The following is a 62521-nucleotide window of genomic DNA, read 5'->3' on the forward strand; positions in this document are numbered from 1 at the left end:
GGGTACTTTGAGAATAACGAGTAAGCAACTTCAGCTGAGATGAGGAGATATCCATTCATCCAGAGGGCACTGAACGTTAGGAATGTTCTGCCCTGGAGGGCTGCGAAGGCTGTTACTTAATTCATTTAATATAGATTCAAAGAATGAGGGACATTCAGAGAAACATGGGATATGGGGAAAGTGCTAAAACTGGTGGGAAGATTTAAGATCAGCCATAATCTTGATGAATGGTGGAACTGACCTGCCTACCTGTGGTTCCTATTTCTCTTATGCTTACTTTCCTGCCCCAATAGGCAATTGTAATGTGTGGAAGTACATGAGAATCAGTGTTTCAGTGAGAATCAAAAAGCCGCAGATGCGGGAAATCTGATTTTAAAAAAAATACTGGCAATACTCATGCCTGGCAGCGTTTGTGGAGAAAGCTAATGCAAAGTCAATAATCTTTCGTCAGACTAAGCAATGGAAAATGTTTGATAAGCAATAGCAACATTCTTTTAGGATGGAGAAGTGGATCTACTTTATTTGGATTTACAGAAGGTATTGGTAAGATGCCACATAGGTTAGTAAACATGGTCAGAGCACCTGTGACTGGAGTAAAACTGGTAAACGGGTCGTTGAGTGAGGCTAGATGGGTGGAGTTGAGGAACAAGAAAAGGATAATCACCTTGATGGGGGGTGTACTACAGACCCCCATATAGTCAACAGGAATTAGAAGAACAAATATGTCAGGAGCTGCACGTCAAATAAGGTTGTTGTAAGTGGATTTTAACTTTCCCAATATTGAAAATCTGAGAAAATCATAGTGTGAAAGGTTTAGATGGGGTGTAGTTTCTCAAAAGTGTTCAGGAGAGTTTTCTCCAGCAATATGTAGAGGGCCCCACATGTGAGAGGGCAACACTTGATCTAGTCTTGCGAAATTGGGAAAGGCAAGTGAATGAAGTGTTCGTGGAGGAGCCCTTTGGGACCAATGACCATTGTTCGAATTGGTTAAAGATAGTTATGGATAGGGACAGAGAAGGCCCACATGTTAAAATTGGCAAGGCCAACTTTGAGGGTATGAGAGAAGGTCTTGTTCAAGTTTAGTTTAGTTTAAAGATACAGTGCAGAAACAGGCCCACTGAATCTGCACTGACCCACGATCCCCACACATTTACACTACCCAATACACACTAGCAACAATTTATAATTATATTCAGCCAATTAGTCTTTGGAGTATGGGAGGAAACCAAAGATGTCGGATAAAATCCACGCAGTCACGGGGAGAACGTAGACAGCACCCATAGTCGGGATCGAACCCGGGTCTCCAGCTCTGAAAGGCAGCAACTCTACCGCTGTGCCGCCCTTGATTTGAGCAGGTTATTTATAACAGTATAACAGAGCTTTATTTGTCATTCGGTACCAAGGTACCGAACGAAACTACATAGCAGTCACATACAAAAAAGAACACAAGACACATAACCCCAACACAAACGTCCATCACAGTGACTCCAAACACCCCCTCACTGTGGAACAAAACTTCCACTCTCTTCCCCACGCCCACGGACAGACAGCTCGTCCCCGACCGACCCGCACAGTCCCCGCAAGGGGATGGAAGTCCCCGCGGCCGAGTCGCACCGGGCGCTGAAACGTCTCGCGGCCGAGCCGGGCGATGGAAGGCCCCGCGACCAAGCCTTGCGCAGCTAAGTCCCGTGGCCGAGCCGCACCGGGCGATGTTAAGTCCCGCGGCCGAGCCGCACCAGCGATGAAAAGTCCCGCGGCCGAGCCGCACCGGGCGATGAAAAGTCCCGTGGCCGAGCCGCACCGGGCGATGAAAAGTCCCGCGGCCGAGCTGCACCGGGCACTGTTAAGTCCAGCGGCCGAGCCGCACCGGACGATGTTAAGTCCAGCGGCCGAGCCGCACCAGCGATGTTAAGTCCCGCGGCCAAGCCGCACCGGGCACTGTTAAGTCCAGCGGCCGAGCCGCACCGGGCGATGAAAAGTCCCGCGGCCGAGCCGCACCGGGCACTGTTAAGTCCAGCGGCCGAGCCGCACCGGGCGATGTAAAGTCCAGCGGCCGAGCTGCACCGGGCGATGTTAGGCCCCGCAGCCGAGCCGCACCCCGCGCCGTGAGGAAGAGACCTAAAAGAGAAAAGTTTCCACCACCCACACCACCACCCCCCACACACTCAACCAAAAAAATACAAAAACCATCCCAACACCGACACACAACAAAAAAAAAAGGAAAAAAGACGAACAGACTGCTAGCGAGCCGCAGCCGTTAGGCGCCGCCACTTCCGCTTGAGGGGAAAGCAAGTGGGATGTTTGTAAAAGTGTGCTGATAATAGCTCACCATTTGCACCTTCCTGTTAGAGTGAAGGGCAAGACAGGCAAACGTAAGGAAGGTTGGCTGACGAGGGAAATTGAGGCATTGGTTAAGAATAATAAGGATGCATGGGACAGAGTAGAGTAAGAAAATAACTGCAGATGCTGGTACAAATCGAAGGTATTTATTCACAAAATGCTGGAGTAACTCAGCAGGTCGTCAGGCAGCATCTCAGGAGAGAAGGAATGGGTGACGTTTCGGGTCGAGACCCTTCACAGATATAGGCAGCTGGGATCAAGTGCATCGCTGGAGGAGTTTTGGGAATTAAGGAGTAAACTAAAAAAGGAAATCAGAAGGGCCAAAAGGTGCCAGGAGATAGCTCTGGCAGATGGCATTAAGGACAATTCCAAGAGATTTTATAAATACATAAGGAAAAGGTTAACAAGAGAGAGTGGTACCCCACAGGAATCAAAGTCGTCACCTCTGTGCAGAGCCACAGGAGATGGGAAAGATCCTTAGAGTATTTCTCCTCTGTATTTACCGGGGAGAAAGACAGAAGTCAATGGAAATGTCTTGCGAGCAGTCAGTGTTACGGTTGAAGAGGTGCTGCAGATACTATTGTGCATGAAGGTAGAAAAATCTCCAGGGTTTGATCAAATATATCCGAGGGCATTGTGGGAAACTACTTGCGGGAGCCCTGGTTGAAATTTACAAGTCATCTTTAAAGATAGCCAAGATAGACTGGCAATTGATTCTTAAAGGGTTGACGGTGGATATGCAATGGAAGGCATTTAAAGATCGCATGGATGAACTACAACAATTGTTCATCCCAGTTTGGCAAAAGAATAAATCAGGGAAGGTAGTGCATCCGTGGCTAACAAGGGAGATTAGGGATAGTATCAAAACAAAAGATGAAGCGTACAAATTAGCAAGAAAATGCAGCCTACCAGAGGACTGGGAGAAATTCAGAGTCCAGCAGAGGAGGACAAAGGGCTTAATTAGGAAAGGAAAAATAGATTATGAAAGAAAACTGGCAGGGAACATAAAAACTGATTGCAAAAGCTTTTATAGATATGTGAAGAGAAAAAGATTAGTTAAAACAAATGTAGGTCCCTTGCAGTCAGAAACAGGTGAATTGATCATGGGGAACAAGGACATGGCAGACCAATTGAATAACTACTTTGGTTCTGTCTTCACTAAGGAAGACATAAATAATCTGTCGGAAATAGCAGGGGACTGGGGGTCAAATGAGATGGAGGAACTGAGTGAAATCCAGGTTAGTCGGGAAGTGGTGTTAGGTAAATTGAATGGATTAAAGGCCGATAAATCCCCAGGGCCAGATAGGCTGCATCCCAGAGTGCTTAAGGAGGCAGCCCAGAAATAGTGGATGCATTAGTGATAATTTTTCAAAACTCTTTAGATTCTGGAGTAGTTCCTGAGGATTGGAGGGTAGCTAAAGTAACCCCACTTTTCAAAAAGGGAGGGAGAGAGAAAACGGGGAATTACAGACCAGTTAGTCTAACATCGGTAGTGGAGAAAATGCTAGAGTCAGTTATTAAAGATGGGATAGCAGCACATTTGGAAAGTGGTGAAATCACTGGACAAAGTCAGCATGGATTTATGAAAGGTAAATCATGTCTGACGAATCTTATAGAATTTTTCGAGGATGTAACTAGTAGAGTGGATAAGGGAGAACCAGTGGATGTGTTATATCTGGACTTCCAGAAGGCTTTCGACAAGGTCCCACATAAGAGATTAGTATGCAAACTTAAAGCACACGGTATTGTGGGTTCAGTATTAATGTGGATAGAGAACTGGCTGGCAGACAGGAAGCAAAGAGTAGGAATAAACGGGTCCTGTTCAGAATGGCAGGCAGTGACTAGTGGGGTGCCGCAAGGCTCAGTGCTGGGACCCCAGCTATTTACAATATATATTAATGATTTGGACGAGGGAATTGAATGCAACATCTCCAAGTTTGCGAATGACACGAAGCTGGGGAGCAAGTGTTAGCTGTGAGGAGGATGCTAGGAAGCTGCAACGTGACTTGGATAGGTTAGGTGAGTGGGCAAATGCATGGCGGATGCAGTATAATGTGGATAAATGTGAGGTAATCCACTTTGGTGGCAAGAACAGGAAAGCAGACTATTACCTGAATGGTGGCCGATTAGGAGAAGGGGAGATGCAACGAGACCTGGGTGTCGTGGTACACCAGTCATTGAAAGTAGGCATGCAGGTGCAGCAGGCAGTGAAGAAAGCGAATGATATGTTGGCATTCATAGGGAGGGGATTTGAGTATAGGAGCAGGGAGGTTCTGCTGCAGTTGTACAGGGCATTGGTGAGACCACACATGGAGTATTGCGTACAATTTTGGTCTCCTAATCTGAGGAAAGACATTCTTGCCATAGAGGGAGTAAAGGGAAGGTTCACCAGATTGATTCCTGGGATGGCAGGACTTTCATATGAAGAAAGACTGGATAGACTCGGCTTGTACTCGCTGGAATTTAGAAGATTGAGGGGGGATCTTATAGAAACGTACAAAATTCTTAAGGGGTTGGACAGGCTAGATGCAGGAAGATTGTTCCCGATGTTGGGGAAGTCCAGAACAAGGGGTCACAGTTTAAGGATAAGGGGGAAGTCTTTTAGGACCGAGATGAGAAAGTTTTTTTTCACACAGAGTGGTGAATCTGTGAAATTCTCTGCCACAGAAGGTAGTTGAGGCCAGTTCATTGGTTATATTTAAGAGGGAGTTGGATGTGGCCCTTGTGGCTAAAAGGATCAGGGGGTATGGAGAGAAGGCAGGTACGGGATACTGAGTTGGATGATCAGCCATGATCATATTGAATGGCGGTGCAGGTTCGAAGGGCCGAATGGCCTACTCCTGCACCTATTTTCTATGTTTCTAAACACAAGAGAGGTGCCAGAAGACTGGAGGATGACAAATGTTGTACCTCTATTCAACAAGGACTGCAATGAAAATGCTGGGAACTATCAGCCAGTGAGCTTAACATCTATAGTTGGAAAGTTACTAGAGAGTATTCGGAGGGATTGGATACACATGCATCTAGATGGACAAGGGCTGATTAGGGATAGTCAGCATTCAACATGATTCTGCATGGTAGGCTACTCTGGAAGGTTAGATCGCATGGGATCCAAGGAGAGATAGTATTCGACAGCTGATGGGGTGGAAAGTGAGGACAAGGGGGACTCTATCCTTGTTACGAATGGAGAGAGGGGGAGCAAGAGCGGAGCTGCGGGATATAGAGCAGACCCTAGTGAGAGCCTCATCAATAATGGAAGAGGGTAACCCCCATTTCCCAAAGAATGAGGACATCTCTGATGCCCTGGTATGAAACACCTCATCCTGAGCGCAGATGCGGCGTAGACGGAGGAATTGGGAGTAGTGGAGTGAGTTTTTACAGAATACAGGGTGGGACGAAATGTAGTCAAGAAAGATATGGGAGTCAGTAGGTTTGTAGTAGATGTCAGTCACTAGTCTGTCTCCTGTGATGGAGATGGTGAGGTCCCAAAACGGTAGGGAGATGTTGGAGATGGTCCAAGTATATTTAAGAGCAGGATGGAAATTAGTGGTGAAATTTATGAAATCGGCAAGTTCTGCTTGGGTACAAGAGGTAGCACCAATGCAGTCATCAATGTAGTGGAGGTAGAGTTCGGGGATGGGGCCAGTGTATGTCCGGAACAGGGATTGTTTGACTTACCCGACAAAGAGGCAGGCATAGCTAGGCCCCATGCAAGTGCCTGTAGCTACGCCTCGGATTTGGAGGAAGGGGAGGAGTGAAAGGAGAAGTTGTTGAGGGTAAGAACCAGCTCTGCTAGGCGGAGGAGAGTGGCTGGTTCTGCAGTCAAGGAAGAAATGGAGGGCTTCAAGACCATCCTGATGGAGGATGGAGGTGTAGAGTGACTGGACATCCATAGTAAAGATGAAGGAGTGGCGGCCTGGAAAATGGATGTTATTGAGGGGACAGAGAGCATGTAAGGTGTCTTGGACATAGGTATGGTGGGATTGGACCAGGGGGGATAGGATGGAGCTCGAGGTAGGTGAACAGGCAGAAACAATGGGTCTGCCAGGACAGTTCTGTTTGTGGATTTTAGGGAGAAGGTAAAATCGGGCCGTGCAGGGCTGGGGAACGATATGGTTGGAGGCATTAGAGGGCAGAGAACCGGAAGTGGTGAGATCAGTGATGGTGTTAGAGATTAAGACCTGGTGCTCGTCAGTGGGCTCATGGTCCAAGGATAAGTGGGAGGAGGTGTCTGGGAGTTGTCGTCTGGCCTCAGTCCAGTAGAGGACAGCGTGCCAGACTACCACGGCACCTCCCTTGTCAGCAGGTTTGATAACTAAGTCGGGGTTGCTGCAGAGTGAGCGGAGGGCAGTACGTTCAGGAGGGGAGAGGTTAGAGTAAGTCAGGGGAGTGGAAAATTTAAGCCCACCAGCAGTTAAAAATGAAAAGGTAGATGGCCAGTGAAGGTAGATACTAGTGAAGGTAGATGGCCAGCTGGAGTCCAAAAGGAGAGATTCCGCTGGAGATGGGAGAAGGGGGGTCATCATTGGGCGGTGAGGACTCATTCCCATGCAAAAAAGGCTCGGAGGTGGAGGCAAAGGAAGAAGGGCTCACATCGTGGCGGACCCAGAACTCGTTGAGGTGGGGCGGAGGGGAACAAAGGTGAGGCCTCTGCTGTGGACAGACCGTTCGGTATCAGAAAGGGGGAGGTCAGGGGGGATGGTGAACACCCAGCAAGTTGGGATCGGATGAAGGCAGACGTGCAGATGGAGGCCGAGGCGATGGTTGGTTTTCAGAGAGGAGGGGAGCATGAGGACCATAGTATGGGTGGAGAGCTAGGGCCGCCTGGCTAGAGGGGGAAGGGGAGGACCCAGAGGTTGCTTCTCGAAATGGAGGCCTGGGAGTAGTGGTATACCTTAGGATTCGGTGCTGGGCTCGTTACTGTTTGTCATCTATATCAATGATTTGGATGAGAATATACATAGCAAGATTAACAAGTTTACGGATGACACAAATGTGGGTGGTTTTGCAGATAGTGAAGATGGTTGTGAAAAATTGCAGCAGGATCTGGATCGATTGGCAAGGGGGGCTGAGGACATGAGGCATTACATTTTGGGAAGTCTAACATGGACAGGACCTACACAGTGAATGGTAGGGCTCTGGGGAGTGTTGCAGAGCAGAGGGATCTAGGAGTGCAGGTGCATGGTTCCTTGAAGGTGGAGTCGCAGGTGGATAAGATGGTCAAAAAGGCTTTTTGCACATTGGCCTTCGTCAGTCAGAGTATTGAGTATAGAAGTTGGGAGGTCATGTTGCAGTTGTACAAGACGTTGGTGAGCCTGCATTTAGAGTATTGTGTTCAGTTCTGGGCACCATGTTGTAGGAAAGATGTTGTCAAGCTTGAAAGGGTAGAGATGATTTACGAGGATGTTGCCTGGACCAGAGGGTGTGAGCGACAGGGAGGTTGAGTAGGCTGGGTCTCTATTCCTTGGGGGTGAGGGGTAATCTAATAGAGGTGTGTAACATCTTGAGAGGAATAGATCGGGAAGATGCACAGTCTCTTGCCCAGAGTAGGGGAATGGGGGACCAGAGGACGTAGAAGGTTCTAGGTGAAGGGGAAAGGATTCACCAGAGGCGGCCCCTGACCAAGGGGCCGACCTCCCGCCGCGCCGCCCTCTCCCCAGCCAGGGCAACCAGCGCTCACTCACTCGCGCCCGCCCGCATTAGCGGGTGACTGAGGCCTCCTGCCCAGCGCCACCTGCATCCACCTCCGCTCCGGCGCCCTGCCCGCCCGCCCGTGCCGTGTCGTGTCGTGTCTCGGTCGGCGCCGCAGTCAGAGAGCAACCCACAGTCGCGGGTCCCCCCGCGTGCCCCCCCCCTCCGCCCGTGCCCCCCCCCCCTCCGCCCGTGCCCCCCCCCCCCCTCCTCTCCTCTCCTCTCCCCCCGCCCGTGCCCCCCCCCCCTCCTCTCCCTCCTCTCCCCCCGCGTGCCCGTGCCCGTGCCCCCGCTCCGCTGTAATGTGCTGTTGCAGCCAGGCTGACGCTCAACATGGCGCCGCCCAGCCCGGCTTCATCCCCCGACAGGTGGTCAGGACGCTTCCCCTGATTGGCCGCACCACCACCCAAGGCGCTGACGTTCAGTTGGCGCGCGAAGGGATCGCGCACGCGCAGCTGGCGCCGACACAAAGGCGGCGGGCGGCAGGCATGGCGGATAAAGAAGGTAATCGGCCCGGCCCGCGGCCCTCCCCTCCCCGCTCCACCCGCACGGCGCTCGCCACCCGCCGGGTTCCCGCACTCCACGCACCGTCGGAGAAGCGGAGCTCCAGCTGAGTGGCGGCGGGGAGCGGCCGGGCCTGGTCCCTGAGGAAGCAGCGCGGGTGGGCCCAGCTCAGGCGGTGCGCGGACGGAGGGTCCCTGGTGGCGGAGAGGGGGCGGGATAGTGAGGAGGGAGGGAGGGGCGGGGGGCATGAACGACAGGAGAGACGTGAGTGGGAAGAGGGCGTGGGTGAATGGGAGGAGGGATGGGTGTGACTGGGGAGAGGGGCTTCAGTGGAAGGTGGGTGGAGGGATGGGGTAGAACTGGGAGGAAGGAGAGGGGACAGGACTTGAAGGAGGGAGAGGGGTGGAAGCAGTGCGGTCACAGGATGGAGGGATAGGAGAGGGAGTGGGGCTCAGAAAGGGGTTAGGAGGAGTAGCACGGGGAGAGGTGGAAGTAGGGGTTATGGAGACGGGTTATGGCTGGAGCTGGACTGGGGAAGACCATGGGAGGATGGGTTGGGGAAAGGGCAAGGTGGGATAGTGTTGGGAACTGGACAGTTGATCAGTGGAGCTGGGGGAGAGATTGGATTGAGATTGGCGTGTTAAGGTGTACTGTGGTGAAAGGGTGTATTGTGGTGATGGTTATTGGGCAGTGTGTTCTTTGAGCATAGGGGATGCTATGAATAGGATGGTTGGGGCATGTGGATGTTCTGTGGCATTCAGGGTGGAGGTTCAAAGAAGGTTGGTGTTGACTATGTCTAATGGGGATGATGTTTCTAGGGTGTATTAGGCAGTATGGGTGCATTAGGGTGAATGTGGGTAAGGTAGGAAGTGAAAGGTTGAGGGTAGGATAAGTAGGTAGAAGGTGGGAATGTAGGGTGGAGGAGTGTGGTTAGGGATATGGGGGAGGATATCGGTGTGGGGGTACGGTGTTGGGACCATGCTGGCTGAGGTGGAGTATGGGGGAGGTGAGGATGGATGGGTGGAGGAAAGAGTTTGGTAAAAGGGTGAGCATAAGGAATAGTGAGGTAGGTTTAGAGGAGTTGGTGTATGCAGTGGGATTATGGCAAGGTGAGGATTGACACATTATGTTGCATGAAGTGTACTAGGGAGGCCAGTGATGTGAGGTTGGAGGTGATGTAGTGTGGAATTAGTTGATATTTGCATGGAGTAGGTTGGTGATATGGGAATGGATGGCATTTGTAAATGTTTGCAAATGTAGTGGGTGTATGGAACAAGCTGCCAGAGGAGGTAGTGGAGGCTGGGACTATCCCATTGTTTAAGAGACAGTTGGGCCGAGGGCCTGTTTCCACACTATCACTCTATGACTATGATGCGCATGCTGTTGGTTTGGATATTGTTTGAGACAAAATTGGGAAATGGGCTCAAATTAGCTCTTGTGTCCTTTTAGACAATTAATTGTTAGTCATTTTTTTCTTGCACCAGAGTCTGGCTAATTTCAGGGTAGTTGAAAATATACAAAACTTGTATTAGTCCACTTATTAAAATAGAACTTGCCTTTTTGTAATTAAAGTTGCATCCCAAGATTTCAATGCAGGTAACTATCACCTTTATTTTCATTTCACTTATGTGATTAACTAAAATATGAAATTGTGAGTAGCTTTTGTCTCCCCACTCAAAGTGAACTTCTGTCGTCCCACTTTTTTTGGTCTTCCTCTTCAGTTGGAAGAGTGGCATGTTGCTGCTATTCATGCTCCTCTATTTAAACTATCAGCAGGTGCCTTGAGGAATGTAGAAAGGAATACCACTCCAACAGTTCTCATTTCTTTAACTGAGATAGATATAATCCCTGGTTTCCTCCCCATTTCCACAACTTCCTCCAAAGGAATGAAAGCCTGAGCATGAATAATGGACAGAATGACGATGGCATTTTATGTTCTGGCAGTGGATACTGGGCCTTAGCACTCTATTTTAAGGGGATATGAGAATCCAATGCAATGCATATAATGTATGCAAGGTACTCTGTAAATTTGTATCCCTGTAAGCTGCATGTACTATTGTCAGAATGTTCAGATTATTTTCTTTTAATTTTGCACCTCTAGCATCAGATGCCCATTATGATGTTACACCTGTGACGTCACACACCCACTGTTCTTCATTACTGACGGCCGCCTCACCAGTGCAGTCCACTCATCTCGACACGACGCCAGCCATTTGTCATGAATGGAAACGAGGAAAAAAAAGTACCTTGTATATATTATACACAATAATAGACTGTCAGGTGATGAATTAGAGAAGTGCATGGGCGACTCCATTAAAATGTGGCCTTGTAGTGGCTATAATGTGAAATGCCCACACTAGCCCCATTCCAGTCAAAGCCCCAATACACATCTATAATTCACCTCATGACATTGATTACTTGATTTAAGCATTGTAAAACGTGCAACTGCGCATTAAATGTACTTTAAATGGTTTATACTGTATAAATTATACTATGCTGTGCATCTCCCCTTAACATTAGTAAGAAGGAACTGCAGATGCTGGTTTAAACTGAAGATAGACACAAAAAGCTGGAGTAACTCAGCGGGACTGGCAGCATCTCTGGAGAGAAGGAATGGGTGACGTTTCGGGTTCAGACCCTTCTTCTGAAGAAGGGTCTTGACCCGAAACGTCACCCATTCCTTCTCTCCAGAGGTGCTGCTGTCCTGCTGAGTTACTCTGGCTTTTTGTGTCTATCCCCTTAAAATTAAGTGGTTTGTAAATTTGTTGTATGGCCCTCTCTGATTTGACGTATTAAATTGAGAAGGAGATGGGTTGGTAGGGTTTTAAATATGTTCTCTTCAGAAATTTTCAATTGTAAATGCTGGCAAATGTCTTTTTTGGCTTCAACAGTTTGTATATATGGAAATTCCAAGAGGTCTCTCCAAGTTAGCTAACGATTTGGTCAATTTATCAACAAGGCCATGAATAAAACTGTCAATCCAGGGAAACAATTATTTAACAATCATTAGCATTAAAGACTCAGTGGGGGCAGAATTTTTTCGACATGGCCAGGAGAGCTTTTTGAGATAGTACATATAGTTCTGCAAGAGCGTGATAGTTGCATTCCTCAGGTACCTAGCATTATAGAATGTTGCATTATAACTATTGTGTCAATGGGGAGCAGGAGGTTAGAAAGCTTTAGACTCACAATAACACAGTTACTTTATCCATGGGTCTTTATACATATTTATATATATATATGCATGCATGTGTGTGTGTGTATATATATATAAATTACAGAATTCAACGTTCATTCCGCTGGATTGTAAGCTAAATATGAGGTGCTGTTCCTCTAATTTGTGTTTGGCCTCACTCTGGCAATAGAGGAAGCCCAGGAAGAAATGTCAGAATGGGAATGAGATGGGCAGCAACTAGGTGATTCAGTAAGCCTTGGCAGACCTAGTGTGTTCAGTGAAGCTGTCGCCAAGTCTGCTCTTGGACTCGTCAATGTACAGGAGTCTGCATCAGGATACCGGATGCAGTAGATGATGTTAGAGGAGGTGCACGTGAATCTGTCTCGCCTGGAAGGACTGACAGGGTCCCTGGATTGAGTTGAGGGGAAAGGTATAAGGGCAGGTGTTGTTTCTCTTGTGGTTGCTGGGGAACGTGCCTGGCGAGGGGGTGGGTGTCGAGGGACGAGCGAACCGAGGTTTTTTTTGTTTATGATACTGCCAGGAGAATGCTAAAGGCTGTAGGTTGCACTGTGTAGTAGAGTATCATTGTACAAGTGACAATGAAAGAAAGTGCTTGTCAATTTCAGTAGCTACCTGCAGTAAAACTAGCTGCCTATGTTCTTGAGGAATAATGGCGTTGATTGCAGCAAGGAGGTTACATGGAAAAACAATTTTCCCTTTATACTTCCCCATTTGCCAGTTTCAAAAGTAACGTCTCAATGTTTCTCTAGTTCTAGATTGAAATCGTATTTTTAAAAATTTGACTCGTATAATGGAAATAGCATTTAATCAGTCGTGTTAAATCCAATTGGTGATATGAAAACGAGGAATATTGCAGATCTACCTTTAGGTTTAGGTTTAGCTTTATTGTCACGTGTACCAAGATACAGTGAAAGGCTTTGTTATATCTGCCATCCAAACAGATCAGGTAAAACTTTACATAATTACAATAAATCTCAATAGATGTGATACAGAGTGCAGAATATAGTTCTCAGCATTGTAGAGCATCAGTTCCAAAGCCAAAGTCTAATGTCCTCAATGGAGTATAAATGAATCTGACAGTACCCTAGCTCATGGAAGGACTGTTTAGAAGCCTGATACCTATACGTGAATAGATGAATGAGGGAAGGATCATAACTGGATCTTTATTTTGGGGAATGCAGCTGGTCAGGTGGAGGGAGTGCCCGTTGGGAATCACTTTGGCAATAGTAACCATAACTTTTTGTTCTTTAAAAACATGGAGCTTGGAGGGTTTTCTTTTCAGCCAACTGGATTGGATAATTGCTGGTGTATCTTAAATTCATCTGGCTTTATAATTTAAATCAACCCTTGCCTAACCAACTTTACAATCTCTTGTCTAATCTCCAAAGGTTCTAGATTTCTACTCCCTTTGTGTGGAGAAGTGGTGCTTTACAACATCTAGTAATGTAAGAGAGCACCTATCTACAAACAAGGAAGTTTTATCGAGTCCTCTTATTCTGGACCTTTCTGCCAGAAAAAAATATGTCCCCTTCTCACTTTAATCATGTCATTTGCCATGATTAGAACATGCCTTAACTTTTACATACTAGTGGATTTAAACTTTTAAAAATAATCTTTGATATGAAGTATTGATGTTCTGGGATTAATTATGTTCTGGGATTATTGCTGTTCGTTTTAGGCCAAAGATGCAGTACCTTGAAAAGGATGTGACCAGAATTTTACACTGTTAACATGATTTCAAGATATGGACAAATATTCCAATAGTATTTTTAATTAATTACCCACTGCTGCTTCAGTTCAAAGATCAGGTATAATGCTGTACAGAACAGAAATTTGTCCTTTCGCCCAACCTGTCCATGCTGAACCTGATGACTACCTGTACTATTCCCATTTATTTGCATAAGTTGGACTTTCCTATCATTAAGGTGTACAAGTCTCCAGGGATCCTCATCCCACATTATTGAGAGATGCACGAGAGGAGATTGCTGGGGCCTTGGCAGAGTGTATCCTCTCTAGTAGGAGGTGAGATCCCAAAGGACTGGAGAATAGCCGGATCACAGAAGAATGGAAAATAGCCTGTATTTTTGTTTAAGAAGAGAAATAGGGATGACCCAGGAAATTAGAGGCCAATGCACCTCATGATCGCTAGGGAAGCTATTGAAGAATAAGTTTTAGTTTACTACTAGACCAAGTGGACCCATTGGGCCCATTCCTCGTTGGATTCCCAATGTGACATGGGAAAATCACGTCTGTTCTTTAAACTAAATAGCATTTCTTTTCTTAAAAATAAAATACATCTTATCTGGAATGTTTTTGCTTTTTATGGTTAAAATCCTCGCTTGGAGATCCTCGAGACTGCCCTCATTTAGCAGCAGCATCAGCTCATATTTGGTGCATGCGACGATAAACACTCTTGAACTCCTGGAGGGGATTTTTAGGGATAGGATTTACTCACATTTGGGAAAAAACATAGGGTTATTAGGGGTAGTCAGCATTCATTTGTGCAGGGGTGTCATGTTGTATCAATGTACGTGAGTTGTTTTGAGGGGTGAGGAAGATGATTGATGAGGATAGGACAGTGGATATTGTATACATGGACTTCAGTAATGCTTTCAACAAGACCCCTCATGATATCTGATCCAGAAGATTAAGACATATGGTACCCACAGAGACTTGGTAGACTGGATTCAAAATTGTCTTGGCCATGGAAGAATGTGGATAGTGGTGGGGGTGCTATTCTGTCAGGTTGGCTGTGACCAGTGGTGTTCTGTAGAGAGAAGTGCTGGAACGTCTGTTTGTTATATTTGTAAATGTTTTGGACAAAATTGTAGGTGGACAGATCAGTAAGTTTGCAGTCGACACAGATTGGTGTAGCAATGGCTAATGAGGAACATTGTTAAAAAATACAGCACCAAATCAGCTGAAGCACAGCAATGACAAATGCACTTTAATTCAGACATGTAAGGTATTGCACTTTAGGAGCTTGTATGTAAAATAAGATTTTACAGTAATTCATAGATGTACAGTGTGATCTTAGTGCACAGAAGTAGACCTTGAGGCCATAGTCCATGTCGACCAAAAGATATCTATCATAGTTAGCCCCATTGCTTGTTTGGCCCATATCCCTCTAAGCCTTTTCTTTTAATGTACCTACCCAAATGTCTTTTAAATATTCTAAAAGGAAACTCAAGGTAAAGGAAACACTAGGAAGTAGTGACCACAATATGATGCGTTTTAATCTGCAATTTGAGAGGAAGAAGGTGAAATTGGATGCGTCAGTATCACAACTGAGCAAAGGGGACTATAGAGGCATGAGGGAGGAGCTGGCCAAAGTTGGCTGGAAAGGGACCTTAGCAGGGATGATGGTGGAACAGCAGTGGTGGGAATTTCTGGGAATAATTGGGAAGATGCAGGATCTTTTCATTCCAAAAAGGAAGACAGATTCTAGGGGGGGAAAGAGGCGACCGTGGCTGAAGGCATATATTGCAGAGATTAGTGGGAAACCCAAGGATTGGGAAACTTTTAAAGGACAACAGAAGATACGGCAGTAAGGGGAGAAAAGATGAAATATGAAGGTAGGCTGGCTAATAATATAAAAGAGGATAGCATGAATTTCTTCAGTTATATAAAGAGAAGGAAAGAGGCAAGAATGGACGTTTGGTCGCTGAAAAATGATGTTGGAGAAGTGATGATGGGGAATGAAAAAATGACAGGAGTTGAATAACTTTTTTGCATCAGCCTTCATTGTGGAAGACATCAGCAACGTGTCTGAAATTCAAGAGAGTCGGGGTGAAGTTCGTGGAGTAGCTATTACTAGGGAGAAGGTACTTGGGAAGCTGAAAGGGCTGAAGGTGGATGAATCACCTGGACCAGATGGACTGCACACTCGGGTTCTGAAAGAGGTGGCTTTAGAAATTGTGGAGTCTTTGATAGCGATATTTCAACAATCACTCGAGTCAGGAGATTCCAGATAATTTGAAAATTGACAATATGACCACGCTGCACAATCGAGCAACGCAGAATAGTGGGACCTACAGGCTGCTTAGTCTGACTTCGGTGGTTGGTAAAATTATAGAAACCATAACAAAGGATGAGGTTACAGAGTACTTAAGTTCATGATAAAATAGGCCAAAGTCAGCATGGTTTTGTGAAGGAGAGGTCTTGCCTGGCAAATTTGCAGGAATTCTTTGAAGAAGTAAATAACAGGACAGACAAAGGAGAGTCAGTAGATGTTGTTTACCTAGATTGTCAGAAAGCCCTTGATAAGGTGCCACATGGAAGGTTGCTGAGGAAGATGAGAGCCCATTGTATTAAAGGACAGATACGAGCATGGATAACAGGTTGGCTGGATGGCAGAAGGCAAAGAGTGGCAATAAAGGGGGGGGGTTTGGTCGGCTGCCAGTGACTAGTGAAGTTCCGCAGGGCTCGGTGCTGGGACCACTGCTCTTCATGTTATATATTAATGATTTCTACGAGGGAATTGAAGGCTCTGTGGCCAAGTTTGCGGATGATACGACAATAGGTGGAGGGGCAGGTAGTGTAGAGAAAGCAGGGACTCTGCAGAAGGACTTAGACAGGTTGGGAGAGTGGGCAGAGAAGTGGCAGATGCAATATAGTGTGGCAAAGTGTGGAATCATGCATTTTAGTAGTAGGAATAAAGGCGTAGATTATTATTTTCTAAATGTGGAGATAATCTAGAAATCGGAGGTGCTAAGGGACTTGGGATTCGTCTGCAAGTTGAATCAGTAATAAAGAAAGCAAACTCAATGCTAGCATTTATTTCAAGAGGGCTTGTATACAAAAACTTGGATGTAATGCAGAGGCTCCATAAAGCGCTGGTAAGCTGCATTTTGAATATTGTGAGCCATATCTGGGGGAGGATGTGCTGAATCTGGAGAGGGTTCAGAGGAGGTTTACAAGAATGATCCCAGGAATTAGTAAGTTAACCTATGAGCATTTGACGGCACTGGTCCTGTCACTGGTGCTGGAGTTTAGAAGAATTGGTGGGGGGCTCATTGAAACGTACAGAATTGTGAAAGGCTTGGATAGAGTGGATGTGGGGAGGATGTTTTCACTAGTAAGAGAGTCTAGAACAAGAGGTCATAGCCTCCGAATTAAAGGACGTTCTTTTAGGAAGGAGGTAAGGATGAATTTCTTTAAAGGGTGGTGAATCTGTGGAATTATTTGCCGCAGAAAGCTGTGGAGGCCAAGTCTGGATATTTTTATGGCAGAGATAGATTCTTGATTAGTACAGGTGTCAGAGGTTATGGGCAGAAGAATGGGATTAGGAGGGAGAGATAGATCAGCCATGATTGAATAGTGGAGTAGACTTGATGGGCAGAAGGGTCTAATTCTGCTGTTATCACTTATGATCTTATGAATTGTACCCACCCAAACAGCTTCCTCTGGCAACGCATTGAATATATCCACCAACCACACACTTCTGAAAGTGACAACACAAATAGATGAGATTGTAAAACATTGTAAAGTAGGAATTATAAAACAGTTTCGGCCCCACCTGAGGAATTTCATGCAGTTTTGGTTGGCCTGCTATAAGAATGTCATCAAACTGGAAAGGATGCAAGAAGTACATAACAAAAGCTTCTCACTGTACATCGGTGCACATGACAATAAATGAAATAAACTGTAAAATAAAGATCTACATAGAATGTTATCGAGCCTGGAGGTTTTGAGCTATGCTGTTTGCTTGTATTTCAAATTGCTGCATTTCAAAGTAATCCATCAAGTGCAAAGTGCATCGTTGCCTGTGGGAGATGCTATATCAATACATTGGGCTTCATCAGTCATTGCTTTGAGTACTGTATAGAAGTTGGGAGCTCATGTTGTAGCTGTATAAGGCCGCATTTAGAGTATTATGTTCAGTTTTGGGCACCGTGTTATAAGAAAGATGTTCGCAAGTTATAGGAGTAGAATTAGGCCATTCGGCACATCGAGACTACTTTGCCATTCAATCGTGGCTGATCTCTGCCTCCAAATCCCATTTTCCTACCTTCTCCCCATAACCATTGACACCGTTCTAATCAAGAATTTGTCTATCCCTGCCTTTAAAAAAAACCCACTGACATGGCATCCACAGCCCTATGTGTTAATGAGTTCCACAGATTAACTACCCTCTGACTGAAGAAGTTCCTCTTCGCCTCCTTTCTAAAAGAGCCCCCTTTAATTCTGAGGCTATGACCTCTGGTCCTAGACTCTCCCGCCAGTAGAAACATCCTTTCCACTTCCACTCTATTTAGTCCTTTCATTATGCCGTAAGTTCCAATGAGGTCCCCCTTTCAACCTTCTAAACTCCAGCGAATAGAGGCCCAGTGCTGTCAAAGGCTCATCATATGCTAACTCACTCATTCTTGTGAACCTCCTCTGGACCCTCCAGATCCAGCATATCCTTCCTCAGATATGGGGCCCAAATTTGCTCACAGTACTCCAAATGCGTCCTGACCAGCGCCCTATAGAATCTCAGCATTGCATCTGTCCAGCAGTCCTCTTGATATAGAAAATGGGTGCAGGAGTAGGCCATTCGGCCCTTTGAGCCAGCATTACCATTCAATGTGATCATGGCTGATCATCCAAAATCAGTACCCCATTCCTGCTTTTCCCCCATATCTCTTGATTCCGCTAGCCCTAAGAGTTATATCTAACTCTCTTGAAAACATCCAGTGAATTGGCATCCACTGCCTTCTGTGGGAGAGAATTCCCCAGATTCACAACTCTCTGGGTGAAAAAGTTTTTCCTCATCTCAGTCCTAAATGGCCTACCCCTTATTCTTAAACTGTGACCCCTGGTTCTGGACTCTCCCAACATGGGAAACATTTTTCCTACATCTAGCCTGTCCAATCCCTTCAGAATTTTATATGTTTCCATAAATCCCCTCTCATCCGTCTAAATTCCAGTGAATATAAACCCAGTTGACCAATTCTTTTATCATAAATGCTAGCATTGAATTTGCCTTCCTTGCTACTGATTCGACATGCAAATTAACTTTTTGGGAGTTCTGCACCAACACTCCAAGTCCCTTTGCTGCACCTCCGATTTCTGGATTCTCTCTCAATTTAAAAAATAATCTACGCCTTTATTCTTGTTATCTAAATGTATGACTCTGCACTTTGCTGTACTGAATTTCATCTGCCACTTCTCTGCTCACTCTACTAACCTGTCCAAATCCATCTGCAGAGTCCTTGCTTCCTCTACACTGCCTGCTTGCTCCGCCACCTATCTTAGCATTATCTGCAAACTTACCCACAAAGCCTTCATTCCCCTTATCCAAATGATTAATATACAACGTGAAGAGAAGCGGCCTCTGTCACTGGCAGCCAACCTGAAAGAGCGCCTTTTATTGCAACTCTTTGCGTTCTGCCATCCAGCTAACTCGCAATCCATGCTAATATCTTCCCTTTAATACCACTGGCTCTCATCTTCCTGAGCAGCCTGACATGCGGCACCTTATCGAGGGCCTTCTGAAAATCTAGGTAAACAACATCTACAGCCTCCCCTCTGTCCGTCCTGCTATTAACTTCCTCAAACAACTCCGGCAGATTTATCAGGCAAGTTCTTCCCTTCACAAAACCATGTTTGTTGTGAACTTCTACGTACTGCGTAACCTAATCCTTTATAATTGGCTAAAATCTCACCAACCACCGGAGTCAGGCTAACCAACCTATTGTTTCCGCTCTTCTGCTTTGTACAGCGGGGTGATATTCGTAATTTTCCAATCTTCAGGAACCACTCCTGACTAGTGATTCTTGAAATATCACAACTAATGCCTCCTCAATCTCTGAGGCCACCTCCTGGGGTGCAATCCATCTGGTCCAGGTGACTTATCCACCCTCAGACTTTTCTGTTTTCCAAGCACCTTCTTAGTAATCGCCGCTCCACTAACTTCCACCCCCTGACTCTCTAGGATTGCAGATGCACTGCTGACGTCTTCCACAATGCAGACTGATGCAAAAAAAAGTTGTTAAATTCCTCTGCCATTTCTTGATTTCCCGTTATCACTTCTGCATCATTCTGCAGCGGCCCAACGTCCACTCTTGCCTCTTTTTTACTCATATCCTTAGAACATTTAGGTGTGGAGCAAAGTTGAACAGGCTAGGACTCTATTCCTTGGAGCGCAGGAGGTTGAGGGGTGATCTCATAGAGGTGTACAAAATTATGAGAGGAATAGATTGGGTAGACGCAGACTCTTGCCCAAAGTAGGGGACATGAGAACCAGAGGACGTAGGTTTACGGTGAGGGGGAAAGTTTTAATAGGAACCTGAGAGGTCACTTTTTCATGCAGACGGTGGTGGTTGTATGGAACGAGTTATCAGAGGAGGTAATTGAGGTAGGTACTAACGCAATGTTTGAGAGACACTTGCACAGGTACACGGATAGGACAGAGTTAGAGGGATGTGGGACAAATGCAGGCAGGGGGGACTAGTGTAGGTGGGATATGTTGGCCGGTGTAGGAAGGAAGTGTTTCCATGCTGTAAGACTATGAATGTTTTCAACCTGAAAAACTTTAGAACTAAAAAAATCAATATGTTGCGTAAACAACTGAAAGGACTAATGATAAATTGTGGCTCTCTTTTGAATACAGTGGATTGGAAACATTTGTTTTGCAGATGCAGTTTTGAGGGAGGTTTCCAAATCCAAATTAACTGTATATTAAAAAATGGAAGCAAAAATGAAACAAAAGTCAAAAGTAATGAAAAATGAAACATTTTTGCTCCCAGTTTTTTTTATCTGCAGTTAATTCTTAGTCAAGGTATTGACTGGATTATCTGCTCCAGGCATCTGCCTCACCACCATGTTTAGACATTGGTGAACAGCAGGCCAATTTCTTTTTTTAACATTTAAATGTTATTCATTTAGCTGACTATATGTTCTATCCTTTCTCTGTTTCTATGGCCAACATCAAAAGTCAAAGAATCACAGACTTATACAGCATGGAAACAGACCCTTTGGCCCAACTTGCCCATACTGACCAAGTTGCAATTCTTTGACTTTTGATATTGGCTGAGCCAGCTTCACTTGCTTGCGCCCGGCCATTGTCCCTCAAAGTATCCTAAATTATTTAATTAGAGGGAACACTGCTGTTTAATGGGCAAATGGAGATGTGCAGCTATCTAATGTGTTATATGCAATGTAGCCAAGAGACTAAACTGTACATTTCAGTGACTGCTTTTAATATAAGTAAAACAATTTCTATTTGGTATGGAACAAATTGTGGTCCAGTGGTAGAATAGCAGCAACATAAGTGATATTGTTTGTGTGTTCAACTTTTGTTTGCTGCTAATGACTAGTTGTGCATTTGCAGCAGCTTTTGATGATGCTGTGGAAGAACGTGTCATTAATGAAGAGTACAAGATTTGGAAGAAAAACACTCCCTTCTTATATGACCTGGTTATGACTCATGCCCTGGAATGGCCAAGCCTGACTGCACAGTGGCTACCTGATGTTTCCAGGTATGGATGTGGCTTAAGAAGAATAACTGTCATTTTGTAATAAACATTGTTTATTAAACAAATGTGCACTATGTTTCTTGAGATTTCACTTTCATGGTAGGTATGCCCTATTCACTTGAATCAGGAAAAGTGGAATATGGAAAGACACAAAATGCTGGAGTAACTCAACAGATCAGGCAAACTGGATAAGTGACATTTTGGGTCAGGACCCGTCTTTAGACGAGTCCTGTCCCAAAATGTCACCAATCCATGTTCTCCAGGGATGCTGCTTGACCCACTGAGTTACTCCAGCATTTTGTGTCCTTCCTTGGTAAACCAGCATCTGCAGTTCCTTGTTTCTAAAATTTAATATGGATTGTTAACAGTACAATGTGTACTCTCACCAGTAATTTGTTCCCGATAAGCAATTCGGCAAATTAATTGGAGAACTTAAGAGAGGGAAATAATAAATACCTTTCAAAAGCCTGGTAATAAACAGATGAATGTAGAACAATGTCACTGCCAGACATGGTGTCAAATTAAACTAATCCCTTCAGTCTGAACATGATCCATATCCCTCCATTCCCTGCATATTCATGTCTTAAACTCCATTATCGTATCTGCTTCCACCCGCATCCCTGGCAGCAGCTACTGCTTTGTGCAAAAAAAACTTAATTCGCATAACCACTTTGAAATTTCCCCCTCACCCCTTAAAGCTATGCCCTGCCTGGGGGAATAAAATTCTGACCGTCTACCTAAATATACCTCATGTCGACCCCTCGGTCTCAAACTCTCCAGTGAAAACAATCCAAGTTTGTCCAATCGCTCCTTACAGCTAGTACCCTCTAATTTGGGCAGCATCCTGGTAAACTGCTTCAGTTTCCTCTCCAAAGCCTCCACATCCTTTAATGTGACAACCAGCACTGCACGCCTTACTCCAAATATGGCCAACCAAAGATTTGTACAGGTGTATGTAACATGACTTCTTACGCTCGGTCTTTTGGGATTTTACCAGGACTTATCTTACTTTAGCTTTGGTCTAAACATGGACCAAAGAACTGTATATTAGGTCAAGTGAGAGTGACATCAAGAAAGTATTTGGGTGTGACCAGATAACATTGTCTGCAGGTCATCTCGCTGGTTCCACCCTATCAGAAACACTCCCTGCAGATTAACAAGCTTTGTTTGACCCTTTCCCACTTCTGATGAATGGTCCTTGACCTGTAACATTAGCTGTTTCTCTTCCTACAGATGCAGTCTGACCTGCTAAGTTTTTCCAGGATCATCTGGGTTTTTTTTTCAGATTTCCATTATCTGCAGTTCTTTATTTTCACTGGGTTCTATTCCTGACCCTTTGGCATTCTCCTCAATACGATATGGTAAAACTTTATTCATCCCCGGAGGGAAATTGGTCTGCCAACAGTCACAACACACAAGGTACCCAAAAACTTGAAATTAAAAGTACAAAAGAGAAAAGGACAAGTGACTGCTGGCTGCCGTGTGCACAGCCCTAAACCGGAACGGAACCATGCCAGGACCTCCAATACCCTTGCTTCTGTTCTGCCTTGCTTCTTCTCTGGTCATGTGCAGTATGAGCAGGTCTCCTGCCTCTACGAGCCAGCTTTGCCAATTACTAAGACTACACCCAAAGTTACAGATTGTAACCTTAATTCAGTGTTTCTATAAACCTACAGTAATCTTTAGATCTTTATCAAGAATCTATCTAGTTCTGCCATCAATGGTTCCTTTATTAATACGTGCACCAAGATACAGTGAGATTATTATTTTTTTGCATACAGATCAGGAAGATGATTGCCGTACATAAGTACAATCCCAGTTTAGGCATGTAATGAATTGAAACAGACTTACTCCATTGTCTCTTTAAGAAGTGGTCTAAAGACCTTATAACTTGGGGTATTAAATGTCCAGTCATTTCCCTTTTCCAGTCGTGTCCCTTGCAGCTCCTTAAATTTATCCTCTACGCTTTGTGTTTCTTATTATAGGTGTAGGTAGAATCTACAACTACTACTACTATATGCTTTGAAATCTACTGCCTAATTGCAAACTATTTTATTTCTATTACTATTTAACACGCCTGTTCTTTTGTGTTACTAAATACTGGTGCCCAAACCAATCGCACTATTGAATCACTTTGGTGTCTAAGTGAAATCTGCCCATCGCAGTCATGTCTAAGTGAAATCTGTCCATCTTGAACGTATGGGTGACAAGGTTAGTGGAGCCACTGCTACACAGTGCCAGGACCTGGGTTGAGTCCAGATCTTGGGTGCTGTTTGTGTAGAGTTTCTATGTTCTTTCTGTGACCCAGTAGGTTTCCTCTGGGTGCTCCTGATTCCTCCGGTATCTCAAAGACATGCAGGCTGGTAGGTTAATTGGCTGCTGTAAGTTGTCCCTTGTGTGTAGGTAAGTGATAGAATCTATGGGAGTTGATGAGAATTGTGTGTCTATAACTGGTTTACAGCTGCCCAGGTCACTGAAGCTAGCAAAACTGGTTGAAGGTAGGGGTGGTGTGGGTATATGTTAATTTTTTGGGGGGGGGGCGATGACATTTTTCTGTTATTAAAAATACTCAAATTTCCTGGCTAATCTAGTAATGTAAAATCTAATGATCTACAGACCTGAGGGGAAAGACTACAGTGTCCACAGGTTGGTCCTGGGAACCCATACATCTGATGAACAAAACCACCTAGTCATTGCCAGCGTTCAACTACCAAATGATGATGCACAGTTTGATGCTTCACATTATGACAGTGAGAAGGGAGGTATGGTTTTTGTTTTCCTTTTTCAAAGTATATAATTTCTGATGTGTATAAATAGTCCTGACAGTGTTTATAGAGTTTGGAGTTGTGACATTGAGAAACCTGAAATTATGCTCTTAACAGAATAATATGAGTTTCCCACCAATTTAGGTCATTTGCACAGCTATTCAACTAACAAATGTTGCCAAAGTCCACTTATTATATCTGTTAAGTAATAAGAACCTAATTAAAAGGGCTGACCACAACTTTTCCATCGGTGCGTTTGGTCAGATTTTGAGTGATGTTTCCCATGTTGGCATTTCACTGCTGCCTAGTTCAAATGCAAGTCTAGGAATGACAAGATGAACTTAGTCTAATCTTGTCTTGACCTAATATTCGCCAACATGCTGTGAAAAGGCATTTGAAACTATGGGATTTCAAGTGTTTATGTATGAAATCAACATGGGGCTTTTCCTAATATGTCTCAAGACCCTGTGTACTTTCAGCAACAAGTGTGTGGGTAACCGTTTCCAGCCAATACAAAGTTATTACATGCTTAGTTGTAGTCCCTCAGTGTTTTTTCGAGTCTATCACAGTATACTGATGCACTGAAAAACTCAAACGGTATAGTTCGTGAAATTATTTTGAGTATCACTGGTTAATAAAATAAAGATATTCTGATGGTAAAAATATGTTTTGGTGATGCTTAAGATGGTATTATTATTAATTTAAAGAGATGCTTAATTTACTCTGTGTTTGACAATGCAAGTCTTTTCTGTTTATAACATGTTTCTTTTGCAGAATTTGGTGGATTTGGTTCTGTTAGTGGAAAAATAGAAATTGAAATAAAAATAAATCATGAAGGGGAAGTAAATCGTGCTCGCTACATGCCTCAGAACCCTTGTATCATTGCCACAAAGACCCCCTCCAGTGATGTGTTGGTCTTTGATTATACAAAACATCCTTCTAAACCAGGTAATCAGTATAAACTTTGGGGCTATGATACCTTTTAATGCTGTCAGTTTTTTAAAATGAAACTCTTTTTTGATTTGTCTAGTAAAAGCTAGTAGAAAGTGTTGCATTTCACTAATATCTGAAAAAATACAGGGCACTGTAGAAACAAAACTTAGATGTCAAATGTTTAAGGCCTTTTAGCCGTGTGTCATTCTACCCTGATATGCACTTCAGGCTGAGTCTAAAGATGTAGAGTCTCATTACACAGTAATTCTGTGTACAATTTTCCTTATCATATTTGGTCACCAGTTCATAAGTCATAGGAGCAGAACCAGGCCATTCTGCCCATGAGTCTACTCTGCCATTCAATCAAGCCGGATTTATCTTTGTCGCAACCGCATCCTCCTGGCTTTTCTCCATAACCGTTGACAACCTGGCAATGGGTACAGTCATGATGTAGTGGTTTAGTTACCAAACTGGTAATCCAGGCACCTGGACTAATGATCCAGAAATGGGCCCTTTCAACCTTGTATATCCATCCCTACAGTAATCCAATTTGCCCGCATTAGGCCTGTATCCCTCTAAGTTTTTCCTATCCAGGTACCTTTCCAAACACCTTTTAAACGCAGTGGTATCTTCAAGAGTCGAGTGTGTTTTATTGTCATATTTCCCAGATAGAACAGAGAAATTCTTACTTGCAGCAGCGGGACAGAAAATGTAATCTTTCTCTTCATCTTCCTGATTGATGAACACAATGAATATAGATTGCTATTAATTCCATCTGGTTCACATGTATCCCTGAAGGGAATTCATTAGCCATTCTCGATCGCCATCATATGACTTCAGCCCCTTTCATACGATGGATGCCTAAATGATGTCAAAAATAGCGTTGCAAGCCACTTGGATGTATCATTGCTGTAGTTTTCAAATGGAGAAAGAATAAAACCAAGAAGACTTTCACATGGAATTTGACCATGGTAAAGTAATTCCCAGCCCACTTTATCTTAAAGGTTTGCCTCTGGAAATTATATTTAAATTGGAGAGCTGCTCCTCAGATTGATCAATCCATAGCATCACATTTTCATACTTTCAGAATCGTGCACAAAAGTTAGTTTGTTTATTGTCATGTGTATTGAGGGACAGTGAAAAGCTATTGTTGCGTGCGAACCAACAATTGTGCGCAAAAGTCAGTATACCAGAGTCGTTCATTACAGTTATTCCACTGGGAGGACAAACCCATCTGTTTTGGTTTGAGTGTTTCTCAAGGACCATTCAACTCCAGACCTCAGCACAGTCTTGACCCAAACTCTCCTAGTAAAACGAGCACATGGGGAAATGTTCCCGTGGTTGGAATCAGGCTTTGCACAAAGGAAAATGCTTGATATCTAAGATCAGTCATTTTAGCCCCAGGACATGAGTTGCTCACAGCAGTGATCAAAGATGAACCAACTGCAGCTTCAGATTACACACGGGGATGCTGACTGGGAGCACAATGTTCAATTCCGTTCTCGACTCCACCGCATATGAAGTAGTCTGTGCTTGTATGCAGTCAGACCTAGGGCTGATTAGTGGCAAATAAGATCTATGCCATGAAATTGGCCAGCGGTGACCATCACCAAAACGAGAATGTAACTGGCATTGCCTTTGCCTGGTTCCCCAAGAGAAGGAATGGGGCGAGACCCTTCCCTCCAGAGATGCTGCCTATCCCACTGAGTTACTCCAGCTTTTTGTGTCTATTTTCAGTTTCAACCAGCATCTGCAGTTTCTTCCTACATATTTAAATGCTACTCAGTTATGTACTCGTACATGAGAATTGTATGCTTTGATTAGTGTTTGATTTGTTTATTAGGAGAATATTTGTGCTTTATTACCACATAGATCCCTCTGGTGAATGCAACCCAGATCTTCGGTTGCGAGGACATCAGAAGGAAGGCTACGGGCTCTCTTGGAATCCGAATCTTAGTGGCCATTTACTTAGTGCTTCAGATGATCATGCAAGTATTACGTTGGCACTTTGGTGATTTATGGAGAGGAAAAGGTGTAATCAATTTATAGTTTTACTTTGAATAGCTCTTAGTAATGGGGTGACACAGTGCAGCAGCTGGTAGAGCTGCTGCCTCACAGCGTCAGAGACCTGGGTTTGATCTTGATCTTGGATGCTATCGGTGCAGTTTGCATGTTCTCCCCGGGACCATGTGGGTTTCCTCTGGGTGCTCTGGCTTCCTCCCACACCCCAAAGATGTGTGGCCTTGTAGGTTAGTTGCTCGCTGTAAATTAACCACTAGTTTGTAGGGAGTGGATGCGAAGATGGGATAACTTAGAACTTGTGAAAGTATTGGCAGGATTCGGTGGGCTGAAGGGCTTGTTTCCATGCTGTATCTTTCCATTTCAATTGCTACCATAGAGTACTTCATACTAATGGTATATATGCTTCTGGAGGTTGAGTCAATAATTGTTTAGTGTTCCATATAATTCAATGACTTAATTCTTGTTGGCTAATAATTCCTACCTAAATAATATTGCTCTTGTATTACAATTGGGCAGTTACAGAAGTATTTCATGTGAGGAGCCACGAATATATTAACATGATGAATCTGAACTTTGTTGTTCCATGTTATTTACTGACCATGCATGTTAATTTTGGTTCTTAAATGTGACGATTATAATTTGCTGCAAAAAGAATCGATTCTTGAATATCTGCACAATGCAGCTGCTTATTTTAATGCCATTTATCATTTAGTGTTCTGTTTCTTTAATGAGATTGAAGACAATAAGTTTGTGTAACGTCATACGTAGAGCAAAAATGTAGAATGTAAATCATTGACACTAAATCAAGAGTCGGTGTTTATTTGTCAGATGCACTGGAATAATTACATCCTTGGTGCAGCCTCACGGGGACATTAATGGCAACAGTAACACTGCAATAAATGTTATTTAGTGCAAACTATATGGAGCAGGCATACTAGTGCAAACTATATGGAGCAGGCATACTAGTGCAAACTATATGGAGCAGGCATATACTAGTGCAAACTATATGGAGCAGGCATACTAGTGCAAACTATATGGAGCAGGCATACTAGTGCAAACTACATGGAGCAGGCATACTAGTGCAAACTAAACATAGCACAAAAAGTAAGGAAATTTGTGTTTGGTAGATTATTTATTTGTTGTAACAAAGCTTCTTGGCAATAAATCTTATACCGTTGGAAAGCCTGTTTATTTCCCTTTTAAATGGTGCCACATTTGTAAGGAACATGCATTTGTGGGATGAGCAGCAGAGCTGAGTATATGGGTTGCGCCCATGAAACATTTGCCAAATCTTCTCTGCCAATGCCAAACAGCTTATTCTGCCATTGACTCTTGTTCGGTGTTGTTTGGTGGATTGGATGATTGAAGTCTGAAGAAACAAGACATATTGGCAATTTAACAATTTATTCATTTAATAAACAGGAGCCACAGTAGCGTGTGGAAGAACCATACACAGCCATAACAGCCTGGCACCTCCTCCTCATGCTGGTCACCAGCCTGGTCACACACTGTTGTGGGATGGCATCCCATTCTTGTCAGCACCTGGGGGTACCAGAAGCTCAAAACAAGAGTCAATAGCAACAGCAGAATAAGCTGTTTGGCATTGGCAGAGAAGATTTGGCAAATTTTTCATGGGCGCAACCCATATACTCAGCTCTGCTGCTCATCCCACAAATGCATGTTCCTTACAAATGTGGCACCATTTAAAAGGGAAATAAACAGGCTTTCCAACGGTATAAGATTTATTGCCAAGAAGCATTGTTACAACAAAGAAATAATCTACCAAACACAAATTTCCTTACTTTTTGTGCTATGTTTATATGGAGCAGACATATACTAGTACAAACTATATGGAGCAGGCATACTAGTGCAAACTATATGGAGCAGGCATACTAGTGCAAACTATATGGAGCAGAATTGTGCAGAATGGTTCAAGAGTTGATAAGAAGAAGCAGTTCTTTCATGTGGCGGTCAAGGACTCCTGTACCTTCCCAATTGTATCAGTGAGAAGAGGTCCTGGGCGGAATATCGTGGGGCTTTGACGTTAGCTGCCTTCTTGAGGGACTGCCTTCAACGGTGGGGAAGTCAATACCAAGTAACATACTTCTTTCTGCAGCCTCCATTGTTTGTGTGCTTTTGAATTTCCTAACCAGGCCGAGCAACCAGTCAGTGTGCTCTCCATTGTACACGTCGATAGAGTTTTCTGTTACATGCTAAATCACCTCAACTGTCTGAAGGAGTAGATCGAGACAAAAGGAACTGCAGACGCTGGTTTACAAAAAAGGACGCAAAATACTGGCATAGCTCAGCTTGTCAGTCAGCATCTGTGGAGAACATGGATTGGTGACGTTTTGAGTGGGGACCCTTCAGACTGAAGTAGATGTATTAGTTATCAATGTTGTATGTATTGGTTATCATGTTGTAGGTTTAACCTGTTGCTGTTTTTTTTAATAATCTTTAGACCATCTGTTTATGGGACATCAGTGCTGTGCCAAAGGAAGGAAAAATAGTTGATGCAAAAACCATCTTCACTGGTCACACTGCAGTGGTAGAAGACGTGTCATGGCACTTGCTGCATGAGTCTCTGTTTGGTTCTGTGGCAGATGATCAAAAGCTAATGATGTAAGTTCATCAACTTGTACTATTCATTTAAATAAAGTTGTCAGATTTAAAATATTAATAGTGCAACCGTTTTATTATCGTTACAGTGCTGATTGACAATTTAAAATAAATTACAATAGCTATAATTACATTTAAACAAAGGCAAAGTACTGCTGAAAATCTGAAATAAAATAGTAAATGCTGGAATTCCTCAGGTAACTTATGTGAAGAGTTGCCAGGTGATTTTTTGTTGTTGTTTTATCCAAGGTTAAATCAAATTCTGCCCACTCAGCTACACACACAAATAGTATCTTGCAGTTTTTCTTTCTGAAGGTGAACTGCTTTCTTCACATTTGATTTAGTCATTTGCCTCCTCATGTCTGTCTTTAATGAGTGGTTCTTAATTCTGAAACTTTCCCCTTATTCACGATCCCCCCCCACCCTCTGGTAGTTTACCACCTTTACATTCACAATCTCTGCAGCCATTTCTTTTCAGATTTACGATGAAGGCCATCAGGTCGATTGGATTCATAAGCCTTAAGCTAAGAACATAGCATGATTCATTGACATTGGGGCATTTTGATATTTAGTTTAGAGATACAGTGTCTTGTACCATAAAGGCTAATATAATAATTAAAATATAATTATTTGTAAGCTTCTATTTCTGTCTTCTATATCTCTCATTATAATTTATTCTGAGCCAAATTTGATGTTGACACAAATTGCCCCTCTGATTAAAGAAAAGAGGACATTTTTGATAAGGCCCCGGCCCAATTTGAATCACAGACTTGAATCCATTGCTTCATTTCTTTTATCAAGTCTGTCTTGGCATTGTCGTTTTGCAAACTATTGGCTACACTTAACTGAGGTGATCGTGTACGATACTAGTTAGTGAGACCCAGCAGAAGGGCAACTAATTACAGTGGCTGACCAGAGTGAAATGCAGTTCATCGGCCTGCTCGGCTCGGCCCTGGGACTTTCCATCGCCCGGTGGGGGCTTCAAAAAGTTTGGAGCCTCGATCACCTCGTGGCACCACGGGAGAAAAATGAGAAGGAGATAAGACTTTGCCTTCCATCACAGTGAGGGTGTGCCTAGAGCAATCACTGTGATGGCTGTTTTGTGTAAAAAATTATATCTGTGTGTCTTGTGCTTTTTAATGTCTACTGCCGGACCCTGACGTGAGAGGACGCTGGCGTTGTGTATTCGCCGCTTTTCCGTCAGGATAGTTTGTCTGTTTGTTTCTATGTTAATTGTTTTTGTAAAGCGCTTTGAGCATGTGATAAGGCGCTATATAAAATAAATGGATTATTATTATTATTGTTCACCAATATTTGAGCGTGCATTTGTTCTTTGAGGTAATTGCCAATCGACCGGTTTGGTTTTGTCAGCTTTTAGAAACATAGAAACAGATAAATAGGAAAATAGGTGCAGGAGTAAGCCCTTCGAGCCAGCATGGCTGATCATCAAAAATCAGTACCCGGTTCCTGCTTTTTCCCCATATCCCTTGATTCCGTTAGCCCTAAAAGCTAAATCTAACTCCCTCTTGAAAACATCCAGTGAATTGGCCTCCACTGCCTTCTGTAGCAAAGAATTCCACAACTCTCTGGGTGAAAAGGTTTTTCCTCATCTTGGTCCTAAATGGCCTACCCCTTATTCTGAAACTGTGACCTTTGGTTCTGGGCTCCCCCAACATCGGGAACATTTTTCCTTCATCTAGCCAGTCCAATCATTTAAGAATTTTATATGTTTCTATAAGATCTCCTCTCATCCTTCTAGATTCCAGTGAATACAAACCCAGTCAACCCATTCTTTCATCATATGTCAGTCCTGCCATCCTGGGAATTAACCTGCTGAACTACGCTCCACTCCCTCAATAGCAATAATGCCCTTCCTCAAATTAGGAGACCAAAATTGCACATAATACTCCAGTTGCGGTCTCACCAGGGCCCTTTACAACTGCAGTAGGACCTCCTTGTTCCTAAACACAAATCCTATCGCAATGAAGGCCAACATGCCATTAGCTTTCTTCACTGTTTGCTGTACCTGGCTGCTTACTTTCAGTGACTGATGTACAAGCACACCCAGATCTTGTTGCACCTCCCTTTCCTAATCTGATACCATTCAGATAATTTGCCTTCCTGTTTTTGCCACCAAAGTGGATAACCTCACATTTATCCACATTATACTGCATCTGCCCACTCACCCAACCTATCCAAGTCACCCTGCAGCCTAATAGCATCCTCCTCGCAGTTCACACTGTCACCCAGCTTTATGTCATCCGCAAACTTGGAGATGTCACATTTAATTCCCTCATCTAAATCGTTAATATAAATTGTAAATATCTGCGGTCCCAGCACCAAGTCTAGCGGCACCCCACTAGTCACTGCCTGCCAATCTGAAAAGGATCCGTTAATTCCTACTCTGCTTCCTGTCTGCCAACCAGTTCACTATCCATGTCAATACCCTACCACAATACCATGTGCTCTAATTTTGCACACTAATCTCTTGTGGGACCTTGGCAAAGGCTTTTTGAAAGTCCAGGTACACAACATCCACTGGCTCTCCCTTATCCATTCTACTTGTTACATCCTCAAAAAATTCCAGAAGATTATGCAAGCATGATTTCCCCTTCATAAATCCATGCTGACTTTGACCGATCCTGTCACTGTTTTCCAAATGCGCTGCTGTAACATCTTTAACAATTGACAAGCATCTTCCCCACTACCGATGTAAGGCTAACTGGTCTATAATTCCCTGTTTTCTCTCTGCCTCCTTTCTTAAAAAGTGGGGTTTCATTGGCTATCCTCCAGTCCACAGGAACTGATCAAAGGTCGAGAGAATATTGAAAAATGATCACCAATGCATCCACGATTTCTAGGGCAACCTCCTCGAGTACTCTGGGATGCAGACCATCAGGCCCTGCGGATTTATCTGCCTTCAGTCCCAACAGTTTACCTAACACCATTTCCTGACTAATATGGATTCCCTTCAGTTCCTCCCTCCCACTAGATCCTTGGTCCCCTAGTATTTCTGGGAGATTGTTTGTATCTTCCTCAGTGAAAACAGAACCAAAGTACTCGTTTAACTGTTCTGCAATTTCTTTGTCTCCCATTATAAATTCACCTGTCTCTGTCAAAAACAAAATTCTGTCTATATTTGAAAAAATTTAGTGGGGTAAGTATTTGCCCACAAAATTTGTGCCAGCAGCATTCATTTAGATTTAGATTTAGAGATACAGCGCAGAAACAGGCCCTTCGGCCCACCGGGTCTGCGCCGCCCAGCGATCCCCACACTAACACTATCCTACACCCACTAGGGACAATTTTTACATTTACCCAGCCAATTAACCTACAAACAGTGTGGGAGGAAACCGAAGATCTCGGAGAAAACCCACGCAGGTCACGGGGAGAATGTACAAACTCCGGACAGACAGCACCCGTAGTCAGGATCGAACCTGAGTCTCCGGCGCTGTATTCGCTGTAAGGCAGCAACTCTACCGCTGCGCCACCGTGCCGCCCCAATTGCTCACCTAAAATAATTGACAGAAACCTCTGATAATGCTGTAGTTAATAAACATTTTAAAAATCAGTGTTTCATTTTGTCATCAGCCAAGGGCTTGGGGATTTTTCTGTGTATCATGTTCTGAGTAGCTAGCCCTGTAGATAAATGAACATTTCTAGTTTAGGAGAAAATATAACATTTGACTTGGCTTTCAATTTTTTTTTGTCTCCAGTTGGGATACCAGATCTAACAACACATCCAAACCAAGCCATTCAGTTGATGCACACACTGCCGAAGTCAACTGTCTCTCCTTCAACCCTTATAGTGAATTTATCTTGGCAACTGGTTCTGCTGATAAGGTGGGATTTTAAAGCTCGTACTGCCTTTCTTTAGTACTTAAAAGTCCACATGATAGTGAGATGACATGTTTTATATTTTCTAGACTAAAGTCAAATTTGTTTAGATGGTGAATTGGTTATGCATCAATGAATTTACCAAATGCAGATTTCCTTTCTGTTTGATGTCTAAATGAAAGTGCATCAAATTATTCCTTATTTCCCAGCAGTAATGGGGATAGTGAGTAATCAGGTGATGGGCTTTGTACTGAAGTTTTGGTAAAATGTGATTTATGAAGAAAGGTGATGTCATTTTGAAGGAGTAAATGAACACCATTATGTTAATCGTACAGCATGGCTCTTCAGCCTAACTTGTACACGCCGACCAAGGTGCCTTCCTAAGCTAGTCCCATTTGCCTGCATTTAGCCTATATCCCCTAAACCTTCCCTATCCATGGATCTAGTCCAAATGTCTTAAATGTTTCAGGTAATCCAGCCTCTACCATGTCCTTTGATCCATACAAACCAGATATCTTAAATTAGCAAATGAGGAGCTGTTGATTTTTATATATGACAGCTATATAAAATTATTTTGTTTTACTCATTTATCTTTTCCCACGTCAACAGTCATATATAAAGTTGCAGAGTTCGGGATTGCCAGTGCAAGTTATTCATAAATGCAATAATTCTGGACAGTGCCACTGAAGGATTCTCATGTTTGAAAAGTGACCTTTTACATCCATTGTTTCATATAATATTTTTTATTCCATGCGTTCTTCTGGTAGCAAAATGATTGTGGCATCTTGCCAAGTGCATTTCCTACAGTTACCCCTGCAACTACTTCAAAACAAATTTTATCAATTAGTTACTCTTTTTATGAATAGCTTGAAGCACTTCTTTTGGTAATTTTTATCTTTCTGTTCACAAATATTCTGTATTTGATTTTGGGATGCGTTGCTGTGGTTTATGATGAAATGGTTGCCTTGATTTGCAGACTGTTGCACTGTGGGATTTAAGAAATCTGAAACTGAAACTGCATTCCTTTGAATCGCACAAGGACGAGATTTTCCAGGTAAAGCTGTTACCTTTACCTTGTTACCTTTACCTTGTTACCTGATACCTTGTTACCTGTTACCTTTACCGTGTTACCTGTTACCTTTACCTTGTTACCTGTTACCTTTACCCTGTTACCTTTACCGTGTTACCTGTTACCTTTACCTTGTTACCTTTACCTGTTACCTTTACCTTGCACATGCTCTCTAGTAAAATATATTACCCAAGAACAGATATCGTCAGCATGGTGGGGCTCATGCGGTGCAGCGATAGAGTTGCTTTTTCACAGCACCAGAGACCCAGATTCGATCCTGACCACAGGTGCTATCTGTATGGAGTTTACGTTCTCCCTGTGACCTAGTGGGGTTTCTCCGGGTGCTCCAGTTTCCTCCCACTCCCCAAAGACTTACAGGATTGTAGGTTAATTGGCTTTGGTAAAAAACTGTAAATTGTCCCTGGTGTGTAGGATAGTGCTGGTGTGTGGGGATTGCTGGTCAGCAAGGACTCAGTGCGCTGAAGAGCCTGTTTCTACGCCGTATCTCTGAAGCCTAAAGTAAAAGGTTACTGGCAACCATAGCTTCAGGCAGAGGTCCCTTCAAAGTTTGGTCTCTCAGGTGTTCATGGTCATTTACATCCTGACCAATATGGCAGGTTATAATCTTGGCATGTAGTGGTGTTCAAAGGCAACTTTACACTGTATAGATGTGGTGAGGAATGTGGGCTGAAATGAGTTGGAGTTGGCTCACTGCCTGTGCTTGCCACTGGGGTTCCCAAGCATCTGGGGCGTGCTGAATGTATTTACTCTTCTTGCCTTAGAGGCTTCTATATCAAGTAAACCTCTGGCAAAATAGCTCTGAGGTCACAGCTCACCAAAACATCCTTTGAGAATATGGACAGAAGGGGTTATCGGAAGAACTAATGGGCGAATGCAATTGCTTTTTGAGTTAGCATAAACTCGGTGGGCCAAATAGCTTCCTGTGTTGTATGGAAATATGAATAGGATGGGCCGTTTCCATGGCGTACAGCTTTATGACTCTCGGATTATTAGGAAAAGGCTTTACTTTCATATGTACAATCATGGATTTATTTGGGATAATGAGCATGCTCCAGCTCCATGGCTCATGGCATGAAAACTGGTGGAGTTGAGCATAATATAGTCAATTGGAATGTTGGACTGCAAAATGGTGGATGGAGTTTAATCCGGATAAATGTGAAGTGTTGCATTTCGCAAGGACAAATGCAACAAGTTTGTCATTCAAACTTTAGTTAATTTCATTGAACAATGAAATCTTTGAAATCCTTTTTTTGTATATCCTCCCTGAACTCCAAATAAAACAACGCTGGTCTTTTAGGAAAATTGGATAACAATCTTGTTTTTAAATAATTAATTATTCTGTTAATACCATCAGGTTCAGTGGTCTCCTCACAATGAAACTATCCTGGCATCAAGTGGAACAGATCGCAGACTGAATGTATGGGATTTGAGGTAGGAGTTTCTCTTATTGTGACACTGCTCTTGAGTTATAACTCAGTTATCAGTGATCACATTGAATTAGCTGTGTTCACATTGAATTAGCCGTGACCACAGTGAATGGCGGTGCTGGCTCACATAGCCTACTCGTGCATGACCACAGTGAATGGCGGTGAATTAGCCGTGACCACAGTGAATGGCGGTGCCGGCTCACGTAGCCTACTCGTGCATGACCACAGTGAATGGCGGTGAATTAGCCGTGACCACAGTGAATGGTGGTGCCGGCTCGCATAGCCTACTCCTGCCCCTATTTTCTAGGTTTCTACATCTGACTGGTGCTTGAGCCATCTGCTGTCGGAACAGAGGTCCGTCTGTAAGAGTGGTTGTTTGGCGAGCCAATTCAGTGAGGTGGACGAGTCACGACTGGAGGGCTTGAGCTGGGAGAGATTGGAAGGGTTAGGACTTTTTTTCCCCTGGAGCATGGGAGGTGATGGGGCACCTTGTTGAAGTCATACACCTTATATAAAATAATGAGACATAGACGAGGTGAGTGGTCATTCTTTCTTTGGGTTGAGGAGTCTAAAACTAATGGGCTTAGATTTAAGGTGAGAGGACCTAAGATTTAAAAGAGCCTTTTCACACAGAGGGAGGTCAATAAATAGAATAAGCTGTCAAGGTGGATACAATATTTTAAAAAGGATTTAGACAGGTGTGTGGATAGTGAATTAACAGAGAGATATGGGCCAAAGCAGAACAAAAGGGCTAACTTGGGAAGACATCTTGGATTGGTTGAGACAAAGGGTCTGCTTTCATGCTATTTAACTCTGACTAGTTCATATATTTAAGGTGAGAGGAAATATTTACAAGAGATGTGTGAGTAAAGTTATTTTTTCTACACCGTGCTAGGTTCCTGAAACTGCCGTCAGGGTAACAGTAGAAGCGGATACAGTCCGTCTTAACCTACCTGATCTCCCGGTGGCGCAGCACTTCAACTCCCCCTCCCATTCCCAATCTGACGTTTCTGTCTTGGGCCTCCTCCATTGTCAGAGTGAGGCCCAGCGCAATTTGAAGGGACAGCATCTCATATTTCGCTTGGGTAGTTTACACCCCAGCAGTATGAACATTGACTTCTCTAACTTCAGATAGCCCTTGCTTTCCCACTCTATCCACTCCCCCCTTCCCAGTTCTCCCACTGTCTCCGATTACATTCTATCTTTGTCCCGCCCCCTCCCCGACATCAGTCTGAAGGGTCTCGACCCGAAACATCACCCATTCCTTATATCCAGAGATGCTGCCTGACCCTGTGAGTTACTCCAGCATTTTGTGTCTACCTTCGATTTAAACCATCTACAGTTCTTTCCTACACTATAGGTTTTGTCTCCTTGTAATGTGTTGTTTATTTTTGTTTTTTAGTAAAATTGGAGAGGAACAGTCACCAGAAGATGCTGAAGATGGTCCTCCAGAACTGTTGGTCAGTCTCAAATTTATCAGCAAAATCTTTTTGATTTTCTGTAACTATCTCTAATTCTCCTCCAAGAAATATACCCATGTGAGCGGTGGCCTGCAGCAGGAGCAGTTGTTTAAACTGGTAGCAAGTGCCTCTGTTCTGTGACAGTCTGGACAATCAGGCTGTCTGATTCTGGAGCTCACCAGAACTGAGATTCCTATTCTTCAAAGTGTCTCAGAGCTGGGGCTTCAACAGGATCACGACATTAAAAAAAAACAAAGTGCTGGTGTAACTCAGACTGTTCTTGAAGGATCCTGACCCAAAACATAAGTCTGAAGAAAGGTCCCAACTCGAAAAGTCATCTATCCATGTTCTCCAAGGATAATGCCATAATGCCTGACCTGCTGAGTTACTCCAACACTTTGTGTGTTTTATTTTGTAAACCAGTTTCTACAGTTCCTTGTTTCTAGGATCAGTACCTAGATGGTATTTTTTATTCCCCTGTCTGAGGGTGCCCTCACCTAAACCTGTCTGAAGGTGGGGAAATTGGTGACCAATGACCAAGGACGAGAACCTCCTGTGGATAAAGCAGACCCAGGATGTTTTTGTTGACTCGCTACAATGGGGCCTGCTCCGCAATGAGGCCTGCTCCGCAATAGGGCCTGCTCCACAATGGGACCAGCTAACTGCTAGCAAATCCCTTGTGAACCCAAAGGTGCTAACTGAATGGATACCTGTCCTTTGTTTCTCTTTGTTTTATGAAAATATAGACCAAGTGAACCCGTTGGGCACAAACCTCTCTTGCATTGGTGCAGCACCTTCTCCTCTCCCTCCCCTATGCTCCTCCCCTTCCACCTCCCTACCCTCCCCCCCACTCCATCCCCCTCAACCCCCCCTTATCCTCCCCCCAATCCCTCCCACCACACTCCTCCCTCCCTAGGAGATAAATTTAAACTTTAAAATGTGATAACTTTAAAAATATAACACCAATTTCAATGAAACCTCTTCCATTAGCACCAAAGGGATGACGGTGAGTAAGGTGGGCCTAAAATTGTCGCATTATCGTGTACCATTTTGGCTGTAGTTCACAAACAAACAAACAAACGAGAGTTTTAGTATATAAATTTTACATTGTTCATTGGATTTACTCGAGCTGGTGAGAAGGTCTTTGGTTCTCATCCTTTTCAAGTAGTTGCTTGGATTGTACATAATGTTTTACAGCTTGGTGTTGACTTCAAACTGACTTGGGCAAAGGCACTGCTTTCTTTCATTGGGCACAGCATTATTCTTTTAGGAGAGGTCACCGAGTCCATGTGACAAGCCAGCACCAACTTATCCCTCACAGTCCCACAGGGAATGGGCAGGGTATATTGCTCGAACATCTAAGTAAGGGAATGGTAAATCAAATAAACAAGGAGCAGAAAAATATCTGTCTTAAAAGATTGATCTGTGTTTTTATGTATTGATTTTTCTCAGTGTATTAAATAAAAAGTAATCTGTCTTTATGTTTTAGTTTATTCATGGTGGGCACACAGCTAAAATTTCAGACTTTTCTTGGAACCCAAATGAGCCTTGGGTAATTTGCTCTGTATCTGAAGACAACATTATGCAAGTGTGGCAGATGGTGAGTATTGATGCTTCACTCCCTTATGTAGAATACTTTCTCTCTTGTCAGGGTGGCACAGTGGTGTAGCGGTAGAGTCGCTGCCTTATGGCGATTACTGTGCCAGAGACACAGGTTCGATCCCGACTGTGGGTGCTGTCTGTGCAGTTTGTACGTTCTCCCTGTGACCGCGTGGGTTTTCTCCGAGATCTTCGGTTTCCTCCCACACTCAAGACGTTCAGGTTTGCAGGTTAATTGGCTTGGTATAAATGTAAATTGTCCCTCATGTGTCAGATAGTGTTAGTGTGCGGGGATCGCTGGTCGGTGTGGACTCGATGGACCGAAGGGCATGTTTCTGCGCTAAAACTAAAATAAAAACACCTGAATCTAAAAAATCATAAAAATCACGAGCACAGTATGTGGGCATTTTGTTACTGATCACCCATTGGCCGAGCTCTAGTCCTGCTTGCTGATTCTTGGGCTGTCACCTTGCTGGTTATATTTCTTTAGCTGCTAATGTGGGGTTTTTAAAACGTGATGAGTTTTTCAGGCAGCAGCTTCTATCTACATCATCTCTGCTTTTTGGGTGAGAACTTCTTTTGTCATCGCCTCTAATCCTACTTTTAATGGATAAATGGTTAGTAAATTTGTATGCTAAATTTATAGAAATCTATTGCTATAAATTTAGCATATAAATTTATTAACCATGTATACACCGATCAGCCAAAACATGACCTGATTAGCCAAAACATTATGACCACCTGCGGTATATGCTGTAGGTCCTCCGTGTGCAGCCCCTATGAGCAGGCACTTGTTCTCTGAACTGGGGATGACTCTCAGCCCTAGTTCCCATCGCAGGTCCATGAGCTGGTTCTTGTTTTGTGTTGGTAAAATCCATAAATCTAGTTCATTGGATTGGATCCCAGAATTAGTTTTTCACTGTACACGTGACAATAAACTAAACTAAACTAGTGTGCAATGATCATGTTTCTCACTGAAGTGGCTATCCCATTCAAAAGGAATGTCTCTCCTTGACGTTAAAGCAAATACAATTATTATTATATAAGTGGGAGTTCTGTTTGCCAAAAACACAATCAGCTAATACACCTCTTGCCTGTCAAGCACAGGCATTTTTCACAGTAAGTCAAGCAATAGAAGATGGGGAAAAATCCGGAACGGGGGACTGATTTTGGATGATCAGCCATGATCATATTGAATGACGGTGCTGGCTCGAAGGGCCGAACGGCCTACTCCACCTATTTTCTATGTTTCCAGATCAATTCCACAGTGAGGTTAAGTTCTGGAATCATACTAGCATCATGGGAATAGGGTCAATCACATCTAAATGATGCTGAACAAGCAGGTGAAATGTTTAAGAGATAACTAAATTTCAATGAGTAATGGAGAGGAATAAGGATAGTCCTGAATTGGGGAAAGACCCATTTCAATATCATTACAGAAGCTAGCAGACATGGATTGAATAAATATAATCCCGACAAGTGGGAGCCATTCAGAAGTGAGACCATGAGATTTCCGAGACAACGTGTTCCCATCACAGTGAAAGGGAAGGATGGCAAGTCCAGGTAATACTGGATATCAAAGAATATCAAGTGATCAATAAAGGAGATAAGGGAATCGTGGCATAGAAACATAGAAACATAGAAAATAGGTGCAGGAGTAGGCCATTCGGCCCTTCGAGCCTGCACCGCCATTCAATATGATCATGGCTGATCATTCAGCTCAGTAGCCTGTACCTGCCTTCTCTCCATACCCCCTGATCCCTTTAGCAAAAAGGGCCACATCTAACTCCCTCTTAAATATAGCCAATGAACTGGCCTCAACTACCTTCTGTGGCAGAGAATTCCACAGACTCACCACTCTCTGTGTGAAGAAATGTTTTCTCATCTCGGTCCTAAAAGACTTCCCCCTTATCCTTAAGCTGTGACCCCTGGTTCTGGACTCCCCCAACATCGGGAACAATCTTCCCGCATCTAGCCTTTCCAACCCCTTAAGAATTTTATATGTTTCTATAAGATCCCCCCTCAGTCTTCTAAATTCCAGCGAGTAGAAGCCCAGTCTATCTAGTCTTTCCTCATATGTAAGTCCCGCCATCCCAGGGATCAATCTGGTGAACCTTCTCTGTACTCCCTCTAAGGCAAGAACGTCTTTCCTCAGGTTAGGAGACCAAAACTGCACACAGTACTCCAGGTGCGGTCTCACCAAGGCCCTGTACAACTGCAGCAGAACCTCCCTGCTCCTAAACTGAAATCCTCTTGCTATGAATGCCAACATACCATTCGCTTTCTTCACTGCCTGCTGCACCTGCATGCTTGCTTTCAATGACTGGTGCACCATGACACCCAGGTCACGTTGCATCTCCCCTTCTCCCAATCGGTCACCATTCAGGTAATACTCTGCTTTCCTGTTCTTGCCGCAAAAGTGGATAACCTCACATTTATCCACATTATATTGCATCTGCCATGCATTTGCCCACTCGCCTAATCTATCCAAGTCACTGCAGCCTCCTAGCATCCTCCTCGCAGCTAACGCTGCAATTCCCTCGTCCAAATCATTAATATACACTGTAAATAACTGGGGTCCCAGCACTGAGCCTTGCGGTACCCCACTAGTCACTGCCTGCCATTCCGAAAAGGACCCGTTTATTCCTACTCTTTGCTTCCTGTCCGCCAACCAATTTTCTATCCACCTCAACACTGAACCCTCAATACCGTGTGCTTTAAGTTTGTACACCAATCTCCTATGTGGGACCTTGTCGAAGGCCTTCTGAAAGTCCAGATATAACACATCGACTGGTTCTCCCTTATCCACTCTACTAGTTACATCCTCGAAAAATTCTATAAGATTCGTCAGACATGATTTGCCTTTGGTAAATCCATGCTGACTTTCTCTGATGATTTCACCACTTTCCAAATGTAATGCTATCACATCTTTAATAACTGACTCTAGCATTTTCCCCAATACCGATGTTAGGCTAACTGGTCTATAATTCCCCGTTTTCTCTCTCCCTCCCTTTTTAAAAAGTGGGGTTACATTAGCTACCCTCCAGTCCTCAGGAATTACTCCAGAATCTAAAGAATTTTGAAAAATGATCACTAATGCATCCACTATTTCTGAGGCTACTTCCTTAAGCACTCTGGGATGCAGCCTATCTGGTCCTGGGGATTTATCTGCCTTTTAATCCATTTAATTTACCTAACACCACTTCCCGACTAACCTGGATTTCCCTCAGTTCCTCCAACTCTTTAGACCCCCGGTCCCCCGCTATTTCCGGCAGATGGTTTATGTCTTCCTTAGTGAAGACAGAACCAAAGTATTTGTTCAATTGGTCTGCCATCTCCTTGTTCCCTATGATCAATTCACCTGTTTCCGACTGCAAGGGACCTACATTTGCCTTAACTAATCTTTTTCTCTTGACATATCTATAAAAGCTTTTGCAGTCTGTTTTATGTTCCTTGCCAGTTTTCCCTCATAATCTATTTTCCCTTTCCTAATTAAGCCTTTTGTCCTCCTCTGCTGGACTCTGAATTTCTCCCAGTCCTCTGGTATGCTACTTTTTCTGGCTAATCTGTATGCTTCATCTTTTGTTTTAATACTATCCTTGATTTCCCTTGTTAGCCACGGATGCACTACCTTTCCTGGTTTGTTCTTTTGCCAAACTCGGATGAACACTTGTTGTAGTTCATCCATGCGACCTTTAAATGCCTTCCATTGCATGTCCACCGTCAACCCTTTCAGCATCAATCGCCAGTCTATCTTGGACAATTCACGCCTCATACCCTCAAAGTTACCTTTCTTTAAGTTCAGAACACTTGTTTCTGTATCGACTTTGTCACTCTCCATCCTAATGAAGAACTCTACCATATTATGATCACTCTTGCCCAAGGGGCCTCGCACAACAAGACTGCTAACTAACCCTTCCTCATTACTCAATACCCAGTCTAGAATGGCCTGTTCTCTCGTTGGTTCCTCGACATGTTGGTTTAGAAAACCATCTCTCAAACATTCCAAGAAATCCTCTTCCTCAGCACCCCTGCCAGTTTGGTTCACCCAATCTATATGTAGATTGAAGTCACCCATTATAACTGTTGCGCCTTTAGTGCATGCATTTCTAATTTCCTGCTTGATGCCATCCCCAACCTCCCTACTGCTGTTAGGTGGCCTGTACACAACTCCCACTAGCGTTTTCTGCCCCTTAGTGTTTCGTAGCTCTACCCATATCGATTCCACTTCCTCCAAGCTAATGTCCTTCCTTTCCACTGCTTTAATCTCCTCTCTAACCAGTAACGCTACCCCACCTCCTTTTCCTTTCTGTCTATCCCGCCTGAATATAGAATATCCCTGGATGTTGAGCTCCCAGCCTTGGTCACCCTGGAGCCATGTCTCCGTAATCCCAACTATATCATAATCGTTAATAACTATCTCCACATTTAATTCATCCACCTTATTACGTATACTCCTTGCATTGAGACACAAAGCCTTCAGGCTTGTTTTTACAACTCTCTTACCCCTTGTGGCAGTAAAAAATAACTGAAAACAGGAGACCCTCAGGAATAGAGAAACCGCAGTGGAGGACTTGGTGCTACTTAGAGCAAGGCTTGGTGTTACTGGCCAAAATGTTTTCCTCGTTGACTATTGGGTCTGTCTTTCTGACAGTTCAAGTCTTGTGGCAAACTGGGAAAAAGTGGCAAAGTAGATGTTTTTAGCAGCAATGTGTTTATTTAGTTGGGGACATTTTGAGACTTTGTGTGAATGCTTTATTAGTGCTGCTTAAGCAAGATTGTCTTCCAACAGGCTGAGAATATTTACAATGATGAAGATCCAGAGGGAGCCCCTGATCCAGAAGGCCAAGGCTCGTAGTTGGTTCTTGCTTCCAAACACTTTTTTCTATACAAACATGCTATTCTGCTAATGATGTTTTGGGAGAAGCTGTCGATATCTAACCACCATCTCCAAATGCAGGAGTTTGGATAAAAGTATGTCCTCCAGTAAGGACCTTTTTAAAAAAAAAAAATGTTTGCTTCTACCCCACAAGCCTAATGTCCCACTTTGCAACCATTTGAGTAATGTGCTTTGTCTGCATTTCTACTTGACTGTGTGACGCAGACTGTTGTGTACAATACGTATTTAAAGGCTTGCCCCTGGGATGCTGCAGTGTTTGCATTGTTTCTTCGGAGATACAAGTCAGTTAAACCAATTGAATATTCTCTGTGAGAGAGTCTTGCTAAATATAATGTGCATCAATCCCAATAAAAATGATATGTTTTTCTACACAAAATATTAAATGCAAGTTTTTTGCATGTGTTCTATAGCTTGTTTTGATGTAGTGATCTTTCTGTGTTAATGCATTGGATTGAGTAAAATATGCTCTAAAGAAAAACTCCTGGAGTGGAATTCCTCAGCTGCGGATTCATCTAATGGTGACCTGTTGGATCAATGTTCTGTTTATGGAGAGTTTTACTTCCCTTCTGTTTTGCATTTTACAGTTACATTCTAAACTGGGATAGGAAGGCAAAGGAATATAGGGTGGGTGACCAGATTGATAATTCATCGAGGACCTGTTGGGAATGATGGGTATTGTGCTTCAACTTTTTACATGTGGGTTTCAGCTTTGTAAACATGTATCCTTTTTCAGTTATCAAAATAGTATACAGCATTGTTCAGCTGGCATAGATGTTTGGAGGAATAGAAGATAGACACAAAATGCTGGAGTAACTCAGAGGGACAGACAGCTTCTGTGGAGAGAAGGAATGGGTTTGAGACTAGACACATTATGGAAAGATGCAAAAGCAAGAGGGGTGTCATAGGCATCTTTCACATCCTCTCGTCTGCCACTTACACAGTGCATTTGACAGACGCACTTAGGGCTTTCACCCGAGAGTGGTGGATATATGGAATGAGGTGGCAAGGGTACTAGTTGATGCAGGTACTATAACAGCATTTAAAACACCATTTATATGGATAGAAAAGAATTAGAAGAATATGGGCCAAATGCAGGCAAATGGGACTAGCTTAGATGGGCATCTTGGTTGGTATGGATGAGTTGGGCCGAAGGGCCTGTTTCCATGCTGTATTACTCTATGATGGGGTAGAAATTGTTAAGTGTATCCAGGGTGTTTCCTGAAACAGTATGTGGATAATCCAACTCGGGGAGGGAACATACTGGACCCTGTACTGGGAAATGAGCCTGGCCAGGTGACTGGTGTTTCAATGGAAGAGCACTGGGAACAATGATCACAGCTCCATACGTTTCAGATGATCTGGATCCATGGGGACAGTTCTAAACTGGGGAAAGGCAACTTGCCACATTATTGGGCAGGAGAGTGTAAATTGGGAACCGTTAACTATGAAGTTAAGACTTCAAGAAGGGAATTTATGCGTAGTCAGAAGTTATAGGCTAGGTGCCACTTTCCATCTTTATTCACCCAGGAAAAGATTACTGGGGACAGTGAGATCAGTGTGGGGTAAACTAATATGCTAGGGCAGTTTGAGATCAAGAAGGAAGATGTGTTGGGATGCATGAAGAGCATTAAAGTGGATAAATGATCTGGGGCTGATTGTATCAATCTCGAGTTATTGAGAGGCAATTCTAGAAAGTGGTGTTGCAGCTGTACAGGATATTGTTTTACCCACATTTAAATATTCAGGTTGGTTCAGGTTCAGGTCGTTCCATTACCGGAAGTGTGTGGCGTTTTACACGGTATGGGGTAGGTGCTAGGGATGGTGGTGGGGCCAGATACAATGGTGGTGTTTGAGGCTTTTAGGTAGGCACATGGATATGCAGGGAATGGATGCATGTTCATCAAGTTGAAGCAGAGGAGATTATTTGATTGGCATCATGTTTGGCATGGACATTGTGGGCTGAAGGGCTTGTCCCTGTGTTGTACTGTTGTATGTTCTATCTGATTTTAAACCACTAGAGCATGACGTTTTGACTATTGTGTAATTTCTCAAAACTACTAAATCTGCTATCAAAATCTCTCACCAGAGTTTGGCTGAGATGTGCATCAAAACTCCATCTAGTCTTGGTTTTGAAACTCCTAAAACCATTATCGGTCAAGATCAGTCTTAACATTTTTAATCAACCCTTGATTGAACAGATTTTGGGAGAGAACTCCATATTGTCATGAGGCCTATCACTGAAGAAATTATAAGAATGTACCTCCTAGTTTTGGATTCACTTGCCTGTGAGGATGTTATTTGTTTACTATACCAAACCTCTTTAATAGAATGATAGTGTGGAAACAGGCACTTCGGCCCAACTTGCCCACATGTCCCAGCCACATTAGTCCCACCTGCCTGCGTTTGGTCCATATCCCTCCAAACCTGTCCTATCCATGTATCTGTCAGTGGTACCTGTGGTTAATGGTCTTGAACATCTAATTGTAGCTCTGTAATCCTCCCTAACAGCTGTTGGTGTATCCACCCCTCAAGGTCTGCAGTGGTTCAAGAAGGCAGCTCAGCTCCTTCTCAAGGCAGGTAGGGATGGGCAGTAAATGCTGGTTCAGTCTGAAACCCACACACCTTGGATAAATAATAATTACAAAAATAATTTGCCTAATCTTTCTATGTGCAAACTGTTGTCATCATTTAATATGGTTGGCCCCAGTAACTACCTTTTAAATCTGCTTTGCAAACTTTCCAAGGGATAAACCATGAGCGGAAGGGTTATTCTGCTGGTTATCCATCAATGCTTTTAATTGGATATTACTCCAAATAGAAATGTTTTGATTTTAAAGTTACTTTTTCTAACATGGAGACGGAGTGTAGCAGCCTCATGACTGGATGGCATTCAAAAGCCTTGCCCGTGGGCAGAGATGAGTTTAAATCCCACTACGTAACTGGGGAAGTTAAATTGATATGATTAAATACACTGGTAGTGGTCCCTGTGAAGCCACTGGATCATTGTAAATGTTCCTTCTAACTGGTTAACTCCAAACTGCTCTCAGCTGGTTAGGGGTGGGAAATAAAAATGTCTTGCTACTGACTGACCTCCCAGCAATAAAACAAACAAGTTTGGCATGTCCTTGGGAACCTGAATTATTGAAACCTAAATAGTTTCTTCATACTTTAATAGGAAAAGGGAGATGTGCCAATATATTTGAAGAATTGTCTTAACTTTCAGATTCATTTTGGATTTGGATTCTTCTGATCCACCATGTCCGGAGATTCAATAAGATTTCCACACATCATCAAACTTTCCCTGCAAAAAAAATATTGTCAGCGGGTTCACGTTTCTTTCCTTTCCAAGGAATGTAGAGACCCAGAGAATGTCAAGTAGCTAAATTGGTTCTGAATGTATGAACAATTACAGTGGAACCAATCATATTATTTGGTTTTAATATTCCTGCAATTTAGGTCTGCAATAAAGTACTCCAGATTCAGCGTTGATACGGTGTTGGGTAATGACTAATGGGGCAGACATCCAGAGGATTGGCGTAGATGTAACTTCATCTTTGATAAATGCGGTCAAAAACCAAAGGGCTGGAGGAACTCAGGCGGTCAGGCAGCAACTGTGGAGGGGATGGACAGATAATGTTTTGGGCCAAGACCCTTTGGATTGAAACTGAAGGTGGAGAGCTAGTATAAAGAGGTGAAGGGAAAGGGGCTGAGCTGGCAAGGGTCAGGATTAAGCTAAGGGGATAAGGATTGGTGGTTGGGATCAGGTGGGGGAGCGGGGTGGAGATAACCAACAGACATGATTGGGGCTGCACGTAGAATCACCTGGGATGGAGAATAGGACCACGAAGTTGAGGTGCGGTGGGCAGGTGGGACCACGAAGGTCAGATGGGGTGGGTAGGTGGGACCACGAAGGTCAGGTGGGGCGGGCAGGTGGGGTGGGTAGGTGGGACCACGAAGGTCAGGTGGGGCGGGCAGGTGGGACCACGAAGCTGAGGTGGGGTGGGCAGGTGGGATCACGTAGGTGGGGCGGGTAGGTGGGACCACGAAGGTCAGATGGGGCGGGTAGGTGGAATCACGTAGGTGGTGTGGGCAGGTAGGATCAGTGAAGGGAGTGGATGGGGAAGAAGGATATGTGTGGGAGTATCTGGATGGGGGGGGGGGCGGGCAGGTTACCTGTAATTAGAGAATTTGATGCACGTGCCATCAAGTTGTAGACTATTGAGTTGGGATATGTGGTGCTGTTGCTCTAGTTTGCATTTGGCATCACCGTGACAGTGGTAGAGGCCAAGGACATTGATTTGTGTGGGGAGGGGAGGGGAATTGAAGTGGCTACCCACCAGGAGCACCAAGTGGCCATGGTGGATGGAGCACAGGGACTCGGCAAAGCAACCACCTACTCTGCCTTTGGTCACGTTGATGTAGATCCATTTGCTTATCGATAGGTTTCTGTGATACCATTATTGTGTCTGCCTCCACCACCATCCCTGACAGCACTTTCCAGGCACCCATCACCCTCTGAGGGGGGGGAAAAGCAACCTGCACATCTCCTTCAAACTCTGTCACACTTGCCTTAAAGCTATGCCCTATATCTCTTGATATTTCCACCCTGGGGAAAATGCTCTGACTGTCTACCCTGTTTTACAATGCAACAGTATGAACATTGGATTCTTTAATTTTAAATACTGCTACCCTTTCCCTCTTTCCATGACCCTCTCGTCCTGGGGCACACCCATTTCTCCCACTATCCTGCTCCTCTCCCCTTCCACCTACATCTTTCCCTCTGACTTGAGAGTTCACTTATCTGATGCACGTTTGTCTCCTTGTCACCCACTCCACCCATCCAACAATCAACCCTTGCCCCTCCTAAGAATGCAGGAGTGCTGCACTGCAATCTAATCAGACCCACTCCTCACGGTACACATACAATTTCGTTCCAATTACCTACATAATTCCCTCTGGAAGGTGCCAGTTGAATCTTCATGCAACACTGGTCTGAGCAACAAATACCTGCCAGACACAACGTTCTGGCTGCAATATAACCCGTGTCACTGCAGCATAGCCTGCGTGGTCTATGCTTCTCTTTATAAATCACAGGGTCCCATATGCTAATGAGTAAATTGGGAGCAGCTGTTATTGAGTAAGTCTGTGAGTCGTTTAAAGATCACTTAATCAGAATTCAGGAGCAGCATGTTTCTGGAAGGAGAGTGACATAGATACAGAAAATAGGTGCAGGAGGAGGTCATTTAGCCCTTCGAACCAGCACCGCCATTCATTGTGATCATGGCTGATCATCTACAATCAGTAACCCGTGCCTGCCTTCTCCCCATATCCCTTGATTCCACTAGCCCCTAGAGCTCTATCTAACTCTCTTAAATTCATCCAGTGAATTGGCCTCCACTGCCCTCTGTGGCAGAGAATTCCACAAATTCGCAAGTCTCTGGGTGAACAAGTTTCTTCTCACCTCAGTTTTAAATGGCCTCCCCTTTATTCTTAGACTGTGGCCCTGGTACTGGAAACCTTAGATAATGAGGGGAAAGGATGCACATCCTAAGGGTTACAAATATGGAATTAGACATAGATTTGAAAAATGTAAATCAGGAAGGAAATCAAATGGAGTTAGAAGGGCCAGAAACAGCTGCCTCAGCTCCAGCGACCCGGGTCTGTCCCGACCTTGGGTGCTGTCTGTGTGGAGTTTGCATGTTCTCTCTGTGACCACGTGGGTTTCCTCCGATTGCTCTGCTTTCCTCCCGCATCCCAAAGACGTGCGGGTGTGTGGATTAATTGCCCGTAGTGCAGGGAGTGGCTGATAAAGTGGGATAACATAGAACTATTGTGAATGATTCTATTGTGAATTAACTATTGTTGACTGATGGTAGGCGTGGATTCGGTGGGCCGAAGGGCCTGTTTCCATGTTGTGTCTAATTTAAAAACTAAACTAAGCCAATCCGTGTTCGGAAGTTGAAGGATAATGTGGATGTCAAAGATTGTAGTGTTAACGTTTCTGATAAAGGAATGGCATCGCACTGGTGGCTGCAATCCGTGTTGTGAGTGCACACTTTGAAGTGTTGAGAAGCTTCATATGAACATTTAACCCTGTTGGCAAAGACTTTCCAACTGTTTTAGCCGGCATTGACTGGACATTGATCCCTTTGAGGTTTGGTACTCACTTGTAAGCAGCTAATTCTTCCGCTATGTTCTCCTGCATGCATCTGATGTGATCGTTCTTTTTTATCTGTACGCCAAGCTCTGTTTTCAGAATACCGGCTGAGGCTTCGAGTTCCCTTTTCTGTATCTGATAAATTCATAAATAGTAAATGAAAAAAATATTTTAGCATTTTGAGCTTGCTTTTATAATATACTGCAGTGTGACACGAAAAGAAAACATGTTCAGAAAATTCCTCGAGAATTATCAAAACAAATTGCATTTGTATAGAACCTGCAACGAAGCCCGGCTGCTCCGCACGGGCGCGGTGGTGGGGCAGTGGCGGGAGTACGTGTAAAGTGTTGAAAGATGAGGTGTAAGAGTAGCAAGTTTCAGAGCAAGTAAGAGAAACTGACCGAAGGTAGAAGAGAGGATTGTTGTGAGCAGAGTGGATGGAAGTGGCAAGGATGGAGCGGAGCAAGGAGGAATTATGAAGCCAGTGCCAAAAACAAAGATCATAGCAAATTTGATATTAATTATTCCAGCTTTCAGTTCAGAAGCTGTGACGGTGCAGACCGCATACTGCTCGTTTCCAAATGGAGGAGACAAAGAGTAAGGCTCAGTAACGTCTGACTTGTTGACATGGAGGTTCAGGTGCAAATGCTTCAAAGCTTCCTGCTGCACCGGCAGCTGAGCCACTGATGCACCCGTCCTGTTCCTTCCCTCACCACCATATGGCGCTGGTGCACCCGTCCTGTTCCTTCCCTCACCACCATGTGGCGCTGGTGCACCCGTCCTGTTCCTTCACTCACCACCATGTGGCGCTGGTGCACCCGTCCTGTTCCTTCCCTCACCACCATGTGGCGCTGATGCACCGGTCCTGTTCCTTCCCTCACCACCATGTGGCGCTGGTGCACCGTCCTGTTCCTTCCCTCACCACCATGTGGCGCTGTTGCACCCGTCCTGTTCCTTCACTCGCCACCATGTGGCGCTGATGCACCGTCCTGTTCCTTCGCTCACCACCATGTGGCGCTGATGCACCCGTCCTGTTCCTTCCCTCACCACCATGTGGCGCTGATGCACCCAATGTTTTGCTCTAGAATTTTGCTTTTCAACTTTCTACCCAATTCCCTAACTTGTCTTTGCGATTCACCATCTCCGTTCCTGTGTCATCAAGGCCGATGTAGACCACGGCCTGTGGCTGCCAATCCTCCCCTTAAACCCCGCACAGGATTGATTCAGTACAAGGAAGTTTAAAATGGTACTGTCGTTACTGATAAAGAATCTTAGATGAAGACGACCAGTGAGGCCATTTGGTCATCATGTTTATGCTGACTCTTCCCACAGGGTCATCGGACCCAGTTTCTAGTTCTTCCCCCAGAGCCCAGCATGTACTACTGATGGACAACCTGAACCATCGACCATCCCTCTCCTCTGCCTGACATTGCACAACCCGCTCAGATCCAACACACCTCGGGCCCTTGTCATATAACATATAACATATAACATATAACAACTACAGCATGGAAACAGGCCTGTCCGGCCCTACCAGTCCACGCCGACCATTCTCCCTGACCTAGTCTCATCTACCTGCACTCAGACCATAACCCTCTAATCCCCTCTTATCCATATACCTATCCAATTTACTCTTAAATAATAAAATCGAGCCAGCCTCCACCACTTCCACCGGAAGCCCATTCCATACAGCCACAACCCTCTGAGTAAAGAAGTTCCCCCTCATGTTACCCCTAAACCTTTGTCCCTCAATTCTGAAGCTATGTCCCCTTGTTGGAATCTTCCCCACTCTCAAAGGGAAAAGCCTACCCACGTCAACTCTGTCCGTCCCTCTCAAAATTTAAAAAACCTCTATCAAGTCCCCCCTCAACCTTCTACGCTCCAAAGAATAAAGACCCAACCTGTTCAACCTCTCTCTGTAGCCTAAGTGCTGAAACCCAGGCAACATTCTAGTAAATCTCCTCTGTACCCTCTCCATTTTGTCGACATCCTTCCTATAATTTGGCGACCAGAACTGCACACCATACTCCAGATTCGGCCTCACCAATGCCCTGTACAATTTTAACATTACATCCCAACTTCTATACTCGATGCTCTGATTTATAAAGGCAAGCATACCAAACGCCTTCTTCACCACCCTATCCACATGAGATTCCACCTTCAGGGAACAATGCACAGTTATTCCCAGATCCCTCTGTTCCACTGCATTCCTCAATTCCCTACCATTTACCCTGTACGTCCTATTTTGATTTGTCCTACCAAAATGCAGCACCTCACACTTATCAGCATTAAACTCCATCTGCCATCTTTCAGCCCACCCTTCCAAAAGGCCCAAGTCTCTCTGTAGACTTTGAAAATCTACCTCACTATCAACTACTCCACCTATCTTAGTATCATCTGCATATTTACTAATCCAATTTGCCACACCATCATCCAGATCATTAATGTAAATGACAAACAACAGTGGACCCAACACAGATCCTTGGGGCACTCCACTAGACACTGGCCTCCAACCTGACATACAATTGTCAACCATTACCCTCTGGTATCTCCCATTCAGCCATTGTTGAATCCATCTTGCAACCTCACTATTAATACCCAACGATTTAACCTTCTTAATCAACCTTCCATGTGGAACCTTGTCAAATGCCTTACTGAAGTCCATATAGACAACATCCACAGCCTTGCCCTTATCAATTTCCCTGGTAACCTCTTCAAAAAATTCAAGAAGATTAGTCAAACATGACCTTCCAGGCACAAATCCATGTTGACTGTTTCTAATCAGGCCTTGATTATCCAAATAATTATATATATATTGTCCCTAAGTATCTTTTCCATTAATTTTCCCACCACAGACGTCAAACTAATAGGTCTATAATTGCTAGGTTTACTTTTAGAACCTTTTTTAAACAAAGGCACAACATGCGCAATGCGCCAATCTTCCGGCACCATCCCTGTTTCTAATGACGTTTGAAATATTTCCGTCATAGCCCCTGCTATTTCTGCACTAACTTCCCTCAATGTCCTAGGGTATATCCTATCAGGACTTGGAGACTTATCCACTTTTATATTCTTCAAAAGTGTCCGTACCTCCTCTTCTTTAATCCTCCTAATTTCCATCACTACTCTACTTGTTTCGCCTACCTCACATAATTCAATATCCTTCTCCTCGGTAAATACCGAAGAAAAGAAATTGTTTAATATCTCCCCCATTTCTTCCGGCTCAGCACATAGCTGTCCACTCTGACTCTCTAATGGACCAATTTTATCCCTCACTATCCTTTTGCTATTGACATATCTGTAGAACCCCTTGGGGTTTACTTTTACATTACTTGCCAAAGCAGCCTCATATCTTTTTTTCGCTTTTCTAATTTCCTTTTTAAGATTCCTTTTACATTCTTTATATTCCTCAAGAACCTCATTTACTCCCTGCCGCTTATATTTATTGTATATCTCCCTCTTTTTCCGAACCAAGTGTCCAATTTCCCTGGAAAACCACGGCTCTTTCAAATTATTATTCTTTCCTTTCCACCGAACAGGGACATAAAGACTCTCAAAATTTCACCTTTAAATATCCTCCATTTCTCTATTATATCCTTTTCATAAAACAACAATTTCCATTTCACTCCTTTTAAATCCTTTCTCATCTCCTCAAAATTAGCCTTTCTCCAATCCAAAATCTCAACCCTTGGTCCAGATTTGACCTTCTCCATAATGATATTGAAACTAATGGCATTGTGATCACTAGACCCAAAGTGCTCCTCAACACATACCTCCGTCACCTGACCCATCTCCTGTCTTTGCTCTGCTCGCTGTTTCATTTTCTCTGCACACATTAGATAATAATTTCTTGTCAGAAACCTCAGATATTTTTCTGGTTTTTAGATGAATTCCGATAGCTGGGATTTAGTAAACAAGCTCCCTCCCTGGGTGGCTTCTGATGGAAAACAACAGAAACATAGACAATAGGTGCAGGAGGAGGCCATTCGGCCCTTCAAGCTAGCACCGTCATTCAATGTGATCATGGCTGATCATCCACAATCGGTACCCCAGTTCCTGCTTCGCCCCATCCTCATATCCTTGATTCCGTTAGCCCGAGGAGCTAAATCTAACTCTCTTGAAAACATCCAGTGAATTGGCCTCCACTGCCTTCTGTGGCAGAGAATTCCACAGATTCACAACTGTCTGGGTGAACAGAGATCTTACTCAAATAATAAGAATTGGATTGGAGTATTAAATGAAGAAAGTTAAACCTGGAGTGACATCAGAGAGTTTGTGCAGTGTCTCTCTGCCTACCTATTCTACAAGTCCCGTCTCTGTACCTGGTAGGAGGCAGCGTCCTGAGCCCACGCCGCCTGTGCGTTCAGCAGCTTCTGCTCAAGGAGTAGCTTGTGGTTGCTCAGGATTGTTGCTTGGTGCTGCGATGCCCACGCTTGTCCCCGCAGGCTGCCCACCTCCTGCTCAGCGAGCCGCAGGGAGCCCGTCCTCCGCTTATTCCAGCTCAACAACTTTTCCAGTTTGGGTTCATAATATTTCTCCAATAATTGCCTCTGCTCGGCTGAAAGGGTCTGGAATTCGTTTGTTTGCCGGCTCCTCCACAGAGACAGTATATTGTCAGGGTTTCGAGTATTTTCCAGCTGACGGGTTACAAGGTTTATTTCCTCACGGTACTGATTTTTAAGCGCAGCCAGTTCGTCGGAGAGGGTCTGTGATCTCGATTGTTCGGCGTCATGTTCTAATGTCATTTGGAGAAGTCCCTGCCGAGTGGCGTCCACTGCCTGTTTGTGGGTCATGTGGGCCTTTGTAATTTCAAACAGTTTTCTTTTTATGCACATTATTTCTGCCTTGTAGTTATCACATTCAATCTCTGCCTCTGATTTACTCCGATAAAGCGCCAGCAGTTTTGCCCGCAGGTCACAGATTTCTTGATGCATTGGTTCCTTCAGGAAGATCACTTCTCGGATGAGATTCTCCCTCTCGTCCAGGAGTTCCTCCAAGCAGTAAAGACACCTTTGGAAGTGTTTCCCTACTTCCTGAAATGAAGCAGCGGCTCGAATGTCCACAGGCGGCTCGGCCGACAACTCACCCTGCAGCGAGCAAAGCAATCATTTACTAACAATATAAATGATGCAATTGCATGATGGTAAACGATTCCAACAAAATACTCAGCACGGTCACATTATTCAAGTGTTTCATTGCCACACACACCAATGGAACTCTTGTGTAGGAAAGGTTTCACCCACTTCTATCCAGAGATGCTGTCTGTCCGGCTGAGTTGCTCCAGCTTTTTGTGCATACCTACAATGAAATCCTTACTTGCTGTAGCTTTACAGGCCCAATAATGCAAATACATAAAAATAATCACTAATGATCAATTATACTGGGAAACCAGAGCACAATCGTGCACAGCGAAGTATCTAGTGAAACGTTATACAAAGTCCATGGTGGATCGTTGCTGAATTAGGGCTGAGGTCAGTGTTGTGCAGAGTTAAAGAGTCTGATGGTTGTTGGGAAGAAGCTGTTCTTGAACCTGGAGCTCACGGTTTTCAGGCTCCTGTACCTTCTACCCCATGGTAGCAGCGAGATAGTTCAATAGAGTATTCGGCGAAGTATTGAATCTGACTTCCCTGCTCTCTTCAGAAAGCTCGCATCTGTCTGTTTCCACATGCCCAGCCTGCCCCGACACCTCCACAAACTGTTCCTGTACCCCAAACCTCCACCCCCCCTGTACCCCAAACCTCCCTCCGCCTGTACCCCAGATCTCTCTGCTTCGTTAGAATTCTAACAATCCTGTTAGAATTGTGTCCCCTTGTTTTCCTAGTCTTCCCACCAGCACCTCTCCTCTCTCGGAATTACATTCCACCCTATCGGGGTACTGATTGTGAATGATCAGCCATGATCACCTTGAATGGCTGTGCTGGCTCGAAGGGCCGAACGGCCTACTCCTGCACCTATTGTCTATTGTCCATCCTCCACTCTGGCCCCGTCTGCCGACATCTCCCTGAATTTGATTGCTTTTCCCCGGCCAATCACGGTGCCTCCAGCTTTTGTCTCATTTGCAGATTTGGAAATTGTGCCGTTAGGACCCGTGCAACTTCAGAGACACATTCGGAAGGCAGGGTCCGAGAGAGCTGCCTTGGGAGAACTTCTACCTCAGTCACTGCGCTCCCGGTAACGTTTGTTCTGGAGTTTTCCACTTTGAACTTGCTAACAGCTGAGTTTTTTTCAATCTTTACAATATCTGACTTCTGTTCACATTTTTGAAACCTTTGCCAATGTCAGTACGTTCTCAAATGAAGACAAGTAAAATATTTGTTTGAAATCCCAGCCAAGTCTCTCGCCTCTGTTTTCCAGACTCTGTAACGATAGACTCTACGTTTCACGCTTTGTTCAACGGGACTTCATCACCAAAGACCTTCCTATTTATTTTTCATTAAGTTCCATATAAAACTATAAAGCATCTAAATTCACGAGCAGAATTATGAACCCCCAGCTTCCAAGGTGGGCAGGTGGGGAATCCATTGAGACCTGGTTACTTTCTAGAGTTTACTTCAAACTCCAGTTGGCCTGTTCAAGTGAGCGATTTCTGTCTTTGCAGAATAACAAACCTTGCATCATTATCATAAAGAAAAATATCTGACTACAAATATAAAAAATGACTAATAAACTTTTTGTTGAAAACTATGCTCAATGTATATAATTGTGTGCAGCGAGACAAAGTAATGATCTTACCATGTTGTGCTAATGCTGGCGGTGCTTCATGTAAGATGTAGATAATGTCTTGACTGTTAAGAATAGTCAGTGGATTGATTTGTGAGGCAGGTCAGTTTACAGCAACAGCTGTCACTGATACTCCACGTGGATTGCACCCAGCTTAGATCTTAGCTCAAACTAATTCGGGCGCCAGAATCCATATTGTATGTTTGTTCAAATAAATAAATAATGAATATTAACGTGTTTTCCAAATAGTCAGAACCTTTGAGGAATTGTTAATTTTTATTAGTTGTATTTGAAATAAGCTGCAGATAAATATTTACATTCCTGCATTGAATTCAAATTATAGGTCACATTTATAATTTGTTTTTGAGGTGCAAACTGCTGGAGATTGGTCAGTTGTACAATCGATTGAAACGTGGACTCTAGATAGACACAAAATGCTGGAGTAACTCAGCGGGTCGGACATCATCTCTGGAGAAAAGGAATAGGTGACGTTTCGGGTCGAGACATTTCTTCAGACTGAGAGTTGGGGAAAGGGAAATAGGAGGCATAGACGGTGATGTGATGCGGACGCTGTTCCCTCAAATTGAAGGATTGTGCGTCCAATTTAAATCTCTGCGATTCCACTTGATCGGTCTGTGTGTCAGCATTCACTGCACTATCTTCGCTAACTCACGTTCTCAAGGAACCTCAGTACCACCTTTGTGTGTACAATTTCCCCTCAATGCCGTGACCTCCTACCGCCCCTCCCCCCTACACCCCCCTCCCCTCCCCCCCATCTGCAGGCTGTTGGGAGCTAAATCTGGCATCTTATTCCACCGCACTTGTATCATCTACATATCATCTTTCACGCAGCATAATCAGACCAAATTTGACCAAGCCCATCCATGTGACATGAACACGTTTGCCCAACCGCTCGATGTCCAGGTGCTGGCTCGGACTTTGAGCAAATGTCAGCGTCTGTGCCGGTGACGGGTGGAGGCATGAGTGCGGGGATGGGACATGTGTCAGTGTGTGACTGAGGGACACCCTTCCTGTGCAGCTTTCAGTGCATGAGGCATTGACACTCCAAGATTTGGAGTGCGTCTTATTCCCTGATGTCAGTGGGCACCTAGAATAAAATGCTGCCAATGCTTGTGGTGGCAACAAGAGAAGGTCCTTCTCCACAGCACAGGACATCAGCGATGAGCTCAATGGGCAGGGTCCTGGGCACAACCATCGCCAACCGCTTCTCTCGAAACCTTCCTTCCTTCCACCACGAGGCGAGGAGTGGCGATAGTTCGTGTCCCTCCCATTGGCATCGTCTCAGTAACAGCCCATGAATGTATGTACGCAGACCACAGCATTGTGACAACAATCACCAAATGACGGCAGTGCCTCAGGAAGATGCTCCTCAAGGACAGACTGGTGAGCAAACAGCACAAAAAGCTCTTGACTGTACCTCCGTACAAGTGACAATAAAGTGAACTCTGGCAACCAAAGTCAATCTCATCCCCACCAGTAAATACAACACAGGAAGCCCAGCAGTGTTTAGCGTGATGGTCATTGGCGGCTTCGAACCGCTGTCCGATGGCCAAACGTGGGAGCAAATCGAAGGTATTTATTCACAAAATGCTGGAGTAACTCAGCGGGACAGGCAGCATCTCGGGAGAGAAGGAATGGTTGACGTTTCGGGTCGAAACCCTTCTCAATCTCAATCAGATCTCCGGTCAGCGAACGGCCGGCCACCAGAGGGCAGAGGCAGCGTGAGGAACCGTGCCGGGTTAGATTTAGAGATATAGTGTGGAAACAGGCCCTTCGGCCCACCGAGTCCGTGCCGCCCAGCGATCCCCGCACATTAACACTATCCCACACACACTAGGGACAATTTTTACATTTACCCAGTCAATTAACCTACATACCTGCACGTCTTTGGAGTCTACATAATGTCTTTAATGTCTACATAATGGTCACTGTAAATTCATGATTAAATAAAATAACAATTGACCGCTGCAATGTTCCCAGAGACTTGAAAACAACAATACTTTAATCCTTTTTTCACATTGCTTACGTTTGCTTCGGGTACAAGGAGCCATTCGGCCCATCGACCCTGTGCCCGCTTTCAGAGCAGTCCCTTCAATCTCTTTGTGTAGAAAGGAACTGCAGATGCTGGTCTAAACCGAAATAGACACCATATGCTGGAGTAACTCAGCGGGCCAGGCAGCCCCTCTGGAGAGAAAGAATGGGTGACGTTTCGGGGCGAGACCCTTCTTCAGACTTTCTCTTGCCTCCACTCCTCTCTCACTCCCCATCTGCTGCCCCTCCACCAGCCCACGCCCTACTGCTGTGCATTTGAGACAGTTACAGCAGAACGTGCAGACTCCAAAGAGACAGCAGAGGAGGAGGTCGGGCTGGAGCTGCTACACGGTGGATGCGAGAGGTTTTCAGGGCAATGCGCGCGATTCTGTTGTGAGCGTTTGTTCATTTCCATAGTGGGCGGGTGTTTATCTCCAGTGGGCGGGTGTTTATCTCCAGTGGGCGGGTGTTTATGTCCAGTGGGCGGGTGTTTATCACAGTGGGCTGCTGTTCCCCGGCACGTTGTTACGATTAAACAGTTCGGGTCCCAACACCATTGAAGTTTGTCATAGAGTCATAGATTGATACAGTGTGGAAACCGGCCCTTCGGCCCAGCTTGCCCACACTGGCCAACATTGTCCCAGCTACACTAATCCCACTGGCCTACGATTGGTCCATAACCCTCCAAACCTGTCCTATCCATATACCAGTCCAACTGTTACTTAAACGATGGGATAGTCCCAGCCTCAACTACCTCCTCTGGCAGCTTGATCCATACACCCACCACCCTCTGTGTGAAAATGTTACCTGTTACCTGTGTCCTCTGATCCTCGATTCACCTAGTCTAAACAAGAGACTCTGTGCATTTACCCGACCTATTCCTCTCATGATTTTATACACCTCTATAAGATCACCCCTCATCCTCCTGCGCTCCATGGAATAGAGACCCAGCCTGCTCAACCTCTCCCTGTCACTCACACCCTCTAGTCCTGGCAACATCCTCGTGATTCTTTTCTGAACCATTCATTGTTGTAAGGCTGCAGCCACTCTGCTGAGCGTCACAGTATGGGGCAAATGGATGTGGCACCATGGTTGAGGTGGCTGAGTTGGGACGAAGGGCCTGTTTGGTGCTGTAAGACGTTATCATATCATATCATATATATACAGCCGGAAACAGGCCTTTTCGGCCCACCAAGTCCGTGCCGCCCAGTGATCCCCGTACATTAACACTATCCTACACCCACTAGGGACAATTTTTACATTTACCCAGCCAATTAACCTACATACCTGTACGTCTTTATGACCATGACAATGAGTGTTTGGTGGTGAGGTGGTGTTGGCACAAGTGTGTCTGGGATGGTGTGGGTCTCTCGTGTTGCTGAGACTTCGACCACACCAGCAGCCACGGTCCCTCGAATGTTCTGCTCACATCTGGTCTAAGTGTCACCTCATTCCGGTCAACCTCAATATCCGTCACCCCCTCATTTATCGAGGCTCGAGTTGCCTTTTTACTGAATGTTCACGGGCTGCACTGAGACAGGAGTTCGCATATTTCACTGAAGCGCAGCTGACATGTTGATTTGCACAAGTCATTGTTCTGATTCTATATTTAGGTGTAATTTGCATGGCCGCTGTACAGCCTAACCCTAATGTACAGTTGATCACTGATCAGCGAAACATTCCACACGCCAGTGCACACGGGATGCAAAATAAATCTAAGTAATGAAATAATTCTATTCAATTTTGCTACAATGGTTTGGTAATTCTTGAAATTCTTTTAAAAATCTGAGAGTGTTGCATGTTTTGTCGAGCTCGTTACTTGTCTTAATCTGGCAGGCTGAGGGAAGAATGAGCTTCCATGCATAGGTAGAGGCCAGTTGGTCTTCATTGCAACGAGGTTGTTGAGACGAGGGGGGTTTTGTTCTGTTGTACAGGATGTTGGTGAGGCCACACCTGGAATGCTGTGCAGTCCACAGAACATTCACCAGGCTGATTCTCCATCTGAGAGGGTTCTCCTATCAAGAGAGGCTGCACGGTTTGGATCTGTATTCATTGGAGTTAGAAGAATGAGGAGCGACCTTATTCAAACATAGGGGGACTTGACAGGGTGAACATTGGGTGGGAGTGTCATAAACAAGGGGGCTGGGAATTAATTGCTGGAGGAACTGAATACAAAAGTATGTGGCCTCTAAATCCAGATGTGGTTATACATGATACCACATCTGGAATACCATGCACAACATTGGTCTCTGAATTTATAGAACGGTGATCATGCGTTGAAAGTGGTTCTGACAGCTGCACTAATGGGTTGTATTGGGGGAAAGTTGGGCAAGCTTTGCTTGTATCCACTGGGGGTAAGAGTGAGCAGGTCAGTGTAATCAAAGCATGCAAGAGTTGATCCATTTGAGGCAGACAGGCAGTGAATTCAGTTTTCTCTATCAGATCCACTTCCCCATCATTATTAAACATGAAACACTTTAAATAACTGAACAGAAATTAATTTTAAGTGATGTTGTTCTGTACTTACAATAAGAAATTTCATTTAATTCAAGGGAAAACAACACATCTAGTTTTGTCCGCTTTAATTGGAGTGATTATTTCTTTATTTTTTGATGAGATGCAGGCAATATGTCCACAGTGTTTCAGGTCGAGGAACTTTAATCAACACTGGAAAAGTTGACAGATAAGCATGTTTCAAAGTGCAGAGAACAGGAGAGATGTCAATGATAGCAGGTTGAGGCAGAGAGGTGGAGCCACCATGGATCACGTGCAGACAGAGGAGATCAGTTTCACTTGGCATTGTGTTCAGCATGGACATTGTGGGCTGAAGGGCCTGGCCCTGTGGCCTACTGTTCAATGTTCTGTGTTCTATGAAAATTAGATAAAATAATGCACAGGCATGAATAGTTAACACTGTTTTACCGGAATTTTTTAATTTATTAGCCATTTTCAAGAAAGCAGAGCTAAGTATCTCCTCTGCAGGCGATGGTATTGAGATTGGGGGCTGCCTACCATCAACATACAGAGGGATCATCAACGTCAGCATGGGGGCCACAAAGGCAGATCATAGGATTCCCTCAACTCCTCCATCCATCTGCAAGGCATGAGCCAGAATCTGAGAGAAACCCGACATTGTGTTGGGCGTGGAACAGTGTGCTATGGTATGGTATGGTGTGGTGTGGTGTGGTGTGTGGTATGGTGTGGTGTGGTACGGTGTGGTGTGTGGTGTGGTACGGTATGGTGTGGTGTGGTATGGTATGGTGTGGTACGGTGTGGTGTGGTACGGTGTGGTGTGGTACGGTGTGGTGTGGTGTGGTACGGTGTGGTGTGGTGTGGTGTGGTGTGGGGTGGTGTGTGGTGTGGTACGGTGTGGTGTGTGGTGTGGTACGGTATGGTGTGGTGTGGTACGGTGTGGTGTGGTACGGTGTGGTGTGGTGTGGGGTGGTGTGGTGTGGTACTGTGTGGGGTGGTACTGTGTGGTGTGGGGTGGTGTGGTGTGGTACTGTGTGGGGTGGTGTGGGGTGGTACTGTGTGGTACTTATCTGTCACATGCACCAAGGTACAGTGAAATTCATTTTTGTACCCTGTTCAGTACAAGTAACACTATTCATAAGCACTCAGATACAGTGCAAGTGTACACTGTACGTGGTACACTGGGCACTCTGATCCTTGCCTGTGTGAGTGACGCTGTATTGCAGATGGTGTGACTGAGGGAAGGGGGCATCTGTACAGTTCCACGCGTGTCAGA

At 44.3% G+C, this 62521-nt stretch overlaps 2 protein-coding genes across 3 annotated transcripts; one reads left to right on the plus strand and one right to left on the minus strand.

The window, feature by feature from the left end:
* The first annotated feature begins 8404 nt into the window (after window positions 1-8404).
* LOC144606653 (histone-binding protein RBBP4) lies at window positions 8405-45803 on the plus strand. Of its 2 annotated transcripts, none has more exons than XM_078422943.1 (13): window positions 8405-8535; window positions 10637-10777; window positions 21048-21195; window positions 23809-23954; window positions 24732-24905; window positions 26763-26878; window positions 29374-29534; window positions 33248-33374; window positions 34345-34422; window positions 35813-35889; window positions 37288-37345; window positions 38835-38945; window positions 43737-45803. In XM_078422943.1, exons 1-13 carry the CDS (start codon window positions 8520-8522, stop codon window positions 43800-43802), a joined length of 1419 nt encoding a protein of 472 aa, XP_078279069.1. In that variant the 5' UTR covers window positions 8405-8519; the 3' UTR covers window positions 43803-45803. The 2 variants fall into 2 exon arrangements, with proteins under 2 accessions (XP_078279069.1, XP_078279070.1); XM_078422944.1 differs by having other exon boundaries at window positions 21051-21195.
* On the minus strand, window positions 38468-58019 carry LOC144606610 (syncoilin-like). Its single transcript, XM_078422881.1, has 5 exons — window positions 57945-58019; window positions 54324-55088; window positions 50012-50136; window positions 47061-47145; window positions 38468-38703 (listed from the first exon to the last, which is right to left on the minus strand). Exons 1-4 carry the CDS (start codon window positions 58017-58019, stop codon window positions 47070-47072), a joined length of 1041 nt encoding a protein of 346 aa, XP_078279007.1. The 3' UTR covers window positions 38468-38703; window positions 47061-47069.
* Window positions 58020-62521: the final 4502 nt, after the last annotated feature.

The sequence above is a fragment of the Rhinoraja longicauda genome, chromosome 27 (genome assembly GCF_053455715.1).
Source record: "Rhinoraja longicauda isolate Sanriku21f chromosome 27, sRhiLon1.1, whole genome shotgun sequence".
Classification (NCBI taxonomy): domain Eukaryota; kingdom Metazoa; phylum Chordata; class Chondrichthyes; order Rajiformes; family Arhynchobatidae; genus Rhinoraja; species Rhinoraja longicauda.

Excerpts from the sequence above, each read along its gene's own strand:
- LOC144606653 (XM_078422943.1), top strand. Across the intron at positions 26,879-29,373 it reads TTAGTGCTTCAGATGATCAT|ACCATCTGTTTATGGGACAT; the intron begins GCAAGTATTACG and ends AATAATCTTTAG. Across the intron at positions 35,890-37,287 it reads CTGAATGTATGGGATTTGAG|TAAAATTGGAGAGGAACAGT; the intron begins GTAGGAGTTTCT and ends TTTGTTTTTTAG.
- LOC144606610 (XM_078422881.1), bottom strand. The coding sequence starts at position 58,019 with ATGCCAATGGGAGGGACACGAACTATCGCCACTCCTCGCCTCGTGGTG. Across the intron at positions 50,137-54,323 it reads AGGACGCTGCCTCCTACCAG|ATACAGAAAAGGGAACTCGA; the intron begins GTACAGAGACGG and ends TGAATTTATCAG. Across the intron at positions 47,146-50,011 it reads GAAGAATTAGCTGCTTACAA|GGAAAGTTTGATGATGTGTG; the intron begins GTGAGTACCAAA and ends TTTTTTTTGCAG.